Source organism: Mytilus trossulus, chromosome 1 (genome assembly GCF_036588685.1).
Source record: "Mytilus trossulus isolate FHL-02 chromosome 1, PNRI_Mtr1.1.1.hap1, whole genome shotgun sequence".
NCBI lineage: Eukaryota > Metazoa > Mollusca > Bivalvia > Mytilida > Mytilidae > Mytilus > Mytilus trossulus.
The window spans coordinates 95,695,006-95,767,094 of NC_086373.1; the positions used below are offsets into that span (position 1 = coordinate 95,695,006).

The window sequence follows — 72,089 nt, forward strand, 5'->3', positions numbered from 1 at the left end:
ACGGGATACTGACAGTGTATTTCATCATAGACTTACGTGGAGAACATTCTGGTTATACTATTTATATTAGATCGGAAAACAGAAAGATGATATTCTAATCAAACTTATTTAATTCAATCGGAATGAAAGAAATATCTACCAAATTAATATACTGTATTTATGTTTCTGAAGAATCTAACAATGATTGAAATCAGAATATTTTCAGAGCTACAATTAAGGAATAAATATTTTATATGACAAGATACTCGGCTTTGATATTTTTAAATATTTATTTGTAAAGGAAACATACAAATAAGATTTAAATGAATTCTTGAATCCTCCAAAAAAATGTTTACAAACAATAATTATTATATTTCTACGTTTATTATTTCATCCCGTTTTAGTATTTAATAGGTTTTATTTTTTTTTTTTTTTGTATTGTGATATATCCATAAAACGGAAAGTAAGATGAATTTATTAAACATTTAAATTTTAAACGGTCGTAAATAAAAATACTTGTGTATTCTCAATAATAGATTACATAAAGCATTATTTCAAATCTTTGCAGCTCACAACAACCGTAAAAAAATAATTTACAATAATCACAACAAAATTTGATTACAACCATAATGTTGATTATTTTATACTGTTTTTAGTATGGATTTAGTAGTCTTTGCTTATATTTTGTATAGTAATATATTCACATATATAGTGGAATGTTATGATTTAGATTCATTCGATAAATACAATGTCCATCCGCAAATATTTGACGTTCGTGTTTATTGCTATTATATAGGTGGCACGGTAGTATTTCCCTGCCATAGGCGACAATGTTAACATTTTTCAGATTTTCATGACTTTCTAACACTCCCCAAGACCCAAAACTTACTGTAACTTGAAGTACTTTCATTCAGATATTCAAAAATAAATGAGAAACACCATCATGACCGTTTACTTTTTTAGCTATTGTCACCAGTCTAAGGGAACCAGTCATTTACATCATATTTGGCCGCAGTAAATGTAATATTCTAAAAAAATTGTAAAAAATTTATTTCAATAGTTACATTTGAAAATTGCTATTTTTCAGACTCATAATTGGTTAAAATACTTGAAAAAAATGTTTCTGGTTGACAATCCATTTCAATGTCCAATCACAGTGTCATAAGTATTCACCTAAGTAGGGTACACAAAGGAGCAACCTAAAAGGTTGGAAGCAAATACTACCGTGCCACCTTAAGTATATATCTAAAAAAAATGGAAAAGATTACTAACAGGAACGTTAGTTAAATGTAAAATTGTGATTCAATTTTTCAAAGTTTAACCTTATAGCATCTACATATTTTTACTATGGTACGGTTTTAAAAATTGTGTTCATTGTGTTCAACAACTAGTCTACACGTCTTGATTCGTTCACTTTATAGATCACATGTCAAAGGCCAACGTCAATGAATCCGAAGTCAAAACATTTAATGTAGGCCGTTTTACATTCGAATTCAACTATGATATTAAGATATGTGATAACGCAAATGCGTATTCTTTTCCTGAGTATCAGTGAGATGCTTTCTTTTTACTATTTCGTGCGCTAAAATACAACTTGCATGCAATACTATTAAGTTCACTCGTGAAAGCTTATTTTCGTTTTTGTTATCTAAATTCAGAACACGGCAGAAAGAGCTTTACATGTGACTTCCAAGAACGGTCATCATAACTAATGGTATTCTGACCTCGAGATTTTTCTCTTTTGTTTCTTTTTTGAGTCACTGTCTTATTATAAACTTTGACATTTTCGAAACGTTAAGGATTGTCTACCCAAAGAATAGATTCCTTAACTTTGTAATGTATTCAGCCTTTTAACTTTTTTCATTAGAGCGTCACTGATGCTTTTTTTGCAGACTTAACTCGTGTCTGGTGTACATCATTTTAATTCTAGTATATTTTTATAACTACATACCTTTTTATATAAATTGGTTATTTTGAAAGTATATGCAGGTAGTCATAAACTTCTGAACTAAGAAATTCTTCAGCAAAACTAAGTTTCCCTGTATAATGTTTGAATTGATTTTAAAAGTAAAATCAGGAAATCCTTAAAATTTGAGATGTTTTATGAGACCAAAATAAGTCTCTTCACAAGAGGTACCAATCAATTGCATGTCACAGGTTTCCCCGCATAAAACATCTACCATGAGTAAAGACAGCTTCAAATACGAGTTGGTCATAAAGCATTCATGTAGAAAACAAAATATAAAGATATGATATATAAAATAAATGCATCCAGAATTCCAGGTTATAAAGCAAAGTGAGAGCATAAATTTATACTGCGATAGGTTTATGCAATTTGCATAAATCATCCGGTTAGGAGAAATGACAATTTGCTAAATGCTTATAATTGGAAAAATTATGCACATTCCCAAGTAATAAATAAAATAATTGAGCTTCAAAATGAATATTCAAATCGGCCCATTCAAATAAAAGCTGTAAACATATACTTTCAACTAGCATCTTCTATTTACAGTCAGTTATTTCAATACAAAAGCAAACACAAATTCAGCAACGATCTTTTGGTGACACGGTAGTCAGTGGTCTTAGGTTCATGTATTGCTTTTCTTTTTTTTAAAGAAAGCAACTTGTTTTCGACATTTATTTGATAAGATCAAGAGTAAACGCACAAAATAAGGATGTATGTAGATAAATATTTAAGTTTATGTTCTTATTCAATATTTCAAACGAACATAAAGCATTTACAAAGTAAAAACTCAACACAGTTATTGGTTATCAGCTCGCCCCGACAGCACAGAAAGCTTATTTTTATTATATACAATAACAAATGTCCAATTTGCTGTCATCGACCGCTGCCATCACATATAAACACAATCTACAATAGAAAAATGTTCTATAAGTTGAAGAAAAAATCATTTCGATTTACATACATGTATTTTATCAACTATTTTCTACATAACATACTGATTCACATTCCTATGAAGTCTTAATAAAAGGGGTGGGTGGGTGGGAAACGAACCTTTCTGTCGGATAGGCGAACCTCGAATGACAATTCTAGATATCTTATTATAATTTTAGCGCTAAAATTCTAGCATGAAGTTATCATGATTGATATAACTTAAACCGGTTATAACTTACTGATGGTCCAATCAAATTAAACATAAACATGTTTTGATTTAAACACACGTGTTAAAAGTAAACAAATACACGTGTTCCCGAGTAACCTTTATAAATACATTTATGTTCTTATTCAATACTTCAAACGAACATAAAGCATTTACAAAGTAAAAACTCAACACAGTTCGCCCCGACAGCACAGAAAGCTTCGATTGATAAAGAAAGGGACATAAAGAAAAAGGGGGACAAACAATATATGTTACAAGCCTAAATTCTTAGATACTGACAATCTGTTGAGTATACTCTCTTTAACATAACCATCTTTGGCTTTATCACTTTTCCATCTCCCGTGTTTCTTAAACAACCGGTCATCTATTCCAGCTTCTGCCGCGGCAGTAGCTCCTCCTGACCTCAAACTATGTAAGCCAAACTGTTTTTTATCAAGACCTAAACTGTCAAGTGCAGATAACAATAACTCTCTGGCTCTGGTGTAAGAAATATGACTACTCTTTCTAAGTTTGTATATATTCAAAGATTTACAATAACAAATAGATCTAAAGATAAAATCATTCGATTCTTCAAGAATGTTAGCTAACTTTAGATAACGCTGAAGTACATCTACCGGGCATGTAATATTCCCTGTTTTTGAAATGACAACATCTTTCCCTTCCCTATATACATCAGTTTTACTCTTGACTAAATGAAGTGTAAGGTAAGTAGGGGAAAACTGTATATCAGACCTTCTCAAGTTAGCTAACTCGGAGAATCTTAAAAAGCCAGCATAGGCTAATAAACACATACATGCTATTCTTACATCTTTTAAATTACAAGTATTATTAGCATATTTACATACAATATTTTTCAAAATATGCGGTGTGATAGGTTCTTTTTTGACAACTGAATGACCTATTTTTCTATGAGCCCCTTCAAGAACAGATGCAACTAGATTATTTTCACTGGGATCAGCAACGCCAGCTAATTTATGTGCCCATTTTATGGCGTAAAAAGCATCATTTAATTTTGAAACAGATTTTGCAGTTTCAGACAAATGAATTAAATATAAAGAAATATGTAAATGAGATGCTGGCAATGGTGAAAAAGAATATTGACTAGTCCACTTACACCATGAATTGAAGGCATATCTATATTTCTTCTGAGTACTCGCAGCCTTGGAGGAAAGAAGGAATTCTGGTAACTGTTTGAACAAACTGCTAAGATCATTATTAGAGGCAACTTGTGAATTAAAGTCTGACCAATGTCCTACTGAAAAAATATCTGAAAAACGTAAAATTGCAATAACATTTTATATACATATACAGAGGACGAATTATTAGCATATTTCAGATTTCTATACACAGTAAAATATAATATATATTCAAATATTTCAACGCCAGCTACAATATCTTTATAGATACTAGGGCCATAAACTGTAAAACAAATTACCATGCCTGCTACAATATCATTATAGATACTAGGGCCATGTCAAATAAAAAACCAAGCCTGCTACAATATCATTACCGATACTAGGGCCATGTCAACATAAACACCCATGCCTGCTACAATATACATATACTAGGGCCATGTCACAAACAGACCATGCCTGCTACAATATATCTATATATATATAAGGGCCATGTCACAAACAGACCATGCCTGCTAAAATATATCTATATATATTAGGGCCTTGTCTAAGATGCATCTAGCAAAACAGCCAAAACTGGCGAACCAAACGGTTCAATTCCGAATATCGTATTCTTATTCAAACCTTGCTTATAAATACCATCAGTATTTTTAAACACAATAACATCTTTTACGTAATCTTGATAAATCAAATGTTTATCGAATATCAAAGGCCAGAATGCAGCAGAAATCCACTTAGGCACAACTAACGTGCCTCGAGCTTTACAAGCTATCATGTGTTTTATCGATCGTATCACAAGATTAATTGGTGGAACTTGCCAATTATTTTCATTGGTCCAAACTTGAGAAAATGCATCAACTGCTTCAGAATCAGGTTGCCAAAATAAGGAGTTAAATCTCATAACTTTTCTATTTTCGACACTTGCAAACCTGTCAATCGAATAAGGACCCCACATATCATTTAAAAAATTGAAAAATATATGTGTGACTCCCCAGTCCTCGAAATCAACCATTTTGCTGATATAATCAGCCTTTTCATTTTCTTTTCTTGGAATCCATTGAATGTCAATTGATATTCCTTTTTGAATGCAAAATGAAAAAATAGATTTTGCTATAACATGAAGATTTTCTTTCATACTTCCCGAATTAACAATTTTGACACAATTTTGATTGTCAGTAAACCACTTTACAGTTTTTCCTGTGAAACTATTCTTAAAAGAAAAAAGGGCTAACTCTATAGCTTTCAGCCTTCTCCATGTGGAGCTTTGTACCGTTTCACTACATGTCCACATCTTATGGAAAATCTTATTTTCTAATTCAACGGTGTATGCACCAGCGGCAATATTACTAGCATCTGAGTATATGACAACAGAAGATTTACTGTAATGACATAAATTACGATAGTTAATCATGGTGACATTTTCTAACCAGAACTTTAACTCTGATAAAACCTCGACGGGTTTGTACCCTGTAATGGGAATATCCCACCCAATTCTACTTTCAATTTCCATGTAACAGAACTTTGACATAATTCTAGCCACATTTCCGATTACGGGAGTCATAGAAATAATTCTACCTACAACCTGAGCTAAAGATCTAGCTGTAACATAGGGAAATTTAGCCAAAATGACATTCAATGAGAAAATCAAATCGTCAACTCGACGTTGAGTAATAGATAATTTGTATTCTTTCGAGTTCCAAACTATTCCCAACCATTCTAACTCGGTAACAGGTTTAAAAACAGACTTCTCCTCGTTAATAAGAAAACCAGCATCAATCAAAGACCTTTTTACGAAGGACGATTGCTCATTACATGTAGTTTCATCTGGACTCATGCCAAATCCATCATCTAAATACAAAACAACTTTTATACCGTTTCCGAGACAAAATTTTACTAGTGGCCTCAAACATTTAGTAAAAATGTACGGACCGGTAGTAATTCCGAAAGCTAAAACAGTATAGCAATAAAATTGACCTTCCCACTGAAAACCTAAGAAAGTCTGTTGCTGTGAGCATATGTCTAAGTGAAAATAACCAGATTTTAAATCAAACTTAAACAGATACATATCTTTGTCAAAATATTGTATAGCTAACTTCCAATCCTCAAATTTTTTTTTTCGCGCTTTATGTGTTTATTCAATTGACTCATATCTAAAATAAGTCGTTTCTTACCGGACTTTTGAGTAGCAACACTCAATGGATTTACCACATATGGTTGAAAAGGCACTTTAATTACGCAACCTATTTGAACTAAATCTTCAATTGACTTTGTGACAAATTCAGTGTTCTGCCGTGCTGATCTATTATTTCTGTGGTACATTTTAAAAGGTGTATCTATAAATGGAATAACATAACCATTTTTTATTGTATCAAGCACAAAAGGACAAGCACCTATATTTTCCCAATACTTTACATGACAAGCTAATCTACCTTTCACTCCTTTAAATTTATCATATGACTGACAATTTTCAAAATATTGAACTTGATCTATAAAAAATTCTATATAATCGTTATCAACAAAACATGTAGAAAATTGGTCATTAATAGTGTCTAAATACTTATCATTCACAATGACTGGAGAGTGACGTTCAGGCCCTACTTTACTACTTCTGGTAGGTTGTCGAGTTGTTGTTGGATGACCTGAGACTGGCGAGAAGAGGACAGTTTTTTCTCCAGTTGCCTTGTTGCTTACAGTAGTGGCACATGTCGATTGAGCAAGGCTCACGCCTTGCGAAGCTCCCACGAAAGGGCTGTTGCTGATTACGTTGATAATGCTGAGCGTAAGCAGGGTTACCATAAGATTCCGCAGGTTGTTGACGAGGCGGATTTTTAGGGTAAGGTTGCTGGCGAGATTTTGACTTCTCCTTGGAGGTACGGATAGCTCTGGTCTCAGCTTGTCGTATCTTTCTCTCATCTTCAGAATCTGAAGCCACGGCATTGGATTCGTATTCCCTAACGGTTCCCCAACCAGCAGCGGAAGCATCAGCTATGCGTATTTTCTTATTACGGCTTTTGATCTTATCAGTTATGTCAAGAACTAATATATAGGCTTGAGTATTGGAGTTAGGGATGAATTTTGAAAGTTTATTAACAGTGTCTAATAATTCCTCGTTAAAGGTGTACTGAATTCTGTTTCCTTCCCCCTTAAATTTTAGAATGACGTCCTCCTTAATTTTTCTCTTAAGGCAATCTTGTTCTTGTATGAGTTCAGATTTCAACTCGCCTAACTTGCTGTCTAAAATTGTCTTAAAAAGCTCTACAGTATCTACCAAATCAGACGACTTATCAGCTGCTTTATGAATATTAGGTGGCGGTAAACTATTATCTCTTTCGAGTAGTATGTCTTCATTCAATTCCAGACGTGGAGAAGATTCGGACATTTTACCAAGTGGCGATTTAAGAAAAAACGAACCTTTCTGTCGGATAGGCGAACCTCGAATGACAATTCTAGATATCTTATTATAATTTTAGCGCTAAAATTCTAGCATGAAGTTATCATGATTGATATAACTTAAACTGGTAATAACTTACTGATGGTCCAATCAAATTAAACATAAACATGTTTTGATTTAAACACACGTGTTAAAAGTAAACAAATACACGTGTTCCCGAGTAACCTTTATAAATACATATCAAATGTATGCTTTATGTTTACTAACATTATGAATCAAATCGGAAACGTTTAGTCTATAATTTTCGAAGAAATTCATAATGAAGTAGAAAAAAGGTCTTTTCCTTTAAATGTACATGTTAAAAAACGAATAAGTGAACAATAATTGAAAATCTGTCAATGCAGATAAGACTAGCACAATCGGCGAACGAAAAAAATGTTAAATAAACACTCCAAAGAAAAACGAATACTCTTATGTCAATCAATTTGCAGTAAACACATAAATGCACTGATAGGAATTAATAAAGATTGTGGGTCAACTTTCCACCGGCGAAAAAAATGACGTAAACAAAAATAGGTCACCGTACGACCTTCAACAATGACGAAAATCAATACCAAATAGCAGGCTTTGAAATTATTCGGAATTACAAATGTAAAGCAATGCAATACATCAATTTGAGGACATGGTCAATGACTTAATTCTTTGTTTACCTGTAGATGAATATTTTTACTAGTAAAACTATTCCATATCCCTACTTGCATAGTGAAATGAATGGGAAACGTTTTGTTTATACAGCTTTCCCACAGACATTCCATTTTTATCTCTATTTTTTCGTTTTAATTTGTTATGTTTGTTTGTTTGTTTTGTTCAAACTTTGTTGTCAATAAATTGAAATTTTATGCAATAAGAATCTAAAAAAGGTTTAGCTAGCTATTAAACCAGCATTTTTTACATAAAAATATCTGTACCAAATCAGGAGTATGACAGTTGTTATCTATTCGTTTGGTTTTATAAAGCGTTTGATTTATTTGATTATTGACTTTCAGTAATGAATATTCCTTGGAGTTTGATATTATTGTTATTTTAATTTTTGCATTTGCTGGTTCTGTAAGCGTATAAGTTTGTTTTTATTTTTTGAATAGCTGTTCCATGTCCAGCTTTAAACAAACCACAACACATGGTTATACCAACCATTATTTCTGGATATCATTACGGTGAGAATGTCACTTTCCAGTGTGTAAATGGTTATAATTTATCAGGACCTTCATTGATAATATGTCGAAATAGTTCTAACCGCTCAAGGGGGGAATGGAGTGATGAACAGCCTACTTGTAAAGGTAATTTATTTGCTTGAGTATAAGTTGATGTAAAACTGCAATCTGAATGGTTAATATAAAAAAGAAGATGTGGTATGATTGCCAATGAGACAACTATCCACAAAAGACCAAAATGACACAAACATTAACAACTATAGGTCACCGTACGGCCTTCAACAATGAGCAAGGCCCATACCGCATAGTCAGCTATAAAAGGCCCCGATAAGACAATGTAAAACAATTCAAACGAGAAAGCTAACGGCCTTATTTATGTAAACAAATATGTAACACATAAACAAACGACAACCACTGAATTACAGGCTCCTGACTTGGGACAAGCACATACATCAATAATGTGGCGGGGTTAATTTGTAAGCGGGATCCCAACCCTCCCCTTAACCTGGGACAGTGGTATAACAGTACAACATAAGAAATGAACTATAAAAATCAGTTGAAAAAGGCTTAACTCATCAGATAGACAAAAAATAAAAGTGGACGTGGACCGATATTTAATGTCAATAGACCATGACAACCGTGATTAAGAGGGTTAACCAACAAATCCCCATGCATGATATGTTGTAATTCTGATACATGTACAACAAACAAACAAATACCATTGGCTTCCATTACTTTTTCACAGCAAACTGAACTAATCAGAATCACCATATAATATTATGCTGAATCTGATGTAATAAAACTTATATTTTATTTAGATAGTCCCCTTAATATCAAAAGAATAAAATATTCACATGCTCCTTAAACTGCATCAAAGTACACGTACATGTCATGTATCAATGATTAAATTCCTTAGTTGTTCAAAACTAAAATTTTGTTAGACAAAATGAACATGATGAAGTAGGTGGAACTCCAGTAGTTTTTGCGAAATCTGTAAAAAAAATCTTACCAAACTTGGAAGGATGGGGAAAGTTCTAACACGTATTCGTTGTGACGTTGTTTACAAACAATAACGTCACTCGATAATGTCAGATTTGTTCTTCATAAATATAGGTGTGACAAATAAAGGAAATCACAAAAATACTGAACTCCGAGGAAAATTCAAAATAGAAAGTACCTAATCAAATTGCAAAATCAAAAGCTCAAGCACATCAAACTAATGGATAATAACTGTCATATATCTGACTTGATGCAGGCATTTTTTTATGTAGAAAATGGTGGATTAAAACTGGTTTTATAGATAACTAAACCGCTCACTAGTATGATAGTTCGTCAAATTCCTTTATATTGACAACGACACGTGAACAAAACAAACAGACATAATAGGTGAAAATGATAAAAAATACCACAGTCAACATTGTGTTACAATCCCAATCACGAATGCAAGTTCTGAATTTGAACTTTTAAATAATACAATTTGTTTACCTGTAAATCCAATTCAAGCCATTGAACAATTAATATGTGTAGAAAAATACATGCAAATTCCCAACATATTTCAATTCCCTGTCTATAACATACAGGCGCCTTATCATACTACTTGATTTGTGGCAGTGTGTACTGTGATGTACATATGCTTCCAACAAAAACATTTTTATTGCTGTCAATTTAAGATGAGACTAGTTGTTATTTTGTCACTGAGTTTTTGTGTGGGGAAGGAAGCAAATTATACGTCCTTCTCTTTTCAATATATGGAGTGTTAAAAAATTGAGGGAAAGTACAGGAAAAGTAGAGTCAGTTTTGCAAAGGCTTGGTTTATTATTGTAAATTTACTTTCTATAAAAAAAAACAATTGACAACTAACTATTGAACAGGAACACTAACAGTACCTTGGTACAAAAAAATCATGATTCGTAACACTTACATGTACTCAGAGACAACAACATAAAATCAAGTAGTAAATGATAAGGTTGATTGCACTATGTATGGATATTTTTGACACATTCCCAATTTATTTTTTTGTGTATTTGGAGACCCAAAATTTAAATATCTATATACACCATTTGATTAAACATATCAAAGATCTTTAATTAGTCAATTTTCAATGATCTTACAGTTTATAATTGCAAACCTTTTACATCTGAAGAAAGGGCCAACAATCCATTTAAAAAGTGAATACGGTCACATTAAGAATCTTCAATAACTAGGAATTGCACTTTTTTAAATGTAAAAAAAGAATTCACTAATTTTTCATGCGAATCGGTGAAAGTGTTTTTAAGATATTTCCCAAACTGTTACGATGGACAGACAGATAATTAATGATATACCATACTACATCCTACGAACTGGCAAAGCGTCATACAATGCAACAGGAAAGGGTATGGTGACAATTGTTTTCCTAAAAAGGACATAGCTTCAAGAATATACAGCTGCGCAATGATCACCAGTTGCTTCTTCAAAGAATAAAGATATTTTTCTTCTAAATGTCATATCAAATTCACCAAAAAACCTTATAGGAGGTTATTTCAATAAAGTTAAATGAAACCTGTTTACGTATTTGAATTATTATTCACAAATTGGAAATCAGCTATTTTTAGTAACAAAATCCCATAACTCTGAAACATAAAACCTAAACTTTATAAAATTGACAAGGAGCTTGCATCAATAGAAATAAACAATAAACAACCAAAGTTTCAAATCAGATGACAACTGTTCAGAGCACTTTTTAGTTAAGATCCAAGTCATACAAATCCCCATTTTGTTTAGCTCACATGGCCCCATCTTCGCTAGCCAAGGCTTATGATCCACTCCCGCTCTCTTCACCCTTGGCGGATTGAGCCAACATTTATGATAACAATGTTGCGCCATCTATCGTAAGATATAAATAACCCCCATTCCAAATATATTATTCTTGACCAATGGAAGCACTTGAACAATACTTAGATAGAGCCCAATTTTACATCGAAGACATGGACAATCCAAGCAACGAAATGTTCCATAGGCTAATTCGTCGTTATAGAGGCAACAGAAACAAGGACTCGATGTGCATGATAGAAAAAGGTGAACAACTACAGTACTTTCCCGTGGACCAAACGCAAAGCTTCTCAAAATATTTTGAAGACCTGGCACTCCCCAAAGACAAAGGATACGACACTGAATTTCTAGACCTATGTAATGTCCGGCACAAAATCATCGAACAACTGTGCGAACAAGACAATCTTACAACCGAATTCAGCACTCAAAATATCAGTTATGCCATTAAACAGCTTCAATCTGGAAAGGCAACAGATGCATTAGGTTTCGCTGCTGAATATTTCAAAAATTCTCCAGCAATAGTTACACATTTCCTTACAGACTGTTTTAATACTATCATGAAAGATAAACTTATTCCATATATATTTAAATCTGGCATAGTAATACCTGTGTTAAAAAAGGGGAAAATCCAATGATGATGGACAACTACAGAGGAATTGCCGTCACACCGGTTGTGTCAAAGCTCTTTGAATGTACCATACTGCTATCTCTGACTCAAAAATTTAAACAATCAACTCTTCAATTTGGTTTTACAAAAGGCATGTATATGTTTATGGCTGGGCTGATTATATCTGAGTCTAGAGCAGAAGTTAAACATCGCACAAGTGAACCTCTGTACCTAATTACTGTTGGCAGTCAGAAAGCATTTGATGTAGTGGATAATATTATTATGCTGGATGAGCTACATGAAACCCCACAAAACCATTCAATGTGGACAATAGTAAAAAAACTTATACAGTGGTCTAGTCTCAAAGGTCAAATGGAAAGGAAACATTGGCAATAGCTTCCAAATACATTAAGGCGTTCAACAGGGTGGAATCCTCTCTCCATTGCTATACAAAGTATATGTCAACAATATCCGTGAAGATCTTAAATCAAATAGCTTAGGATTTAAAATAGGCACAACATATGTGGGCTGTCCAAAATGTGCAGACGATGTAACCGTCATTAGCAACTGTCCACATGCAAACCAATCTAGAGTAACTATCAATCCTTCAAAAACAATGGCAGTCATTTTAAATAAACCTAAAAACATTAACAGATCTGATCTGCAATGGACCTTAAGCAAAAACTTAATATATCCATCAGAAGATACTACACATCTTGGTTTAATAAAGGTCTGTTGTATGGCATGGAGATTCTACCACTTAATCAGAAGCAAATGGACATCTTGTCACGCTTTAATAAGAAAAACTTGATAAATTTCAAGTCAATGCCCACAAGAACAGCTACTGGAGCTGTATATCTCATCTTAGGCGCTCTTACAATTGGAGCTGAAATCCATAAAGGACAACTGTCCATCCTTTATAACATTGTCTCATGCCACAACTCAACAATACTGGATCTGGTAGACAGACAACTAATTATGAATATGGATAATCAACAGATTCTTCTGTAAGTTCGCAGGTACGTTAGCTATGTATGATTTGCCAAGCATTGATTCATTAAAGCAAAAGCCTCCATCCAAACTCAAATGGAAATTGTCGGTAAAAATGGCTCTTTAAACATATTGGACAAATTTTTTTCTGGAAGAAAAAGAATCTTAAACTACATTGTTACACCTGGACAGAACTCCCCTAAAAATTGGATAATATCTGTTGCGGAGATGTTCCATAATTGGAAGTTTATACATATATATAGAAAAAGAAGGTTGATTAAAAACATTCAAGTTGTTACTTAATTTAGTCGTATGTTTATGGATGTAAAGGCTTGTTGCACAATAAACATGTGGTAATTGCTTAAGATACTTTCTACATTTACACGTGATCATGTTATAGGCGCTTTTTGATTGGATGCAGCGAGGTTTGACTGCAACCAATAAAAATCCTTACCTTGTGTCTCCGAAATTTTATCTCAATCCGCCAAGGGTGAAGAGAGCGGGAGTGGATCGTAACCCTTGGCTAGCGAAGATGATATGGCCAAAGGAATTCACCGTCTTTTCTCATCACTTGGCGTCCGTCGTCGTCCGTCGTCTGTTAACTTTTACAAAAATATTCTCCTCTAAAACTACTAGGCCAAATTTCGACAAACTTGACTACACTCATCACTAGGGTATCTTATTTAAAAATAAGTCCGATGACCCCGCCCGCCAACCAAGATGACCAAAATGGCTAAAAATATAATATAGAGGTCAAATGCAGTTTTTTGCTTATATCTCTGAAACCAAAGCATTTTGAGCAAATCTGATGAGGGTCAAGATCTCCCTGTCCTGAAATATTCAGACCCATTGGGTAACCCGTTATTAGGTTGCTATCCCGGAATATGTAATTTTAAGAAAAAATTGCAGTTATTGGATATTATTTTCAATGTTATTATAGATAAAGATAAACTTAAACAGCAATAATGTACATCAGTGTGAGATCTACATACAAGTTAACATGACCAAATTGTATTCCGGCACGCGTTACATCGGGAATAATAATAATGCCACGTGAAAACTCACTGACGTCACATGATTTTTATTTTCAGCCATTATTGATAAAACACAAAACACACATACATAACTAAGTTATCTTGCAAACATACAAAGAGTATGTGCACGTTTAACAAAAAATATTGAATGTACATGAACAGTTAATGAAGAAATTATGTTATCAAAAAGATCAGGATTGGTGTTCTCGAAAGTATCCCATGATTCGTCGTAAGTCATAGATAAGACCGATTTTAGGATGGACTTAAGATAGACTTAGGACACTCTTAAAAGCTGCGTCTCGAAGCTACATGTATCTCAGACGCATCTTATATTAGGACGTCCTAAACACATTTCTGTGTGATAAATCCTAAATAGTTAGAGTAATCGTAAGATAAAACATTTATTATAGATGAAACCAATTATCAAAATTGTTTATAAAATTTTGTAATAACAAGTATTTAATGAAATGCATGATTTCAAATATAGGGAAAAAAATGATATCAAAATCCTATTTTCATATAAACTGTAAAACAATTTGTTTTGAAATGAGAATATTGAATTCGTAGTGTCATCGTGTCGTAAAAACACGACGTTCAAGGTTTAAAATCATGCGCAATTTCTTTATACAAGTTAATAACCGATGGTGGGTCTCTTTTCACGTTCATCTTCAGGTAAACAAATGAGAAAAAAGCATGCACAAAGTATGGATGAACATATGATGATCTTAAGACATCTAATTAGGTGTCCTTAAGTTAGGACGAAAATGTGATATATTCTAAGTTAAGAGAGCTTCGCGAACACGACTTGGGACAAAGACTTGTCATAAGTTGGTCTTAAGACACGTCCTAATTCTAAGATAGCTTCGAGAACACAACCCCAAAATTCCATCCATGACACAAATTGATAGGATTGCGATTTTTGTTTTGGGGAATAATAGATAAATGGTATTAGATTGACAGTCAAAAAGGTCTAGAGATCCAGGTCTAGAAAACCTTAACAATAATGAGTAATACTTACCAAGCTTGCTTATTCCAAACTATATTATCTATTGACGATGCAGCTAAAATAATGTTATAATGCAGGTTATTTTCTTGTTTTGACCGGATAAAATCTAACTCCTATTGGTTGACGTAACAACATATGTATAGAATTAAATTTAACTATATCTCAGCGTCCATAAAAGTAAAATGCAAAAGAGTTTCAATACTTTCATGATGAAATGTGTATATAGTTCTGTAAAGAACAGAATAATACTTACCAATATACTTCACTTAGAATTACATTTGAGCGCAAAAAAAATATTTGTTTGTGAATCGGTGAAATCCAGGGACGTTGCTTTTCATCGAGGCTTGCGTTGATTTTTATCGAGACCACAGCGGTGCAACCAGAGATATACATTGTATTATATGTTTCTGGTTCAACCAATTGGGAACTGTTATTTTAGGGCAAACATATATTTTACTTCAAGTTTTGGCATATTTTAATTGAAATAATAGAAAAGGGAATGCTGTTAGAAGATACAATTAGAAAATGATGAGCAATTTTAACAAAATTTGAATTGGATCGGGGTTCTAATAATTCACATTTTTTGAAGAACTCCCTTTACTCTTTGGATTTAAGTGACCTAAATGGTTTGCGAAAATTAATATTTGTATATGTAGAATAGAAATGAATGAGTATATTTACCATAGGAAGTTTATAAGATAATTTATGTTTAAAATTTGAAAAACAGATATACAGATAACTTTTTTTTTTGCATATATAATTTGTAGCTTTACCTTGTCGTTCTCCTGATTTACCAAAACACGCAATAAATAAAGAAAAATTGAAAGCATCTTTGACGTATTATGTTGATCAAGATGTATACTTCAAGTGTGAGCAAGGATATAAACTTATAGGAAATGGTAGTTTTAAATGTATAGCCAAAGGTAATCCAACGGATGTAGATTGGAACTATGATGGGCAAAAATGTGAAGGTTCGTATACTCTTAACGTTTTAAACAGGTAAAAAGTCTTTGTTATACTGGGGATAAACATGGTTGTTAATAGTTGTTGTCCCTAAAGGAAGATCGGATGTTTTTCACCATATTGAATTATAACATAGTAGATTTAATTGGTCAAGATTGTTAGATAATATGCCAATTTTAGAAATAAATACGAACATTTGCAAGGTCTTCCATTTAAATTAATGTGATATTTTACAGCTGATGCTATAAATACAGAATATTTCATAATTCGAATGAACATTTTTACGTGTCCATTAAAATGAAAGATGAGTAAATTGTTATGTTAGGTAAAATTTACATATTTTGCTCCGTAGCCAGAATACAAGAACGGTGACCCCCTTTTTCTAAAATCACATTATAAGAACTATCTTGTAATATTTGATATCATACCTATTCAACAAAAACAGTTTAAGATTGTATGATCTACACAATTTTATATTAATAGTCTTGTAAATTGCCATAGAATACATCACATATGATCATTTCAAACCCAGTCTTGAACTACATTTTATATATATAATTTTCAGAAATTGATCTGTGACGTCATTTTGTATCGTCAATTCAGTCATTTGATAGACAATGTGTAATTATGTTGTACTATGTATGTGCTGCCCAAGGTTGTTTTATGTGTCCTTTTTTATTCTGTGGTTAGTCTGCTTTTTGGTGTTGACATGAATATCAATAATATGGTCCTTTTTTTTTAATTAACTGTTTGCAATAGTATGAATTATTCTAAATAATACGGATTGTCTTATCCCAGGTATAGATAACCTTAGCCGTATTTAGCACAATTTTTTTGAATTTTTGGTCCACAATGCTCTTGAACTTGAACTTTATACTTGTTAGTCTGGTACCTTTGATAACTATGAGCATGTCGAAATGTGTTATTGTGTTGTTTATTTGTGTATTTTGTCTGCCCTGAATGTTCTTGCAAATATTTATACTGTAGTCTTGTCATGTAATGTTTAAGTGGTATATTTAACATTGCAATAAAAGCGCGAGGGTTGGCTAGCCACAAAACCAGGTTCAACCCACCATTTTTCTCAAAACGTCCTGTACCAAGTCAGGAAAATGGAGGTTGTTATCTTATATTTCGTTTCTCTGTGTCTTTAATTTCCTTTTGTTTTTTGGTGCTCTTTAGTGTTTCTTTTGTTTCGTTGGTGTAGTTTCCCTCTGTTTTAGTTTGTAACCTGTTTGTCTTCTTTCTATCGATTTATGATTTTCGAACAACTATATATACTTCTATTGCCTTTACTTTACTGCTAAAGGGAGAGGCCGATTTCATTTAGCCGCAACTCCTCTTAAATCATACAAAGTCGGAAATATTTGTGATATTGCGTACAAATATAATGAGTTTTTACTTCCCCAATAGGTCTTTGATCATGAATGTCGTGGTACGGTCTCAATAATGTCTTCAAGAATGAGAAAAGCGTAAAACAACTTTCAGCATCATATTCAAAACAATCGTAGTGCGTTTGTGGAGGGATCAGGTGTTTGTAGAACCACGATTCTACTACGACGTTACCGCGTTCATGCCACGCTGTTCAAGACAAAAGCGTGATTTTAACACGCTCATGCCGTCCTCATAACGCTATTCTTACGACCTATCTATGTTCGTATTTCGACTATTTCGAGTACTAGTTATGCCCATTGTCATTGTCACATATTGTAGCACTCCAGGTTTTGTGTAGTAATGCTTTAAAAGTCATTATCACATATACAAAACGTAACGACTATGACATTTTTATCGATAGAGAGAAAAGAATGGGAATAAATTTTAGACGACGTAGGTCCTGCTGGATTCGTTCATGGTTATCAACCGAAAGGAGACTCTAGTTGGTCCAAAAGACCAAAATGACACAGAAATTATCACCGTACGGCCTTCAACAGTGAGCAAAGCCCATATCGCATAGTCAGCTATAAAAGGTCCCGATAAGACAATGTAACACAATTCAAACGAGAAAACTAACGGCCTTATTTATGTAAAAAAAAAGATCGAAAAACAAATATGTAACACATAAACAAACGACAACCACTAAATTTACAGGCTCCTGACTAGGGACAGGCACATACATAAATTATGTGGCGGGGTTAAACAGGTTAGCGGGATCCCAACCCTTCCCCTAACCTGGGACAGTGGTATAACAGTCCAACATAAGAACGAACTATAAAAATCAGTTGAAAAAGGCTTAACTCATCATTAATATTACGAGTGGACGTGGCCGGGTACTTATACATCCCGACACAAAAAGACACCATGGACAGATCTGAGAGTACTCGCAGTTAATTGACAGCTAGTTCAAAGCCATTAACAACTAATAAAAAAATCATGCATCTAAGACTAAACTATCAATCCGAACACAGATCCAATGGATTTATTGTAAAGACGTCATTAACAGCCAGAGAAAAACATGACCTTGTGCATTTCCAAATTACAGGTATCGACAGATTGTTGATCCATGAATATGTATATGTACATGATTAACCAAGGTTTGGCGAGCAATAGCGTATAAAAAAGGAGAGGATTTCATATCCAACTGACCCAGATGAGTGATGGGCAATGGCCGACGAATTTCAGAAGAGATGGAACATTCCACATTCGTGTGGATTCATTATATGGCAGACATGTTTCTATTGTATACCTGCCGAAAATAGATCCCTTTACCACAATTACAAGATTTCTTTTCTCATTGTACTTAGTACAAGTGAGAGGTTTAGCGCTATAAAACCAGGTTTTTATCCACCATTTTCTACATTTGAAAATGTCTATGCCAAGTAAGGAATATAACAGTTCTTGTCCATTCGTTTTTTATGTGTTTTGTTTTTTTTATTTTTCCATGTGAATATGGACTTTCCGATTGGATATTCAGTATTTTTGTGATTTTACTTTTTGGTTACTGCTGACACGTTGTTTGTGGATTGATGTGGCGGATACGGTTCCAATTTATATGCCCAAATATACAGTGTATCCGATAGACTGTAAGGAACAAAATGTTGCCGTTATTGCTGAGAGGGTAAAGTCTTAAGATCGCGATATAAGCGTGGTATGATCGTTTATATTTGTATAGAAACGGTATAAAATCGTTGAAAACCTTCTTAAAATCATCAAATCTGAAATCAATAAATATATTTTCCCCTAGTTTCTGTTATAGATCAAAGAGACAAGGTTGCATACAAAATCATCAGCTAAAATATGTGACGCAGCCAATTTACTGTAACTTGGCCTAAAATAAACCAGTGCGTTATTTTTGCATTTCCGCCACTTCCAATGCCACACAAATACAAACCCTAAATGGAATATGATAACTCCAAGGAAAGGTTACTGTATAAAACCAATATCAGCATTATAAAAATAAAAATATAAGGAATGATATCAAATGGAGCAAATTTTACTAGTGACCAACTGACGAAGAAGTTAGCAATTGTAGGTCTTCGTATGGCCTTCGGTCATGTCCATAAAACCCATACCGTATTTCAATCTAAAAAGGAAACGAATTGACAAATATAAAGCAATTCAAACAAGAAAATAATCTCGAGCACGCCCTTGAATGCAACAGGAACGTGGTTTCAAACTACGGCCAAATCAAACAAAAGATTTAACTATCCGTCCCGGACAACAACATTTTGATATCTGATATGTACATTGTAGTTTGTCACACTGTTACCATAACAAATATACAAAGAACAAGAAATATTTATTGACGTTATCAGAATATGGACTTTGAATTTGCGTTCACTTTTTACAGTTATTTGTTGATAAGTACAACTCAGTATTGACCTTTAAAAATAAGGAGATTTTTGTTACATCTTAATTTTAAACTGGATAAAAAGAGTGATCTCGAAACTTGACAAATGTTGTCTTTTATTGTCTTAGTTGAGTGTTAAGGAAACTAATGTGTTGCCTTCTACAATCAGAGATCTAAAGTAGTGTATTGACTAAAACACTCCTTTGTATGAATTGTAAGAAACAATTTTAAAATAATTGTCCGCGAATTGTTTCTTTTCGAATGAATTCTTCTCATTAGATAAAGAAAAAAAACCTGGAGACTTTTGCAATATATTTAATGTATTTTCATAATTCATACTAGATAAGTATTCACTGTTTCAAGACTATTTCGTAATATTCGAGAGAAAAAAAAGATATATTGAAAACGTACGAATATGGGAAAATGACACTTTATTTTTATATTTGATTTTAGATAATTTTTTGTTAAAAAAATTACATGATTTGTTAATGATTTGTCTCTTATTTAAACATAAAAAGTCATCACAATTCGTTAACTATCGCTTATGTCTGATTTTTAAAAAAATAATTAATAATTAATTAAAATTTAATTTAAAAAAAATCTGGAGATAGCCGTGGTGAAGTGGTAAGCGCATTGGACAAATAACTCTAAGTTTCCTGGTTCGATACCCTTTCCGGGGAGAACATTGCAGGGACTGACTTTATGGCTCTTCCTTGACACCATTTGCGAGTATGGTCTTGAGAAACACTGAAAGTGCGTTGGAAAGGGACGATAAATGGCCGACCCATGTTCAGAGAGAGATATATCTCTAGTAAAAGACATCCGTGAAGATTTCGAAAAAAAAATATGATAATGCCACTACAAGGTAGCACTCGCATTCGAAAAGTAGAAAGGGATAAATATAAGTTTCAAAAACTTGTTTCCCAATGCACTGTAAACAAAATATGTTTGATTTAATTAATTTGCCGTAAATGATATAAATGTGCGATTTAATTTTTTTTTTATATCATCTCCTACAAGTATCTAACCCTTTAAAAAATGAAATTAGCACATAAAAAATAAGGGTATAATTTGTATTACAGACCAACCCTTTTGAAAAAAATAGTAGATATCCAATCTTTAACATACATCAGGAAAACGATGTTCATTTCAACAAAAGTAGACTGTCAAGAGTTTCAACAATTATATAGAATAAACCATACTTTTTCTAGAGTGTTTAACAGATATAGAACATTTTTGGGGGAATTATTTAGATTGCTTTGTATTCTATCCCAACAAAGAAAGTATTTAAAGGTGATGGTAGCTATTTTCATAATATAACTCTTCTTATTTAGAGAAATTTAGACGGTGCAAATTAATAAAGTAAACATCCAACTGAGGTCTTAAGGAGATTTGATTTGTTGTGTGTTATTTTTCTTTCTTTAAAATGCCGGTAATTCAATGACTTTCCGATCAATTCAAACTTAACTTAAAAGAAACACATTTAGACTACATTAAGAATAAGCAGATTTTACAAAATGTTCTTTTCAATTACAAAGAAGTACGTCATTCTTACTTAGGACATTTGGGTTGGTCGTATTAAAATGTTTTTTTTCGTGGTCAATTTTAAGATATTAAATCAAATAGAGTAACCCTATCCGTTTCCAGCTCACTACATGGTATGGTTTTGTTCGTTGATTAAAGTCGTACTTTTACCTAAAGGGGCTTAACTCAATTTCATATGCACTCCTTTGGATATTTGACCCACTGAAAGTCATTTTACATGTCCTTATTTTATCCTTCATTGAAGCCGAAGAAATTATTTACTAACGCATATGTAAGTATTGCCTTCATGTTTCGAAAAGAACTTTTTGACAAATAAAGAAAAAAAATCACTCATATGCTAAGAACTGGCAAGGTCAGCTTAATAGATGTAGAAGTATTCCAATCCACAAATGTCCCTTTTTTAAATGTTAGGATAGGTTAAAAAAAGATATGTAAGTTAAGTATTTCCGATGGAAAAGTATAAGCAAAAAGAATGGATCTAGTCATTATTTCGTAATATGACATGATATTACAATTTTGAGTCATATATGTTGGCGCTTGTACCCTATGCTTATATTATAATGCAGTCTGATTTACTTATTAAGGCAGGATTTGCTCATTTAAGATTATACGTATAGAAAAATTTCAAAAATAAGAAAAAAGAATTAAATGTAAAAAATTAGTTTTGAATTGTAATGCAGTATTTGCTTCTACTTTTAAAAAGAAAGTACCAAATGTACATGAATATAAGTATCTTTTTGTGTCAATAATTTTATTTAATGAATCTTGCAGGTGTTATATGCCCAATGCCTAATGAAACTGATCACCTAGTTCTGTTATCGAACTTAACAGAATATAAATTTGGCGATACTACAACTTTTGACTGTGTTGGAGATTTTGAGCTATCCAGTCAGTTAGCTGCCACTAGACATTGTGTTGTCGACGATACTAATCTAGAAGTTGGGAAGTGGACAGGCGAAATACCGTTCTGTCAAGGTAATAAAGCAAAATTTAGGAAAGGTATATTTTGTTTTATTTATTGATACTAAAAATCCATAATAGAAACCGTGCTTATAATTTCAATGATTGCTCACATCTTAGATATCCCAGTAAATATCATCAGTGATATTAACGATATTACAGACAGTAAAAAGTCTGCTTAATGTCTTAATATTTTTTTTAGATATTGACACAGACAGACGACTTCAGACTAGAATTTATAACAAATGGACTTATGATCAAAGATAGTCAAGTTCCCATTTCTCGACAATTACATTCATTAGTTGTAATTCGTTTCCTAACTAAATTATAATGCTTCAATCGTGACTGCTTACATTATATGGGTTAACTGAATCGATATAAAGGTGTCTGAAATCAAAAGCAACATGTTTTTGCGTTTTATAGATACAAATAATAACGTCTGATTTGTATTTTCCGATCAATTAATAATTCTCGGGTTTTATTCATGTATTGCCATTTTTTTTTAAAATGCCCACTTACCCCAACTTTATTATAACTATATAGTTTAAAAAACATATTTGAAAATCTCATAAAATCCTTGTTGCTTTTTCAAAGTTTGGAAACAAAGAGGCTGCCAGTGTTACTAGTATCAAATACTAAGAAAGAATCATTTCCTGCAAAATCTTTAATGGCTTATATATCTCGAAAACAAGCACTCATACCCTTATTTTTGTCTGCTTTTAAGCTCTGTTATTATGAAACAGGATAACAAACATCATTAAGTCTTTTACCTGATTGTATCATGATAATGGAGTGTATTCTCATTGGAGAGAGTGTATGATTAGCAATATACACTAACCCTGTCAATGCAACAGCTCTTTTGGAAAGTAATGCAATTCCTAGTTTTTGTTTGTATCATAATGTCTCTTCTAAGAGGGGGCACTATCTGTCAAACTTATGTTCACCGATTTAACTCAAATTTTTGTATTTAATTTATAACCATTTAAAACATTTATCAAAGTATAAATAGAATAAACAATATACCGGGCATGGGCTCAATAATATGTATTTTAGTCTAGACGTCATCTAATTAACTGTCAACACGGCCTACACTCGGCTAACCGAGAGATTGATCGGTTTATCTATATTGAGTATGAGGCTATATCGGCGGGTCTGTTAATCGGGTTAACTAAAGTCTGTGAATCAGGTGTTATCGAGAAAATCATTAAAAACTCAGCATGTTTCATTGTATAACCTTTAAAATATATGTTTATCATAAAAAAATATCTATGTCTAACAAAACTATTCAGTGTACTGAATCCAGTGGTGTAATTATTATTTTCTAGCTTCTGTGTACCGTGTTGCACCGTATTATATTTTTTTTTACTCAAGAACATCTCATTCTTAACCTTTTCAATGGTAAATTATAAAGGTAGTAAAACAATTTTCGTGGCTAAATAAGTCTTTACTTACATAATTTCAATTGTCCAACCCATTAGCAGACTTTATTCCCATAAATTTCACTAAAAATAATATTACTCACGTTATATGTCAATTATGAATTATTTACTAATGTCAATTTATATTTAAGAACCAAACTAGTATTTTTTGTCTTTTAAATGATATCTAAAATTGTTTGTTTCGGCTTTTATTAAAAAAAATTGCTTTGCGTGTAATCATAAATACTGCATACTTGCGCGACGCTTTTTACTTTTATTGAAAACTGCGCAGACTATATAATATTTTTAAAGGTGAAAAATGTTCTATGACAGATATCATTTTGTCGGACACTTTTCTTTTTTTGATTTGATTCTTATAATATGCCAAAAATCTGTATATAGAGTTTTACATTAAATTGTGCGTTTTACTCTTAGCAGACGTATAGCCAACCTGATTAACAGACCAATCGTCCATATAGCCGCATACTCAATATAGATTAACCGACCAATCTCTCGGTTAGGCGAGTGTCGGCCGTGGTCAAGTTGACACCCGAAGACCTCATTTTGCCATATAAGCGATATAAAGATAAATAAAGATATGAAAAGTTATCAGACTCGGGAACTTTGATTTTTTTTCATGTCTGTTCAATTTCATATTATAGATTAAGAATGCATGGTAATTCTAGTTTTTACCTGTTTAAGAATGTGTTTTTGTGTGGATCAAATCATCCACAATCAAATAATTTACGTTTGTTTCAATATCAATGGTAACATTTTTTCTTTTAAATAATGACACGCACAATGCATGCGGCATCCATCTCTAGGTAAGAATTTTAATTGAAGTTCACACGAATACGGATTCAACGAGGTCGATATATTATTCATCATCATGGTTTCAATGTCTTATCATAATGTAGTAGATGTGCTTGAACTAAAAAGTATCAGATAAAGACCGATTTGTATGCAAATCTATTCTATTTTTATTAAAAGCCTCTACCCCTTGAGATGAAAAATCTGACACTAACCCTGTCAATGCAACCGGTCTCAGTTCTTTTGGAAAGTAATGCAATTCCTAGTTTTTGTTTGTATCATTATGTCTCTTCTAAGAGGGGGCACTATCTGTCAAACTTATATTCACCGATTTAACTCATTTTTTTGTATTTAATTTATAACCATTTCAAACATTTATCAAAGTATAAATAGAATAAACAATATACCGGGCATGGGCTCAATAATATGTATTTTAGTCTAGACGTCATCTAATTAACTGTCAACACGGCCTACACTCGGCTAACCGAGAGATTGATCGGTTTATCTATATTGAGTATGAGGCTATATCGGCGGGTCTGTTAATCGGGTTAACTAAAGTCTGTGAATCAGGTGTTATCGAGAAAATCATTAAAAACTCAGCATGTTTCATTGTATAACCTTTAAAATATATGTTTATCATAAAAAATATCTATGTCTAACAAAACTATTCAGTGTACTGAATCCAGTGGTGTAATTATTATTTTCTAGCTTCTGTGTACCGTGTTGCACCGTATTATAATTTTTTTCACTCAAGAACATCTCATTCTTAACCTTTTCAATGGTAAATTATAAAGGTAGTAAAACAATTTCCGTGGCTAAATAAGTCTTAACTTACATAATGTCAATTGTCCAACCCATTAGCAGACTTTATTCCCATAAATTTCACTAAAAATAGTATTACTCACGTTATATGTCAATTATGAATTATTTACTAATGTCAATTTATATTTAAGAACCAAAGTAGTATTTTTTGTCTTTTAAATGATATCTAAAATTGTTTGTTTCGGCTTTTATTAAAAAAAAATGCTTTGCGTGTAATCATAAATACTACATACTTGCGCGACGCCTTTTACTTTTATTGAAAACTGCGCAGACTATATAATATTTTTTAAAGGTGAAAAATGTTCTATGACAGATATCATTTTGTCGGACACTTTTCTTTTTTTGATTTGATTCTTATAATATGCCAAAAATCTGTATATAGAGTTTTACATTAAATTGTGCGTTTTATTTTAGCAGACGTAAAGCCAACCCGATTAACAGACCAATCGTCCATATAGCCGCATACTCAATATAGATTAACCGACCAATCTCTCGGTTAGGCGAGTGTCGGCCGTGGTCAACATGACACCCGAAGACCTCATTTTGCCATATAAGCGATATAAAAATAAATAAAGATATGAATAGTTATCAGACTCGGGAATTTTGATTTTTTTTCATGTCTGTTCAATTTCATATTATAGATTAAGAATGCATGGTAATTCTAGTTTTTACCTGTTTAAGAATGTGTTTTTGTGTGGATCAAATCATCCACAATCAAATAATTTACGTTTGTTTCAATATCAATGGTAACATTTTTTCTTTTAAATAATGACACGCACAATGCATGCGGCATCCATCGCTAGGTAAGAATTTTGATTGAAGTTCACACGAATACGGACTCAACGAGGTCGATATATTATTCATCATCATTGTTTCAATGTCTTATCATAATAAAGTAGATGTGCTTGAACTAAAAAGTATCAGATAAAGACCGATTTGTATGCAAATCTATTCTATTTTTATTAAAAGCCTCTACCCCTTGAGATGAAAAATCTGACACCCCGAGCGACACTTCATATTTTGATGAAAAACTAGTCTTTAAACCAACTAATTTTAAGTAAGAAGCTGGTATTTGGTTGAATTCCATGATATGAATTCAATTCTATATAAACTAGAACACACCCGCGAAATCGCGGGCATATAAAGCTTGTAAACTGTTGTAGGATGATTTTTTGTAAAAGATATTTTGACTGGAGAATTTCATATAAGGTATCAAAAAGCCCTCCGTTATGTGTTTCCTTTCTGTTAAATTCGATTATTTTTTTGTGTTTCTGGCCTTATGCCACAATTATTCTTCCTCTTTGGTACAATGCATTTTTTTGTAAAAGTCAAATTAAATTAAAAATTTGCACCGCTTCAAACATGAAACAAATGAAACTGCTCAAGTTATATACCATTATTATTAGATAATAAAATGTGCTTGTAGTACAATACATCAGTGCTTTTCCTTTTGAAAGCCCTATTAACATGCCAATGGTAGGATTTGAATCTCGTATAAATGACAAACGCTCATTTGAGGGATGCTCTGAGGGGGCCTGATTCTGAAATCCCGGGCTTAAAAACATTAAATTCCGAGGTGCGTATTTTAACGAAATTCATATCCCGACATCCCGAAATAAAAAAAAAATATTCCTGCATCCCGTAAAAATCAGTTCCGAAATCCCGAGCTTAAAAGCACCAGATCCCGACGTTCAAAATAAGTCTTGTCTCCCGCTAATCTCTACCCTACTTTCATTTTGGCCAAATCACTACTTTCACTTTCAACAATAAATTTGTATGCCCCATCTATGGGAATTATGTTTTCTAGTCTGTTCCTCCGTTCGTTTGTTAGTCCGTCCTTCTGTCCGGCTTCAGGTTAAAGTTTTTACTCTCAACAATAAATTTTCATGCCCCATTTATGGGAATTATTTTTTCTAGTTTGTTCTTCCGTCCGTCTGTCCCGCTTCAGGTTAAAGTTTTTGTCGAGGTAGTTTTTGATGAATTTGAAGTTCAACCAACTCGAAACTTAGTAAATATGTTCCCTATGATAATATGATCTTTCTAGAGATTTTACCCCATTTCACGGTCAAAACATAGCAGATGATAGTGCCGATCGGATGTGGCATCTGTATACTATGGACACATTCTTGTTTTTAATAGGGCCTGTGTCGTTAAATCTTAAACGAAACATGATAATATAGGCTATGCATGTGTCGTTATTTATGTGACGATAAGTGAATGACAAAATGATTGTGTTTATTTTCACACGGCCTGGGTCGTTGCTTACAGTTGGGATTACGAAAGTGGCTTGCATGAATCTTAAATAAACATGATAATATAGGCTATGCCTTTGTCGTTATTTACGTGACGATAAGTGAATGACAAAAATGATTGTGTTTATTTTCACACGGCCTGGGTCGTTGCTTACACTCGGGACAACATATAACGATTCAGGCAATGTGAAAATGGCTTGCATGAATCTTAAATAAAACATGATAATATAGGCTATGCATGTGTCGTTATTTATGTGACGATAAGTGAATGACAAAATGATTGTGTTTATTTTCACACGGCCTGGGTCGTTGCTTACAGTTGGGATTACGAAAGTGGCTTGCATGAATCTTAAATAAACATGATAATATAGGCTATGCCTTTGTCGTTATTTACGTGACGATTAGTGAATGACAAAAATGATTGTGTTTTTTTTCACACGGCCTGGGTCGTTGCTCACACTCGGGACAACATATAACGATTCAGGCAATGTGAAAATGGCTTGCATGAATCTTAAATAAAACATGATAATATAATCTTAAATAAAACATGATAATATAGGCTATGCGTTTATTACGTGACGATAAGTGAATTACAAAAATGTTTTTTTTTTTATTTTCACACGGCCTGGGTTGATGTTTACACTTGGGACAACATTCTTATATAACGATTCAGGCAATGATAATATAGGGTTAACCGTTTGTAATGTAAATTTACAAAAATAAACGGAAGAGGAAGTTATCTATGAATAAAAGCCGGGTTGATGACGGACACATATCCGGACTTCTTTTTTTCCGTTTTTTTCTCAAAATAACCGAAACTGAATAATCATAAGAATGGATGACAAATGCGACTATGCATGGTACCTATAGGACATACAGTCACAATGATCAATCTATTGAGGCAGGAGGAGAAGCGACACCAAAAAGGAGGTCTTCTCGTTTAATAGTATAGATGATACGGGAGGAAGCCGTCTAAGTTTTTTATCCAGAAATTTGCATATGAAGCCTCATAATCTGCAACACGTATATCTAGGGAGAGTTGTTTGAGGAAACAGCTAGAGCACTGAAAACGACTGCTTCTAATTGCAGGAAATATATTATGTTTCAATTCATTCCGTGCAATTTATTATATGGTACTAAGAATTCCTAAGAATTCTAATTAACGCAATTTTGATACTTGAACTTACTTTGATAGTTTTTCTCCGCTTCGAAATTGCCACACTGTGTCAAGCATAGCCGACACCCAGCATGTGGCGATCTACACGTTGGTTTATCTATAACTAATATAAAACCAAAACAGGTGATATAATGTTCACAGATACCCCGCCGAAAATTATGATTTTGTTAGTGGTTTATAACATACGTATACAATTTTAACCAATTTCATTAATTTAATGGAGAAAAAAATTTGATTTATCATCCATACTTTTGAAACGGTAAAAGCAACCAAAAATCAACTTTACTTGCTTTAAATAGTAAAAAAACATCTATTTAAATTCCAACTTATTTTAAAAGTGGCCCTCTATTTATCATGAGAATACTAAAAGTATGACAAACGGAGACACTGACGAACAGGCATGAGTGGCCCTCTATTTATCATGAGAAAACTAAAAGTATGACAAACGGAGAAACTGACGAACAGGGATGATGAGTAGCCCTCTATTAATCATAAGAAAACTAAAAGTATGACAAACGGAGAGACTGACGATCAGGCGTGAGTGTCCCAATATTCTCCCGCTGGACAGAGTTGGTTAAGTAAAACTGGTATGATAGCCATTGAGACAACCAACAACTAAAGATGACATAGATGTAAGCTATAATTGGTATCCATACAGCCTTTTAAATTTAACCCTTAATCTTAGGACTGTATGGCTTATTGTCCCCAAGCAACATTTTGTGGGGAATATAAAAACACCGGTCACCGGGCTGTTAGTCCGTCTGTTTGTCCATGCGGTCTTGTAAGAGCTCTTACATGATCAACTCTTGCAAGATTTTTATGAGATTATAATATTTTTTAAATATTTAATATTTGGTAAATTGCATTATAATTTTATTGCATGACATGCTTTTATTTAACAAAATATTCATAGAATCCGATTAACAATAACTTAATGAAAAGTCGACCTATTCTTTTATTTATTTTTTTATGATATTTTTTGTCATTCGAAGTCCCAGTTAAGTTTTTTCTCACATAACCATTTCTTCACTTTTGATTGTTTACCAGGCTTGCTTGATGAGATGAATGTGACAGTTTGAGCTATAACATGAAGATCCAAGCCGATGGTAATGGCAAAGTTCTAATCCCATGAGTAGGAATTTCGATTTGTCTTGACAAAACCCATACACAGAACTCTCTACAAAAACTTAAATTAACAAAAATGCATCTTTAATAACTTTATCAAAAGAGGTAGTTAGAGTTTTGTTATATACTTACTTCAGGATGCAATTTTTCAATCTTTGTAGCCAAAGCAGCTGCCAAACATTCCGGTGCTATTGGTCCCGCTATCGGCGGTGGGATTGGATCCGCTGTTTTAGTACTTGTAGTAGTTGTTGTCATTGTTTTTATAATCAGAAGGTAAGAATAACAGTCCTATTTCTTCGAACAGGTATGTTATTATCCCTTTTTATTTAGGAATAGCTATCTTTGCAACCTAAGCTATTACAAGTTTAATTTTCAAATATCTGTAAACAGCAGGTGTAGATCAAGAAAAGCTGATATATTGTTATAAAATCGATTTGGAGAGTTCAGCTGCGTTTCAAATGATCAAAACTTAAATTATGAAATTTAAAGGTTATTGTACTTGAATGGATATCCTCGGATGTACTAAAAAACATAATACAAGCCTTTTTTGTCAATCAGAGGAAATTCAACGGATTTAATGTAATAATGTCATGATAATCAAGTGAAGCAAGACATGATTGTGTAATGCTAAAATACAGTAACATTATATAGCTCGTCCGTGTTTGGTTAAAAACATTAAGTCTCTTACTAAATTACGCTTTCGATTTAAATGTATTTTAGTCTCAAGCATCGTAGACGAAAAATTAGTGTTGGAATGTACAACTGTCGCAATAAAATTTGTACCGTAAATTAAGATTAAGTATTTTTGTTAACTTATGTGTGAAAGGTGGACTTTCAAATTCAAATTCGATCTTTTCTAGAATTTCTACATTGTTTTATTTTGTTGGAAAAATACATTGAACACGAGGGCAAATCTTGGTATTTATGCCGCTTTTATCTGCCTGATTCATAGCTCTGTTCCTAACAGGTTTCTGTTTTAGCTTTACTTTCGGTACCTCTTTGTCGTATGAAATGATAAATATCGCGTTCACATCTTGCCAGCAGAGATATAAACAGACAAACATTTCAACAAAAGAAAAATATCCCTTTTAAGCAAACGGCAAAGATGACCGACAGATTCTAACATTAACATTCGGCTGTGATTTCGTAAATATGCGTCGATAAAAACAGTCATTAAAAAAAAAAACAAATACAAAAAAAAATTGAAAACACGCATCTCCAAATTTCCTATGGCTCATCAAAATGCACAGTTAACATTACAATAAAAAACTATATTATATATTGCATATTCAATAATCCCATTATTCACATTAATAATTTCAATATTTTAACCTTTATTAATTATAGACGAACAGCACCACAAAAGAAAAAAGACGAAATGCGGTACAAAGAATCTACATTAGAATTAAATAACAGTAATATATATTCGCAGGTTGAAGAAAGAGGTAAGATGAACTCACATTAATTGTCATAGTCTGGTCTGTTTCCTTCTAGCATGGTGACATTTCATATTTCAAGAATATATTCAAATGTAACAAGTGAACAATGAATACTATGGACGGTCTACTTAAGATACATGCGCACATTTTATTTTTATATTTTTGTTTTTTTATTTTTGCTTCATGTGCACTATCTAAAAAGTGTCTATATGCTATTTTCTTTGTTGACCTAGGTGTGGTTTTTGTAGTAAATTCGATTATAAAAACACAATGTTGACTGCTGTACCCAAATTTAAATCCATCATTTGCTACATTAGAAAATGCATGTACCAAGTTAGGATATGATAGTTGTGTTCCATTAGTTTGCTGTGTTTGAGCATCGGATTTTGATTTTCACACTTTCTTGTAATAGATAATATTACTGTATACGATGTGATATATTATACCGTTGTTTTATGTGTCAGCCTTTAGGTACTTTTCTTTTTGGCATTGCACAAGTCATTTCTTCTGTAACTGTCCATGACGATAATCCTAGTTTAAGACAAGTTTAATTGCATTAGTCGTTTACTTTATCCAGTATTACTTGCTGTTTGGTGTGAGCCAAGGACCCGTTTTGAAGAGCGTACTTCATTCATGTCCAGTGCACGATGATAAGTCAATATTGTAGAAATCGCAATATCTACAATGTTAACACGATATTGTGTCGACATTGTTTACATTGTTTGAACACTTATATATTGTTTACATGGTTGACATCGTTAACATCGCGATGTATACAATCTAGAAAATATGTTGTGTTTACATTGTTTACATCGCGATGTATACAATGTTAACACGATGTTGTGTCAACATAGAATCGTTGTTTGGACCCTTATGTATTGTTTACATCGTTGAAATCGTTAACATCGCGATGTATACAATGTTAACACGATGTTGTGTCAACATCGTATGCATTGTTTGAACCCTTATATATTGTTTACATCGTTGACATCGTTAACATCGCGATATATACAATGTTAAAAAGATTTTGTGTTGTTATTGTTTACATCGCCATATCTACTATGTTGACACTATTTTGTGTCAAATTAGAGCTTTAACATCACATTTCTTTAAAACGAGTTGTTGTTAAAAAAACATAAAAATGAAAACTGCATACATGTAATCGACAAACTTCATTGAATAATTATTATAGAATTGAATAAAATAAACTTTTTTTGATATTGTCAACATCACAATGTATACGATGTGAACGATGTAAATACAAAGCTATAGACTTGGTACACATTATTTATTCGATGTTGACGATGTAAATGATGTATAAACGATATTATCAACATCACGATGTTAACGATGTAAACAGAAAGTTGTAGAGTCGATATACAACATAAGCACGATGTTGACACGATATTGTCAATATGACGATGTGAACGATGTAAACACAAAGGTAAAGACTTGGTTCACAACATCTATACGATGTTGACGATGTAAAAACGATATTGTCAACAACATGCTATATACGATGTAAACAATGTTAACAGAAAGTTATAGAGTCGATATACACCATAAACACGATGTTGACACGACATTGTCAACATCACGAATATACGATGTGAACTATGTAAAACACAAAGATACAGAACATAAAGATTGGATCCAATGTTAACACAATAACGACACTATAAAGTTGACATTGCGATGTTGACAATATCGACAAAAAATCGTGCACTTGACATACTTCGCGTACTTTTTTATTCTTTGTTAACCAAAGCTAACACACAAATTTGCAGAAATCAAACTTTTGGTAAAAAAGTATTATGTGACTTTGTGTAGACCATTTCAGTCATAATTACACCTTATGTAAGAATCCTGGGTTTTGATTGGTCGATAGCCAGTGTATTTTTCACCAATTTACTGCTATCAAATAAATATCGTTCATTTTTAACATTACCGGGGTATATGCAACAAGGATATGCCTTTTTGACCCTCTCTGCCGAGTTGTTTGCCAAAAAAAAATATCCGACTGGACGCTTGTAACGTCAAGATCATTAATGCGTTTTTGAACAGATATAGCCTGTTCTTGAGGGGTATTTGCGAAAAATACCAGTCTTGAGAATTAATTTCCCTCGCCTTACGGCTCGCGAACTTTAACATTCTCTCGACAGGTATTTTTCGCAAATACCCCTTCTTAACATGATATATCTATTCATAATTCACTTGTCCATTTTGTACGTTAAAAACAAAAACATTACTGCTACTTTTATATTGATTTCATTATTTAATTTTAGAGACCAAATCATATATTGAAAAACCAGTGGTAGAAAATCAAACAAAAAATGTTTATTACAACGAGGTAAAGGATGATAACGAAACAGGCGGTTATTATGCATTCAGTGTCGGCTCACAGCTACCTAATGATGCCATTGAAGTCAAAAACTTTTATGAATATGTTGAAAAGAGAAGGGGCAAAGAAGGGGACATACTAAAAGAATTTCTTGTGAGTATGATACAAAATATGTATTGCATAGGCTGAACATATTACAGTGACTTAACTGTTAGTGTTGCTCTCCACCTATTGCACATCAAGTTAATGATTATATATTTTATAAAAAAAATCATCATAGAGCGCTGGATTTTAAATGTTTTTATCATTATAACTGTACAGATTTCCGTTGCACCAATCTTCACAAATCATGATTGACATAGTCGAAAGCTTAAATACAAGTATGTGCAACCAGCTACTCAAAAGGAAGTCAAGCATCAAGAAAAGCAATTATATTTATATATTGAAAATGCGTTTTCTTGAAAGAAATCTTCGTATTTGTTTGGAGGACACGGTATTCGAAATTTTGATCGTAACAAAGAAACATATCTGTACATGTAAATGTGACTTGAAAGTTAGTGATGCTATCCGACTATTGCAACTCATTCAAAATTCTGACCAAATTGCATTTTTTTTTATAAACCAAACTGTTCAAATGGTCAGAAATTTGAACAAACGGCTGTTGAAAATCACAGTCAAGTCGTAAAAGTACAAGGTGATAACATAAAAATATACTTACAACCCTACAAGACTTTAACTCCACCTTACTGTCATTGTGAAAAAATAGTCTATCAGTTTGTTTAGATATTTTATAGTCATTTTCATGCTAAAGGTGAAATGTAATTTTGAATTGCTATAAAAATGTCCAAACTAAGTTTTCATATAGTTTTTCTTTCGAAAAGTCTTCTATATTCACAAGAGTCAAACATTTTTTGAACTAAAACATTTCATATTCAGTAAAATGTGTGTGAAATTACAATATGTTTGTCGGTCGTTACCATGGGGGGACAATCATGTTTACTTTCAAAAGAATTTTGTTCAAAGGATTATGTTTTATGTTATCTCCCAATGGAAACTTATCAATAAAATATTGTTATTTCACAGATATTTTAATGAAAATATACTAGCAACAAAAGAAACGATACACGACTTTGAAATAAATTTTATCAAAAAGTATTAAATATAAAACAAAATGAGATACACTATTTAAAAAAAAACTTTCATTTTCAATGTATTCACATGTGATAATGAAAATCAGAACTTGTCGGAAAGTATCTAAATTCCGTGTAAACGATCATAGGGTGCAAATTAGTTTTGCGGAAAGTTTAATAAAAAATCGACAAATAATTTTCTAAGTACTGAAGGAAAAAAAAATTGTTAAAAAATATTCAATATGCTTATCAAGTTATGTTCATGTTGTAACTAACTGGTTGAAAGATTGTTTTTTTCAATTTTTTTGGGAAAAGTGTTTTTTGAAATCTCAAAAAATGCAAATTTTTTTTATATTTATTTTCGTCTCAAATCAATAGTTTAAATGTGAAAACAACACACAGTAAATTTGGAACCTTTCGGATTAGTTTAAAGATTGTTGCCGCTTTTTGAATATCACTTCACACATACTGTCTATGGTAAATCAGTTGATAATGTATACATTTTAACGATTTCTCGTGGAGCCGAACTTTTCTTATAAAATAAACGAAGAAACTGTTTGATTTCTAAAAACAAATTGATGGCAAACACTGTCTTTACCTTCAAATGTGATGTTGGCATCATGAGTTGGAACTCCTGTTTTTAAAATTGTCGTTTTATGTCAATTTTGTAAAAAACAAATCGCAAAAAAACGTCACGAAAGCAAAAAAAAACAATATTTTTAAACGGATTTATATTTCCATAATGATAAAGTATTACTACCTTCAATATTGGTCCAATGAACGGAAAAATTTATCGTTAGTTTCAAAAAAAGTCTTGTATCATTTCTTTTGTTGACTAGTAAATGATGTTTTAATTCAATATAGTAGACCTTTCATAAAAAAAAATGAAAGCATAGTTTGGACATTTTTATAGCAATTCAAAATTACGTTTCCTATTTTGCATGGTAATGACTATAATATATCTATACAAATTGTTAGATTTATTTTGTCACAACAACATAATAGTGGATTTAAAGTCTCATAGGATAATTAGTTTATATTATTTTATCACCTTGCACTTTCACATTTTGACTGAACAGTTAGTTCAAAATTTTGACCATTTGAACAGTTTGATTTTATAAAACAGATTACAATTTGGTCAGGATTTTGAATGAGTTGCAGTAGTCGGATAGCAACACTTACTGTCAAAGCACCTTTACATGTACAGATATGTTTCTTTGTTTCGATCAAAATTTCAAATACTGTGTCCTTCAAACAAATACGAAGATTTCTTTCACGAAAACGCATTTTCAATGTATAACTGTTTTTCTTGATGCTTGACTTTATTTTGGTAGCTGTTTGTACATACTAGTATTTAAGCTTTCGACTTTGTCAATCATTATTTGTGAAGTTTGGTGCAACGGAAATCTGTACAGTTATAATAATAAAAACATTTAAAATCCAGGGGTCTGGTTTTCGAAAGTATCATAAGATATGTCATAAGATATATCTTAAGACATATTTTATGATCATCTTATGACTATCATATGATATGTCATATGATGTAAATCAAAGCTGTCTTAAGAGAGTCATAGCTATGATGCTCTTATGACTGTCTTAAGTGAACATTATTTTTATGATTATTTTAAATAATGTTAAAAAGTATAAAATATAAGAATGAAAATGAAAAATATGAATATACTAGTTATTACTATTCTTAATATTATTTTTTTTTCATTATAATTAACCTGAAATTTTATACAAAAAGGAATTGAAATAGTTGATAATTTGTTTAAATTTAGTTTGTAATATATGATTATTTTTGAACTTCGCCTTCGTGTATCATCATACATGCATTGTTATTTAACTGTGAATACATTTTAGATTCGGTACATCGAGTACCTGCTTAACGAAATGCACACGTGTGCACATACGTAAATATCGTACTATTAAATATACTAGGTACAAAATAATATGTATATATGTTGTACAAAACCATAAGTTAAAAAAGAATTACAAATTGTATGTCGCAGGAGTTTCAAATTTTAATACACGTAGTAATAAAATCTTAACTATTAAGCTAACCGAGAAACACAACGAATATTTTAATACAATGATGAAATTATGCCAAAAAAGTCATGAAAAGTAATTAAAATTTTAGTTGACAATCATAAGACCATCATAAGTCATGTCGCGAGGGGTCTTAAGTACAGCTCTTTGTAAGAACCAGGCAGGGTGCCATATACATGTGATTTATGAGGGTTTCAGATTTTTTCTATAAATGGCCTAGAGGAAGCAGTAACTGAATACTGCTCAAAAAATAAATATGAGTGGGAAAATACGAGTGGTTGCCATGGTAACGGACACTCTATTTTTTGGTTGTGAAGCATAGTAAAATCTTTCTAAAATCAGCTAAATCACTACAATTCAGAGCCTGATTAGGAAAAGAATCAAGCATTTTTCATTAATTTTCATATGTAACATTGATACAACTAGGTTTTAGCATCATTTTAGTTAAGATTGCATGTAAACCAAATTTGTAGATTTTTTGAAAATTTTTGCCAAAAACTGCATATTTTCAACTTTTCTGAATTTGAGCTTTTTGCGATATTATCAAATTTTCTATGGTGTTTTTCAGAAAAGAGCAACTGTGTATAGCATAGTTAGCACTTTAGTTACGAAGTTTGGATACTACTTTACCAAATAAAATAGAAAAAAGCTTGGGACTTTCATTAGTTTTATCACCATAGCAACCGATTTTTTCCTTAGAAACGGAGTTATTATTTGCAGAATATTGCAGTTTTAGAGCTTAAATGTACTAAATTGTTTCATAACTGATAACAAAATTACATTTAAGCATGACCTTACTCTTAATTACCATCGTCAATAGTTGCTGACTTCAATAGTAACCATGGAAATACATATTAACCATAGCAACATCTATTTTAAAATGTATCAAATTTAGAAATTTAGGTATATATTACATATATAGACGGTGTTAATATTCATATTGGAATATGACTGCATGCTTTGCTTCACTCACGGTCTTGTCTGTTATTTTCAGAAGGTTTAACAAATGTCATATATAATGAAACATTGGGTTAGAACCAAAAGTTAGGAAAAAAAGGGGGGGTAGATTTATTTAAAAAATCAAAAAAAAAACATACATGTAGATTCTTGAAAAGATAACGTTAGGTAAGAGAGCCTGATTATGAATAGAATCAATTTCAATTTCAGAAATTTCATATACGTGTATAACATCGATATAACTTGGTTTTAGCTTCAGTAGATTTTGTTAAAAAATACTAAAACACATTCATTTTTTCCGGAATCATAAAGTTTTGTGAAATTATCAAATTTCCTCGTGTGTTTTTTCCGAAAATTGAAAATATGTAAATCATAGCTAGCATTGTAGTAACAAAGTTTGAATACTACCTGACCAAAATAAACAAAACATTGCGTGGGGCTCTCTTAAATTTTATCACCATGTTAACATATTTTCTCCTTGGAGTTATTATTTGTTATTATTTGTTGAATTCTGCAGTATTGGGAATTCAATGTTCTCAATTGTTTCCAAACCATTATGAAAAGACCTGCATTGAAGCATATATAAGCTCTAAACTAGATCAGGATAGGGCACAGCTAAGGTGTACATTAACTACCTCAGATGTACTGCAAAGTTCAAATGTACTCTTAACTGATCCTAGACTTTGAAAAGGGTGCAATTCCATAAAATAAAAATAAAAACAGATGCGCCATGTTACGCTTGTCGATTTTGCAAAGAATAATTAAATTTTACTAACTTCTCAATGTCATATCACAAATTCATAAAAAAAAACTAAAGGGAGGTTAAGTTAATAGATATAAACCCGTCACCAAAAAAAAGTTCGTAACTGCTCAAAGCATTGTCTGAAAACTGGAATATTCCACCTTTTTAGTTCACCTGGCCCAAAGGGTCGTCCGTCGTTGTTAACTTTTACAAAAATCTTCTCCTCTGAAACTATTGGGTCAAATTAAACCAAACTTGGCCACAATCATCATTGGGGTATCTAAATTGAAAAATTTGTCCGGTGACCCGGCCAACCAACCAAGATGGCCGCCGTGGCTAAAAATAGAACATAGGGGTAGAATGCAATTTTTGGCTTATAACTCAAAAACCAAAGCATTTACATCAAATCTGACTGGGGTAAAATTGTTTATCAGGTCAAGATCTATCTGCCCTGAAATGAATTGGACAACCCGTTGTTGGGTTGCTGCCCCTAAATTGGTAATTTTAATGAAATTTTACTGTTTTTGGTTATTTAGGCAACATTAAGATTTCAACAGTACTAGTAGTTATAGGTGTCTACACAATATGTCAAATTCTAAATCATTACTAATTTATCTATATAAAGATTTTCTTGAGGATTAATTAATATATAGTTGGGATCCTGCTAACATATTTAAGTTAAATTACACAGGCTAAAATATTTAAGCTAAATTGGGCCAGGCACATACATAGAGAATTAATTAAAATTAACCCTGCCACATTCTCTATGAATGTGCCTGTCCTAAGTCAGGAGCATATAATTTAGTGGTTGTCGTCTGCTTATGTGTTACATATTTGTTTTTCGTTCACTTTTTGTAAATAAATATGTTTTCTTGTTTGAAGTGATTTACATTGTCATTTCGGGACCTTTCATAGCTGACTATGCGGCATGGGCTTTGTTCAATATTGAAGGCTGTATGATAACCTATAGTTATTGTTTCATTTTGGTCTCTTGTATGTGAAGAGTTGTTTCAATTTGGCAATTATACCACATCTTCTTTTTTATATTAACAGAAATGATCAAAAATAAATACATGAAAGTCGAAAAATATTATATGGTATGTATGACAGAAAAAAAGGGCTCCAGAAACGTTTTCCTTAAAGGTCAAATGGTCCCTTTTAAAAAGGAGTAGGTGCGGTAAGGGTCGATTTTAGCCTCAAATTTCAGGTTCATCAAACGAAAGTTTTTGGAAACCTTTTAAACACTCAAGAGTCTATTTCAATTGATTCGATTAGTTTAAGTGAAAGATTTTAACTGATTTATTCATTAAAAACGCTCTGAGTCAAGCTTAAATATGAAAAATCTATCAAATATTCCAAAAAACGTATTCATCCTCAACCTTTATATATGTTATGTATTATCATCAAATATAACTTACATTTCAATATTATGAATGAACACGAATACGGCCACTTTCATTTTAGACCGAAACCGTCTATAGATTAACCAAAATGCTAAAATTTTGAAGATTTCAGTCATTTAGCATAACGTTATGATGCTAGATCGCGATATTTGTGCATTGTGTTTTTAAAAACAGCTCATATTTATTTAGAAAAGGCATTTTTCTTTCCAAAATATAGCTTAAGGATTAAATTTTCACAATTTCCTAAAACTGCTATATTTTTGGGCCAAAAAGGGGTCTTACTGAACCTACTCCTTTCTTGACTTAACCAGGTCATTTAAGGTAAACTATATATACAGTTCTAAACTCAGTAGCAGATCCAGAACTTTTTGTAAGGGCTGACACTGACATAAAGGGGGGCTGCTCCAGTCACACTTCAGTGATTCCCTATATAATCAACCAAATTTTTCCCACGAAAGGGGGGGGGGGGGGGCGGGCCACCCAGGATCCGTCTATGAAACTGATCTGGTTCTCGGTTTTAACAATTTTTAAAGTATCATACAAAGAAAAGTCACGCAAAACGGGCATAACTCGGGAACAGTTAAATTGACATCAACTAAATTCAAACTTGATCTCTGTTTTGTGGTAATATGCATTGTGTATATTATGTTTCATAACATTTGGTTGAGGCAAACTAAAATAAGAAAATAGAAACAAACTTCCTAACGACTAAAGTACTGACGGACATGGGTGAAACTTATGATATGAGACAAATCTTCACAAGAAACGAATTGAAACAGAAATAAATAACCATATGTCACCCTACGACCTTCAACAGTAAGTAAAGCACATACCACATAGTACCATATGAAGGCTTTGTAAACAGATATCAAACTAGTTGAAAACAAATAACTTAAAATAAAAAGATCATGATTTTTTAATCAGTAACTGTTGTTATGTTATTTGGCATCTGTCAATCAGTTCATTGATTTTTTTCCGCATATTAAAGAAAAACAGGAACATGTCTTAATGGTGTCTTCCTCCTATTCACACTTTTAAAAATCACGATTTCTTCAATAAATGTTTTGATTATTTATAAATTGTTTTTATAACAATCAAGTTTAATTTAAAATTCACCTAAACGAAGTTTGATACACTGTTCATTTACAAACTGGGTTTACTGAGACTTCACATCATCTAAAGGGATGGCAAAGCAAGTCGACGAAACATTCCAGCACCCGCGACCAAACATTTTAAACAAATAAAACTACTGAAACATGAGGAATCTAGGCCTCAACCATTATTCACTATGCAGCATTAATACTCCACCAAGAAGTAACAACAGTCCAGTTTGGCGATGCAGCCACCCACCTTATTCACGTTGAATAGAACTACTCAAGCTAGCGAACAATAAGCCAGCGATAGATTAAAAAACTTTAATAGACTAATATACGGTGAACTTCTGATGTGTGTGCTACAATATTAGTATTGTTTGTTTCATATAATAATACTTGTGTGACTTTACTTTTGAATTTGTGTTATAAAAGAAATATAAGATAATTTGCTACATTTCTTTATTTCGATTGTTTATGCTATATGGTCACGTTTCTATCTCTTTCACTTATTCATAATTTCCATTCTCAATTTTCTTCCATTTCTTTCATTTTTATTTGAATTAAAAACACAAAATTCAAACATATACAAAATGACCTATTTCCTATCCCAAAAACATTGGCCAATTAAAAGTTGATTAAGGATAATCCTTTGTTTGCATAAGTTTTCCTCCTATTCCCACATGAAATTTTAATTTTTCTTACCAGATTTATAAAAAAGCGGGAATAGGAGGAATGAACCGTCTAAATAATGTTGAATATCTTATTTATTTATGATTATTTTTTTCTATAAAATTCGATTTTTTTGCATTAAATATCTATCTTTACCATAATATGTAAAAATAAAATATAAAGCAGCACTCCTTCTAGTCTTTAGTTGCATTATATAGGTCTTTAGTGCACTAATGAGTCCTTAGCAGTGTTTAGACGTACCATTTACTTTTACGATTCTAGACCAAAATAAAATTTGAATTTTGAGATATTAAGAAAAATCCAGGAATACAATTTTTTAAGGAAACCATGCACCAAATTCAGCAGTCCTACATTATTAACTGTCTCTCCACCTAAAATGTCTATGCCATACTTAGTTATTACAATAACCAAATGACCCTTCCATGAAATAAAGAGATATGAGTTGAAAATATAGAGAAATATGATTGCTTGTTGAAAGAAGTCCATTTACAGGGCTGCAAAACAGATATTATAAAGTACAAAATAGTTTGTATCAAATCTGAACTTTTTTGTTCCCATGGTAACCAAAAGCAGATCAATTGTAAATTAACTATTTAACTGTTGAGTATAAAATTCAAACTCCATTATTTATATGTATCTAATACTTAGAAAACCATGTATTTGATGCTGATTCTGAATTAATTCAGCAATTTCAGACCGGTTGCTAGGGCTTTTTTTTGGTTGCTATTGTCTTTCAGCCACTTAAATTAAAGCTTATATAATTTTTTATCATTTTCAAACAAATCATAAGTTTTATTGTCTGTTAAATTACATTAATATAAAAAAAATAGCAAACATTTTGATAATGAACCAGTATTGTGTATTGTCATTTTTATGAATTTTACCAATTTTTGTTGCCATGGTAACAAAAAATTTCAAAAAAACCCAGATGTTTTTTTCCTGTTTTTTATTATTCAATGTATCAACTTTAAGATGCAATCATAGTTTATAATGAACTTGTCTGCTCAATGTCAATTTTTCTTGATTTAATATGTGATATTTAAGCTATTTTCAGAAAATTTCAAAATACAGATTTTTGCACCTTTTTAAATACCATTTTAACCCTATATCAAAAAAAAAATTCACAACCTCAACATCAAAATATCAGCTTCAAATAATGCCTAATAATATGTTGAAATTTTTTTTCTTCTTGAAATTGTCATTATCATAAAATTGCTGCAACCAAAAAGTAGACATTTTCCAATTTTCATGTCTGATTTCATCAGAAATTCCTAAAAAAAAACTGGCTGCATGTTTCCATAGCAACCGTTCAACAAAGTTAAAAAAAAAAAGCTTGCAAACTTTATTTCAATCTTAGCTGCCTTTTATATAAAAGAATAAAGCAGTTCTGAGACATGACATGAATCACCCCCTGCCTGGATCTTACAAATAGCTGTACTTAAGTTTACGACAAAAGTTATGACAAATCGTAACTTAGGACGCTTTTGAAAACATATCTTACGACTATGATATGTCCTAAGACCATCATAAGACATGTCTTAGTCTTAAGATACTTTCGAAAACCAGGCCCCTGTGCTCTATGATGATTTTTTTTTTATAAAATGTATTATCATTAACTTGATGTACTCAAGATGGCACTTCAACACATTTGAGCATTATATTTGATGAAGAATCAGTCTTATTTTTGGAAATACAACAAATTATAAGTCGGACTGAATAATGTAATGATTTTGTTTCTTTCAAAACTTGTCAATACAGTCTTTTTGATCATACGAGCCTATATCATCATGTGTATATATATTATACGTCTGTCCAATAAATCCGTTTCCGAATTATAATTTGATGTTATCAAATATGATATGAACATATCTAATAGGGACACAGTAGAGACAAGAAATATCGGAGATTTGTGTTTTGAAGGGAGCTGTTTTGTATCATGTCCAAACTATGACAGCAGGCGAAGCATTGGTTTACGACCAATGTGTCTATCCGTCAGTCAATCTGATAATCAGTTTTTCTATCTTTTAGTTCATTCTAAATCAGTTTTATAAAATGTTCATTTTCATTACACCTGTTAGGTACATATGCTTCTGGACTATAAGTTCCCGGGCGTACCATCAGCTAATTTATCAGTGCCTTGGTACTGCCATGATTGGAGCATAACTTCTGTCAGGCAAAGAAGTCGACCAAAGATGGATTTTTTTGCTAAGGGTTTTTCGGTTAAATCGCTATTCACGATATGTTAAGAAGAAAATATGTGGTAATTTAGAAGTATTGTTGCGATATACTGTTAACATGCAAAATTGTTATTTTGTATATATGTATTGCATGTCAGTATTAAAGGTACTGTTTGATACTATGTTTTCGGTTGACATCCTCTCACTTGATGATCATACGAACCTATCATAATGTATATATAAAGACATCGTAATAGGTGGTGACAGTTAAATAGAATAATTTATGTATCTATTTATCTGTTTTGGTGATTTCTTGGACTGTGACAGTTCTTTTTATACAGAAATAGAATGCAGAGAGAGCGTTTGAGGTCTTTTAGAATTATATGTGATGAAAATAAATATATTTCGCTGGTTTTGTATTAATTCCGTTAAGTATCATCTTTAATATGATTTGCAGAAGCTCAAAGGTGGATTACAAAAACCTACTGACGCAGCATTAAAACCAGGGAATCGACTGAAAAACAAATACAAAGATATGTATGCATGTGAGTAAGATTTTTTTAAGTGACTTTTTTTTAAATCATTGACGAAAATGGCACCTCACTTTTTCTCGGTTGGTGACATGTCTAACGAAAGAGGATAAAATTTATAAAATTATGACCATCATTGTACCTATGCTTGAACGAAAACAAAATTGTTAATTCTATAAATAGTACCGTTAATGCGTAAAGTCGTATGTCATCAAGTATCTTAAAAAAAATGATTTGAAATTATATGGTACGAATATACTGAATAGGTCAAGATTAATTTAAACAACAATAAACGTAAAAATAACAAATGACATTATTTTCGAGAGAGTAGAGATTAAAAGACAAACAACGTACAAAACAACCGGTCGTGAAACCGTTACAGTCCTTTATTCAGTCATATTTAGTGTTAAATGTTAAACATCTAGATAATAGTCAAAGATGTTGCCGATTTATCTGACGAGAGCGCTTGATCGTTATGAAAACCCAAAAATCTATGAAAGTTACAATTATCCTGAACATACTGATAACTTATCCATGATAAAATAAATAATAAGGATACATTGTGATCCTGTTTACAAATGGCTTATAGAAGTTAGGTATCATAATAGTTATCATTATTTTATAGATGATGAAACACGGGTTATACTTGACAACTCAAGTTACATAAATGCATCTTTCATTCAGGTAAGTCGATTTTAGGTTTTCATGATATTTGTAATAATATATCTCTAACAACAAAGATTCATCCTACAACTGATATAAGTTAAAATAGTTTCTTGACTCAAATATGACAGCTTTACATATTTTAAAATTAAATGATTTTAAAACTAATGTTTGCACACATGTCTACATTGAAAATATTCCGTATTTGATCTTTTAGGGGATTTTTAAAAGACGCAGCTGATGTTTTTAAAAACATGAACCGAAATTAAGATTCAAATCGAAAACGATATATTGTTGGTTATCTTTAGTGTAATGAAAATTGATATGATAAATTACATATGTCTTGGCATTTTTATTACTTAGTCCTACATTTAACGGTACATTTGTCTATTTTTGAGCAGCATATTGTATTAAAAAAATTGTACACAGCAAATTATTGTTATTTTTGGCGCTGATATATTGGAAATGCTTTTACATGTAGCCTATTGAATACTGACATTTCATGCACTTTGGACTGCAATGCTTCTTAAAATCAGTTTAACATAGATTTCTATTTGTATTTCGTAATGGTTTTTTTTTTCCTAAAAATAATATACAATATTTTGTTATTATAAATCTTATTTATGTATATGAAAAAGAATAAAATCTTACCATAAAAAAAATTGAATAAGACATATTGGTGTGAAAACTATGTTTTGATTTAGTATAAAATTCCTAACTACTGAAAAACAAACAAAAGATAGAAAAAGTTTTGAATTTTCTAAACTTTTTATTATTTTTGTTTGCTTTTTTTTTAAAAGAAGGTAATCAAACAAAATATAGAACGTGCTAATCTCATCGATTGATAATGATTTATACAACTTGTCCAACCGCCAAAACTAACTTGTTTTAACTTTTTTTAGGGATATGGACAAGTTCGAAAATATATAGCTTCACAAGGTAAGAATATCAAATGATATCAGGCAAAGCAAAATCTGTCCGGTAAAATAAACTAGAAGAAGCAAAGGGTATATTTTCCTTGAATCTGTTTTTCTGCGTGTCATTTACTAATTTATAGTGTAGTGATATGTCACAAGAAAGGCATCAAGGACGGAAACCAGCTTTGGGAAATTTCTTGCAGAAAGATTTAGAATTGGTGCCCCATACCTAGTCTTATCAGGTTAACAACCTATTTCGTGTTAATACATTATAGTTTTTATAATATTTCAACTTGTTAATTGGTTGGTTTTTTTTGGGTTTTTTTTAATAATTTGATTTTACTTACTACAGCAGTTGCTAGCTATTAGCTTTAATATTGAGAGTTCTCTGTAGTGTTTTGTCGAATGTATTTCGTCATGTTCATATATAAATTTTTTACATGCTTGTGTTTTTTCTATTTGTCATACATATTTTGTTTGTCCATTTGGTTTCTTCTCCATGCCTCAGACATTTGACTCGTAACAAGTATATAGCAATAAATGCAAAACGGGCTTTTGTGAAAACAAAATCATAGAAAGAGTTCCCAGTCTCACATGTTACAATGTTAAAAGCAGCTTCAGCTTAGTAAGTGGTCGCAAATGGGTTTTTTTGTTGAAATTCCGGGTTATGAATGACCAAGACTGTTATTGAAAAATCCTATCAGAGTCCATCAATTCACAGATTTATACCAAGAAAATACGGGTCAGTAGATATGTATATTGTTACTCTTGAGACTATTCCAGGTCCTCTAGATAAAACTGTTGATGATTTTTGGAGTATGGTTTGGCAGTATGACTGTGGTAAAATTGTAATGCTGACGAATGTGTTTGAAAATGGAAAGGTAACGAAAACAAAATAATGTTATTTCAATTTAACATTGTCTCCTCAAAATGAATGCCCTTAAAGAAGAAAAAATCAGATTTTCAAAAATTACTAGTACGAGAATGAAAACATGATGAAAGCTGAAAAACGGATAGAGAAACAGAATATCTTAGATAGATATAGGAAGATGTGGTGTGAGTGCCTATGAGACAACTTTCCATCCAAATAACAATTTAAAAAGTAAACCATTATAGGTTAAAGTACGGCCTTCAACACGGAGTCTTGGCTCACACCGAACAACAAGCTATAAAGGGCCCCAAAATTACTAGTGTAAAACCATGCAAACGGGAAAACCAACGGTCTAATCTATATAAACAAAACGAGAAACGAGAAACACGTATATATTACATAAACAAACGACATCTACTGTACATCAGATTCCTGACTTAGGACAGGTGCAAACATTTGCAGCGGGATTGTTTGTTATTATTAACTTTCACCGTGTTGTCTTTTTTTAAGTAGTGGACAGGTCGTAAATGGCAGAATAACGGCATCATGTGTTCAAGCATAACACATCATCAAAGATGTAACTCATCATCAAATTCTTTGTCAAATCTTAATTTTCTAACCCAAAAATTTAACTGAATTTGAAATGTTTATGTTATTCAATGATTACAAATAATACATAAATTTGTGGTAAAAAAACCAACATCACTATAATATATCAAAATGAAAATCATTTACAAAAATATTTAGAAACCGGAACATTAAACATGCATTAGTCTGGTTATCAGATGCTAAGCTGTACAATTTTCACGAGTAACAACATCTTTATCCGCGATTTAAGTTAAAATAAAAAAAAACATTTATGTATTTTAACGGAGAAATAGAACAAATCTGGCGTATCGTCAAGAAGAACTGTTGAATTAACATTTTATAAGACATTAAGACGTATATTTTTTTGGTTATCATGAAACTCGTATCAAGCTTGAAAAGCAAATTCTTGCAGCTGGTATTGGATGGTTTTGGCTCTTATTTTATGTTTTCTATTATCATTTTACTCTCCGTGTGATTCAGTAAGAAAACATAATTTTGTTTCAAATGTTTGACGGTGGTCTTACGTGATAAGCATGACGAAGGTAAACCTAGAAAACCGGTACACACGCAATATACTGTTGATATTTTCATTTTTTTCTTGAAGATTAAACTGATTTATCATTTCATTTATTTATCAAAACATATGAGTACTTACCTTACAAAACTTCAGCAGGACTGGACGGAAACTCTGTGAAACGTATGGTTTTTACACTAAATATTATTTAAGTTCTTTAAAACTATTTTAATTTTAGGAAAAATGTATTCAATATTGGCCAGATCACGAACAGCAGAAGACATCATATGGATCCATATCTTTAATTTTGGTTAAAGAAGATGTTTATTCAGATTTTACTGTCAGAAGAATAACATTGCAAAAGGTACTTCTTGAAGACAGATTTTTATTCATTTTTTTACAAAAAAAGACGAAAGATGCATTTTGTATGGGGACTTTTGTAGCTAGGGCATAAAATTTAACACAGAGGTGAAGTATATCAAAATGACGTTGTGTGTTATAAATTAAAAATATACAAATTAATCTTTGGTCAATGATACAACAACCAAAGATAAATATACCAATACGATATATACACATGGAAAAAAGTATTGCAACACCTTGATTTTTTAAAACTTGAAAAATCAACCTCTTTTTTTGGAGGAAATATAGTAAAATATTTGTATAATATTATTGAAACATAGTTTATGATAACATTGGCATTTAAACGAACAAAAAATGTTTAAAAAAAAAATAATTTATATAACATCAATTTTGATAACAAAATGAAGTGTTTTTGTACAAAAAAATGCATTTTAAACTATTACTGTAGTCGAACATTACAATGTCAGACATTTTAAAATAAATCTTCCGACGACTGTTCACATCATGAGTGATTGTTATACGCCAAAGAATGAGTACTTTGTGCGCAGCCTTCGTTCAAACGGATAACCGCATCATAACATCTTCTGATTCCTGCCATAAATCGACTAATTTGTTTCTAAGGTAGCAGCAACCATGATGAAAGGCATTGTTTATTTCATGATGTGTTTGAACTGTGGTGTCCTTTCGCGCACTTTACGCCCACTAGTGTCCCATATATATGCTCGATATGGTTCAAATCCGGGCTACGATCGGGCCAAGGAAGATGAACCGAATTCTATAGGAACAATGGATCTTCCTCCACGATGCTAATTTTCAACTTTGGCGAGCTCTGCACTACATTGGATACGGAAAACTGTGTCTGCTCGTAAGCAAAGGTATCCATAATGGTCTTATCGCACGATAAACTGTAGCGATGAGTCGATCTCGAACAGTTCTTGTTAAAAGGCTCCTGTATACCCACCACTCTCTTTTTAGGATTGTATTGTATGCAATGGGTTTCCTTCTGACCAACCTTCATTTACCTAATTTTCCCTAGCAAATGGTATAGGGGGTCTTCTTTATCTCGGAAGGTCTTTAACAACGTTTATTGCCTGATTTTTATTCTCAAAACGACTTATAGTGGAATGGTGCTGACCAACAATACATGCAGTTGTTTCAGCGACATCCCTGCTTCGCTCATGCTGATAATATGCCATATTGCTGCAGTTAAGAGTTGTCGAGGACCCATTACAAGGTGTCAATTACATAACTTCAAAAACTTGGTTATTTAAAGTGTTGAAAACAATGAAGATTAAAACACCTGTTTTGCTGTTTACGAGTACAGTAGCTGCATGTGCAGATAAAAACTTATCGAGTCGATATTTATTGATTAAACTCAGGTGATACTTAAATAATGTTTAACGAATTCTATTTTGCCAAATTATATCACAAAAAAATAAAAAGTTTTTTTTTAATTTGAATTTTAATTTGGTGTTGCAATACTTTTTTCCATGTGTATATATAGAACAAAATATAGTCTTCAACTTCAAAATGTTACACAAATGCCAAGCTTTAAATCGTTCTAAAAGTTGGAAATAAATAGTAATGAATTGTCCAGATGGTATCAAACACTGACTAAATTATTTTTTGCATGTACATTTGTACAAAATATTTAATTTAACACTTTGACAAAAAAAAATTAAAAAAACTTGCACTTCACAATTGACCGGACATATTGTATTTGATATATAGCAATGTGACAAAACACTGATTTTGATCATTGAGAAGCTTTATATTTTCTTAACAATGGGATGTGATTAAAACGTTCAGTTGATTTTTACAGATTTATCTCCGATCCCTGCTGTATTTCATACCATCTTAGAATAATTAGTTTAAATAATGTTTGTATTGTTTTTCTTATTCTTTTGACAGGAAAAAGACACTAAAACAGTTCTTCAGTTCCACTTTACTGCCTGGCCAGACAAAGATGTTCCGAAATATGCTTCATCCTTGGTTCACTTTCGACACAAAGTCAACACCACAAGAACTGTAGGAAAAGGGCCTATGGTTGTGCATTGCAGGTTCAGAACTTTAATTGTATTTTTTCTACCTCCAAAATACAGGGTTATGCATTAAGTATTCAGTTTTTGGCTATATACAACTCAATTTAGAATTATTTTGAAGGCAATATTTTTTTCCTTTTTCTATACATGGTGTTGACGCTATGTATAACTGCCATGTAGTATGTAAAAATCACAATCACAATTTTTTAGTTTGGTTGAAATATATAGCATTTATCCGTACTAAGAAATGTACTCTACGTATTTAAAACAACGTTGTTATATTTTGTTTACGGTGTTGTGTAATAAGGCACTTTTGAAACGTTAGATAATACAGGGATGTAAACGTCGAGTTTTATTACATAACCATTTAAAAGAGTTAACATCAGTACTTTTTTATATCTATATTCTTGTATGTATTGGTTACACTGTGAATTATTTCAGCTCAAAAAGTACCAGACAGTTATTAAAATATTAACGGCGTTTTTTATTTAGATATTTATAAATGCTAATACGTGTTGATAGAAAAATAGATTGGTTTATATTTACATTAAAGGCAACTACAAAAAAACATAACTTATCTAGTTTCAATCACAAAAGTAGTCTTTGAAATTCAATCCATGTCCACGTAAACTTTAGTGTTTGCATATTTGAATCGATACGATACAAAATCAATTAAATCATTCATGAATCTACGGAATTGAAAATTTTGTAACAAAACCGTACATTCATGACGAAAAGTAAAATGTATCAGTTTCCCCGTTGTCCCTCATCTAAAAGTCACCACAGTGATGCCCATTAATACGGAACAAAACCTCACTACTGAAGATGTTGTTTAAAACAGGTGTTGGCAATGTTTTGTGCTTAATATCATTAACGCTTTCATCTGTAAAGTAAATTGTTATCAAAGGTACCAGGATTATAATTTAGTACGCCAGACGCGCGTTTCGTCTACATAAGACTCATCAGTGACGCTCATATCAAAATAGTAATAAACCAAACAAATACAAAGTTGAAGAGCATTGAGGATCCAAAATTCCAAAAAGTTGTGCCAAATACGGCTAAGGTAATATATGCCTGGGATAAGAACATCCTTAGTAAAACATAATATCAAGGGTAATTCAGCGAATTACAAACTGAAGTAGGCAAATAAATATACAAAGAGCTGATGTGATTACCCATTTTTTAATTATGAAGTAAAAATATCAAAACAAAAAACAAAATGATGATGATGTAACTAACATCTACGTTTCCGAATACAAAAACCTAAACTTAAATTATCGTTGGTCGTAATTAGTGAGAACAAACTTAAATTTGTAAAATTAAAGATGAGAATAATTGATTTAGATGTTAATAGTATTACATTTTGTTTTAAATAACTGGTGTTTCAAATTTCAGTGCGGGGGTAGGACGTACCGGTACATATATTGCATTGGATTATATAGTAAATGAAGCTAAGGAGAGAGACTATGTTGAAGTTTTCCGAAGTGTTGAAATTTTAAGGAATCAGAGAGTGAATATGGTGCAAACAGCGGTATGTATATTGGAATAAAACGACTTATAATTGTATAAAAACAATGATAAAACAATAAAAAATATTATGTCATTCTGATCATGACAGCAAGACGCAATCGTTGTTTCAATTTGATTGATTCTCTATAACACTGGAAAACGTCTAATGGATTACAAAATGTACGCTTTGTAGTAAAAGTGGTACCGATTAAAAATCTCTGTAAAAATTAAATGTTTCACAGTTTCTATAACAAGTTTAATTTCTTTTTATTTCTTGAAAATTGTAGAATCAGTACTTGTTCTTGCATGAAGCTGTTCTAGAAGCTCTTATGTGCCCAAACTCGGGATTACCTTGCAGGGATTTTCCGGATAATTATAAAAACCTGATGCGATTTGACAATAGCAAGAAAAAGCACAAGCTGCAAATAGAATATGAGGTACACTGGTTAACTTTCGCATAATAACTCTTCAGCATCTATCTTAAATTGTTCTGAACGATTGTTCTGTAACATGATTAAATTGTATTTAATCATTTAAGTCCTAAATATTAGAAAAAAAATTATTAAGTTTGTAACTGTGCATGATCAGTTAAAATTGATCCTCAGGAAAACGTGTCAGTATTCTGTCATTTCAAATATGAATCACAGTCGAACACCAATTGACAAAGGCTTAAATAGATATAAACAGATGTGGTATGAGTCACATTAAGACAAATCGTATTATAAAAAATGTCCCATGATAAAATAGGCCTAATATTGTCGTATAAAATATGATGACACATAAAAACAATGATTTGCAGCTTTTACTTATCGTTGCTATCGAGAAGGCAATAAATATCATGCGACAGGGAAAAAAGATAACATTGTTTTTTTTAGAAAAATTGTGTGTATATTTCTATAAAAGAATATTTCGTTTATGCTACAGCTACTGAATTCTATATCAAGTCGGCATGACGAAGAAGTGTTTAGTAAAGGGAAATCTGAAGAAAACAGAGGAAAGAACAGATATAGCAATATCATTCCAGGTGCATTTATTGAGAAAAAAAACCTCTTGTCTCATTACTTTTATTCAATAAAATAACTTTTCTTGCATTTTGATATTACAGCGCAAGAAGTTACTTCGTTATAGAATCATACTTAATCTTACTTACGACTCTAATAAGAATTGCCGTAACTTCCGTGTTAGGAACCAAACTATGACAAAATCTAAGATGTCATTCCTCTACCTTTTAAAGTGACGATGTATGATACAATATCTAATAATTCTCCATAATAATGTATCACCAGTCTATTTTTTCTTGGATAGAGATCGGAATGGAACGCAACTTTTTTATTAAAGATAAGTATCAAAGAGTATAATACGTATTATGTTGACACTGTACATTGAACGATTATCAGAGTTTCAACTATAAGGGTTCACAAGAATATCATTTCAATCAAATATATTGACATCTGATCCCTAGCATGGCAAAATAAACTGTTTATGACACTATTCATAAGGAAATATAAACTGAAACTGAAAAGACCAGTAATTTTAAAATAAATAATTCCTATTTTAATATTGAGCACATTTTTCAAATAGTTAGCATACTGCAAATATAATTTCTTTGTATAAACTTCGTGCGTCACTAACATGTTATTGATCGAATAATTACTGTAATATTAACATTTTATTTATACCAGGTATTATCTTACTTTATTTATTTAAGATGTTGTATAACTAATTTTAATTAGCATTGCTAAAAATGGTCTAAATATATGAGCAAGATCAATTTATGTTCAACTTTGCTTGAGTGAGTTTAGTTCACAAGCAAAGGTTTCAACCCAGTGCTATGAATAATTAAAACAATATTTGACAAATTTCATTGAAGTTAATTTTATGAATAATTAAAACAATATTTGACAAACTTCATTGAAGTTCATTTTTTTAAACTCTATCCCGATATATTTTATATTACCTTGATTAAAAAACAGTAACAACATCATCATTTATTTTTTTCGCCAAAATATTCCTTCACTATTCCTTTGGTCTTATCCTATCTATATTAGACCTAGCAGTATATTTTTTCATGTAAAACTTCCCGATATCTTGAAAGAATTAATGTGATTATTTATCTGTTATCATGGTTATGTTTTGTAGTTGGATCAGAGATGCCACTGTTATCGACAGCAGTAGATGGACACAATGAGTATATAAATGCAGTGTTTTTACCCGTAAGTATTTTTTTCTATATAAAAATTCGAAAGACCCTGGTAAGACTATTCTATAGATTAATGATTTAAAGAAATGAACAAAATTATTAACCCTTATTATTTTTTATGAGTAATTCAATATTGAATTTGAAAATATTTATTTATTTCTTACTTTTTACTGTGTACATGTAATGCGGCGTTCACACAGTGCCTATAAGGCAGCAACCATTTGATTTTCTGGGGGGCTATGGATTTTTTTCTTTCAATTTTAACATTACATACAGTGGCAGCTGAGGGTGAAACAAAAATTTTGTATTTCTCAGGGTCTTAAACAAATTATTTTTTCTCTAAAAACTGGGAACGAACTAATTTACCAAAACAAAATCCATAGCCCCCCTCCCCCTCCCCCCCCCCCCCGTAAAATCAATTAGTTGCTGTCTAATGGGTTCTGCTTGAGATTAAAGATATAAAAAGTCGGACTACTATCTGCAATAATCTGGAATGTCCTATCAATGATTGAGCGCTATAATATACTTTCGTAACAGATTTCGTACGGATCACAGATGTCGGTCAATTACTTCCGATAGCTCCATAGCAAACCCGATAACGATGTTGAGTTGTAAAGGTTGATTTTGAATGGTTGTAAAAAATAAACGCTATCACAACACGAACACACAAGTTAGTAATCACAAATTTACAGAAGGCGTTATTAGCTTTTAAGTATTTTAAAGTTTTCACGTATTTTAACAAGAAGGTTGAAACATGTTTATGCATTAAAACACAGTGTCTATATGAATTCTTAATCATTACAGGGATACAGAAACAATAAAACATTTATTGTGACACAAATGCCTTTGGAGACGACTGTTGTTGACATGTGGAGACTTGTACATGATTACGAAATTCCAACTATTGTTATGCTTAACAAAGATATACAAAAAGGAGTATGTGTTATATATTCGTTTACTGTTTAAACAAATACGGATGATTTATAATATTACAATATTTGTTCATTCAAGTTAACAATACAAAAACCTAATTTTTAATAATTTACAGGCAAGGCTTTAAACAACGTTGTTTATATATAACTGGCATATGTCAAATGAAAAACTAAAAATAACTGCATCAATATATGATATCTATACCATGTACTTGGGTGGCCCCGCTATTTCGTCTCTTGATTTTGACGCTTAACATGTGGCACAAAGTTTTAAGCCTGGTATATACCTTTTGTTAACATTTTGCTGAGATCTGAAAAAGTGGTATACCAAAACAAAACAATAAACAGCTAATTTGTTGATTTTGAAACTACTAAATACTTACTGGATTTTTTTTTCTTAAAACTACATTGATAATTTGGTAGGAAACTTAATATTCTCAAAGGATAAACAAACTGACAGGTCGAAACCAATGTAACCATTCCTTGCCAAAACGCGAAAAGTCACGACAAGCCAAGCAACAGTATAGAAGTCAAAAGACATAGCAACAAGAACCCAATTAAAAAACCTGTGCTCCTGAAGGGTTAATGATTTTAGTTGCTCCAGGTGTGTCACCCGTCCTTTTGCGCGTATAAGTACAACTCGATGATAATTCTTATTCGATAGGTCACATTTGACGGAGAAAGAAACGATTGTGATTACATATTGAAACATGTCGTCGTCATCTGAGAAATCAAGTCATCAATTCTTAGACTAGTAGCTATGATGGAATTTAGAGATATTTTATTATTTTCATGTTCAGCATACAAATTTCAACTTTTAATGAAACGTCTTGATAAACTTTCAAAAATATATATATCAAACAAATTCATCACAAATATATTATTGTCCCAAAAAATGTTCACAAGGATAAACAAAAAAAAATATTTCTTATAAAATCAGAAATCATCAAATGTATACTGGCCAGAAGGAAATAAAGATGTGACGTTTGGTCCATTTAACATTACAAGAACACACATCAGTGCCCAGGACCTGTATACCTGTTTGGATCTGACATACAAATACAAGAACCAGGTAAATCTAATTTAAATCATAGATAAAATAGTAAAAAAAAAATTCACTGCTATATAAATTATGTAAAGAAAGTTATTCTGGTGATATTATATTAACTTTTTTCCCAAAAAGCTGTCTCCGTAGATATTTTAACCATTTTCCATCATTTTGATAATTGTTATTTCAAGTTCTTGTGGAGGGTGATTTTTTCCACTAAAGATCTACATTTTCTTTTTTATTATATGCTAAACAGATATTGAAATAGGTTATGTTTATAAAAAAAAAATTGATCGATTCACAGTAGATTGAGTATTTTACGAATTTTGCCATTCTGCCAATTTAAATATTAGGTAAATACAGAGTTAACTAAAATACAGAGGGAACGGCGACAAGTTGTATTTTTGTGTAAATAAACTTATAGATACCAGGACTAAATTTTGTATATACGCCAGACGCGCGTTTCGTCTACAAAAGACTCATCAGTGAAGCTCGAATTCAAAAAAGGTAAAAAGGCCAAATAAAGTACGAAGTTGAAGAGCATTGAGGACCCAAATTCCTGAAAGTTTTGCCAAATACAGCTAAAGTAATCTATGCCTGAGGTAGAAAAGCGTTAGTGTTTCAAAAATTCAAAATTTTGTTAACAGGTAATTTATAAATATAAACATATCAATGATAATTCATGTCAGCACACAAAAGTACTGACTACTTGGCTGATGATACCCTCGGGAAAATAAATATCCACGAGCAGTAAGGGTCTCCTGATCTGATATGTTAACTTGATCAATTCACATATCGGATGCAGCTATATATTTGAAATATATTTCCGCAACACCTAAAGGTTTGAAAGCTAAAAAACAAATTTTGAAATACGTTACAAATATTACCATCGTCCCATTAGCTATGTCGGTAAAACTATAAAAATCATAAGGACTTTACTTGTTTTGCAATTCATTATCATATTTGAAGAAATTTACTCACTTTGAAGAAATTCTAAATACATTCCTTAAAAGAGATAACTCAATCTGTCTGAAACGTTTCTTTCAGGAGTCTAAACAAGTAAAACTATTCCAATCAAAGTTCTGGGAAGAAGACATGATTAATCCTGGATCTGCAAATGACATGTTGTCATTCCTGTCTGCTACAGAAGATGAACAAAGTAATAACAGAGGATGTGGACCTGTCCTAGTTCACTGTTTGTACGTTAATATAATATACGATATATAATAGTAATAGTATAGGTAAAAGAGTGGAGAAAGATTGCAAACAGTATGAAATGTAATTTCGATAGCAAGAGTACATGCGGATATGTTAAATAGATACATCAATCAAATAAACACCTTAAACTTTACAATTGTTAGAATTATGAATTAAAGTGGATACGCACAAAACTGTTATTATTTATTTTGTAGAAATGGTTGTGACAAGAGTGGGCTGTACTGTGTGTTGGCGACTGTTATAGAACGACTAAGAATAGAACAAGATGTCGACATACAACACATTATCAAACAAATGAGGAATAGAAGACCACAAATTATCCCAAACTATGTAAGTATGAATTTCATCTATATAATACGCTAAATTACTTTTCAAAATTAACACGTCTTACATTTATATGGCATGCCATCATACTAAATTGAAGTGTCTTTTGTGATGAAATATAGGATTAAACATAATTAGTTATCTGCAATTGTTTCATTGTATTAAAGGGCATGTTTGTAAATGCATTTGAATATGAAAACAAGGAGATGTATGTTACACGACAATCAATGATACATCAAACCCAAAAACAAAAACAACATATAGACAACTTGTTCCATTTAAAATTGTATGCTGCAGATTTATTTTTGAAGTTTTTAGGAAAATGAAATCGGATTTGCTAATACCCTGTTATATCCTTGTCAAAGAGAGATCTAATGTTAAAATATATATTAACTGGTTAAAAAAACTGACAGAGGAATATTCTAATAAGTCAATACGCCATGACAAACAAAATAACAGTATACAAAATACATCATAAAAAACCACTGAGCAACACGATTCCTTCCAAACACCAGTGATGATCTCATGTGTACATATATCCAAGTTTACATGTGACACCCGCTGTGTTGTTCCTTTAAATATTGTATATCAAGTGATACCGAAAGAATCCATACAATTACATATTCTAAAAAGTGCAAATGTTTACAATTATAGAAATGAATAAAATATTCCCGATTTTATTGGCAAACTATAACACATTCTTTTTAAGCATACCTGGCCAAAAACATATACACTTTAAAGGCAAAGTTACCAGTAAAACATATTCTACGAACAAATGTACTTAGCTGAAATATTTGATTACAAATTGGATTTATTGCTCTTAAATGACAAATCTACAAATAAAACTTTTTTTTAAATTGCCAATTGAGACTTATAGTTAATGTGACAATAATTAGTATCAAGCAGCAACAACTCACATCAAAGACCAAAGACTTACAATATAGCTGTCTAAAAAAATCAAACATGCACACAAATAAAGCAACGATTCCAACAAAAAGTGTGTTCCAATACAGGATAAAATGTACAAACTTGTCAACAAAAAGGTATCTGTAGGTGATGAACTGAGACCATTAACATATATATTCTATTTACAATATACTTATTATTTATTCAGGAACAGTTTCAGTTCATATATGAAGCAGTTATAGAATACCTGAAAGAGTTTGAGACCTATTCAAATTTCCAGTGAACTCGCAAAGTCCTGTAGATAAACTAAATAGCATAATATTATATAAAATAGTTTATTTCTTTAATATAGATATGTTTATTTCTTTAATATAAATATGTTTATTTCTTTAATATAAATATGTTTATTTCTTTAATATAAATATGTTTATTTCTTTAATATAAATATGTTTATTTCTTGTATTGATATGTATGTTGTGAATAAGATGTAAGTTTGTACAAATTATAATTTGTCAAAATTGGTGAACAAGTTATCTGTGTTTTATCACCAATTTACACAAATGGATGATACAAACAGACAGTCTTTTGTTTTACATGTTTCTCTCACATTTTCACAACTAATAATGATACAGTCTAATACAAAAAAAAACATTATAAGAACACAAAAAGACTTTGAAAGGATTTGATTTTGGTTTCAGGAAAAAATAAAAATAGAATTTAAACTATGCAGGTATTCATATGTCCAGTTTTAGGACAATCAGACTAGCATCAAATGATAGGTATAAGTATATGTATTTGGATGTAAGCTATTAAGCTGATAAATTTTAGAAGATAAACTTTTATCATCTTGTGCAAACAGGAATGTGTCTAAAAACGTATAACTTGTACAAACACTCTGCACAAATTGTAATTTGTACAAACCTATATATGCGTACACAACATATACATATAATATAAAAGCTTGAACAAATAAGCAGAAAGTAGTCAGTTTCTTGCCTTCAATGTCTCATTTGTCATTAGTTTAGAAAATATTCATAGAAAAATTTCATGTTAACAAACCAGGAGGACATTTGAAATCAGATAAAATTAAAATTTTTGTTATTTACGTATTGATTGTGTTTCCAATCAAACGACAATTTACTGTCCAATATAAGGATATTACTCATCATCCTAGAGAGTTAAAATGTTACCCTTTTGGTCAAAACTAAATAGGAGAAGATTGTATCAATCATATGTGTTTTTTACATAAATGTTAATACACCAAGCATGTTTTCTTATATGTGAACCTAGATAATGATGTTAAACTCAGAAAGTATCAAATGGAATAATAACAGTAATAATAATTGATATTTTTTTCACATTTTCATATTATCTACTATATAGAGTATATATGTATTGATATGAGTTGTGTCTCTGTCACTTCGTATCATCAATCTTATTAATCTCTTTATATTGATTTACCATGTTCATCGTTTACATTCATTGCCTTATCCATGTCTGTATTCATTATTATATTATAATCTTGGCATAGCATTTTATTTTAGAAATGATAAAAATTGTTCCAGCACACAATTTCCTAAAGCAATAGATTAATTCCCCATGAAGAATGTCTATCATATATAGATGTTTTGTTTGAGTTTGCATTAGCCTGCTATGCAATATCATTTCTCGATATTACCATTAGTTCTTATATTTTTCATACTTTTATACAAATCCATGATTGTTTTGTAGAATACTGAATGAGCGAATGGTACTCTGAAGGAGAGTCTGAGCGACAAAAGTATGATAAAGAATTTTCTCAAATTTTTTTTCGTTTTTTTTATCAAAAAAAAATGTTTACATAATAGAACTGTTATTGATTTTAGTTCTTACAGATACATATCTGGTCAAAATAATTCGAATTAAATTATTTTGTTTGTAAATTTGCTGTATCATAGTAAACCTCCTACAAGTTTATAACTTGATGAATTGTTTACACAGCGATAACTTGGTCGTTACCATGCAATATACAATAATATTTTCATAAAGTGTGCAATATCTTGTAAACACTATTCAAATCATACAACATTATTTCACAAACGTTGTCTTTTTACAAAACGTGTCATGAAGCATAGATTGTTTAACTTGATAAAAGATTAATGTTGTTAAATGGATTGGTTCTGGTGTCTACAGTACAAACAACTGTTCTCTCAATTATTTCTGTTTTTCTTTTTTGTCTATCATTGTTTCGTGTTATAATAAAAAGTAGATCATATTTTTTTTCTTTTAATCATTTTTATTGTCCATTTCAAGTATATTTCTTTATACATATGTTATCTTAAAAAAGGCATTAAATAGATAATTCTCGACTCATTTACAAACTATTTGAAGTCAGGAGGATGGTAAGAAACCCGTATGTTCAGTTTTTGAGTGTCACAAAATCTTCGAATTAATCTTGTCCTACCTCTTCTGAGAATTAAGATGAAGAATATCTAAATTACTTTAAAAGGGGATATGAAAGAGGTTACTGAACCACAAAATTAGTATGTGTAATGACGTTTACTAATTATAAGAAACCCATCATGATGATGACAACGACATTGATGATAATGAAAAGGAGGAGGCGAAGGAGAAGGAGGATGATCTATTTATTTTAGAACATGCTACTTACACCTACACTCCAGTATTCAACACTTCGATGTTGACGTGAATATCAATAATCTGGTCATTTTATAAATTTCCTGTTTACAAAACTTTGAATTTTTCGAGAAATTAAGGATTTTCTTATCCCAGACATAGATTACCTTAACCGTATTTGGCACATTTTTTTTAATTTTGGATCCTTAATGCTCTACAACTTTGTACTTGTTTGGCTTTATAAATATTTTGATATGAGCTTCATTGATGAGTCTTATGTAGACGGAACGCGCGTCTGGTACTAATTTGTTATCCTGGTACATTTGATAACTATGTCAACTCAAAAGTTTCCTTTTAAAATGTTATCATTTCTGGAGAAAAAAATCATACACAATTCCAATATTTAAACAATCCGGGCAATGTTTGTGAATTTACTGAATAGTCAGAAGAATAAAAGTGTATTGGCGAAGATTGACGTATAGGTAATTGCTTTTAAACTTCAATGATACATTGGATTGCATTAAGCCCTGGTCACAACAGATCGTACGTTTTTTTTGTCGTGGAAGATCTATAAAATAGTTGTCGTGACCCTGTCGTGCTAAACGTAAAAAAAAATATGTCCAGTGGTAAAATCAGCTACGACATGTCGACGAAAGTTCCTCGATGGGTACTACACGGGGAAAATGTGATTGTACTGTCGTGGGGTTGTCGCAAGTCAGTGTTTTAGGCTTTTTCAGCTTTTCATGTCATGGGATGTGCATGATACTGTCGTGTCACTGTCGCACAACAGTCGTGGGTCACTCATGCGTTTGACTCCGGACTACTGGTATATAAAGAAAGTCCGATGTATTGCGTGCCATTTGCCATTGGCTTTCAAAAGTGTTCAGTGTCATAATAAGGTCGGTCTTACTAAACGACGTTTTTCGTATTAGTTTATATTATAATATTTCAGCGAATTTAAAACAGGATGTTGCTGGTTCCTTTACGGTTCATGGGCTCGAATCAACTCTAACAGGACCAGAATTTACTCTTGCTGGAGACCGACAAGGCGCATATTCATCAGGGTCAAGTGTTCGTTCCGGTGGAATAGCCATCCTCTTGAAATGACAGACAGATATTTTTCCAAACTTTCATTCCCGTCGCATTGTTTTCTTTTAAATAAAACGAAAATATGTTGCACGACAAACGTACCACTATCGTGGTTTCATGAGACAATCGTGCGACTGTATCGCGAGTGCCTTGGGACATTCGTGGGATTGGCATACGACAGTAGTGTGACAGTTGTACGATGGTTTTATTAAAAATTTGTAAGGGTTCCGCGGAACCCAGTGTCTCGCCTACTTTTGCTGTAAATCGCAGGCTCAACAAAAAATGAGGAAAAAAATCAATAAAAAAATTCCTCTTCTGAAGCTTCTGTCCAAGTTTGGTAAAAAAAACTAGGATAGTTAATGAATCTAATTAATGTTTTGAAAACTTAAACTGCCGACTGTATGTAATGTTAACTGGTAGAAAATCTAAGTCCATTTAAAAGTAAAATACAGAAAAAATGGAGTTATCTTTTTACAATATTTACTTCTGGATACTATCTTATGGTCATAAATAAGCTTCTGTCCAAGTTTGGTACAAACCCAGGATAGTTTAAGAAAGTTATTAAAATTTAAAAAAATTTAACCACAGAGTGAATGCAATGGTTCCCCGCAGAAAAACTAAGTCCATTCATAAGTAAAATACGGAAAAATGGAATTTTATTTTTACAAAATTTACTTCTGGATACTATCTTATGATCATAAACAAGCTTCTGTGCAAGTTTGGTAGAAATCCAGTATAGTTTAAGAAAGTTATTAAAATTTCAAAAACGTTAACCACAGAGTGAATATTTGTGGACGCCGCCGACGACGCACCGACAGAAAGTAGGATCGCTTAGTCTCGCTTTTTCGACTAAAGTCGAAGGCTCGACAAAAATGGTGTATGTTGTTACCCACGAACAATGTGTTTATTGCACAACAGTTGCACGACTGTGGTAAGACAAACTTGCGACAGCCACAAGACAGTGACACGACAAAATATCGTAAAGCAAAAAAGGTGCATGTTCAATTTTCGTTCCACGACATATGACGGCGCCACGATTCTCAAAATATTGTGCGGCTGTCGTACGACGATCACAGATGACCCTAGATTTGACAAAATTGTATGTCGTGGCACTGCGTAGATGTGTCGTGGGTTCGTTGTAATTAGGATTCAATAACTGCAGTAATATCTTTACTATTTAAAACCATATTAAAAATTTAACTAATGTTATATTATATTTTATATGTTACCAATTCTTTGAACGTCAAAAAAAAGTGTCAATAGATGTTACTATAATAACAATGGGTGTTTTTAGAACTGTTTGATTTTTTTACAATATCTTACTGTTAAAGACAATTAGTGAACTTGATAAAATTGCCATATTTCATCACTTACTTTTTTGAAAGAAAATAGTAATTGTTGGGGTTCAATATATTGTAACAAACCGCCGCCACAGGCCGAGTAATTGTGGAAGGGTCAGTTGACAAGTTTTGGGGCTCTCGTCAGGAATATTCTGCATCTTGGGTTTTTACCTTTTTCTACCTCTAAAGACAAATGGATGCCAAGCAATGCACTCATATTACTCAGTCCATAAACGATAAGTTCGAACATATATTATATTTATTATTATATGTTCATATACCATATATATATACACGGACAAATGCAGACATGCAGACACTTTATCAGTAATCAGTTCTCGGGTCATTTAGGTCACTCAGTGTGGTGGGGGATAACCGCCGCTATATTTACATTTCCTTAAAATTACTTCATCTTATATTATTAAAGCAAATTAACCTGCTTGGCTTTTCTGTTGGGTTAGGTCTGGTAAAGATAAACTTTCAGCTTCTAGTTAGGCTTGAGCTAACAAGTTATCCGCCATTTCACTGAGTGGAACCTTATTAATATACCTTTGAGATCCCTGAAAGCCAACCGAAAATAAGGAATCTAGCCAGGGATCCCTGAGGGTCAATGAGAACCCTGTCAGGACTGACAGGAAAATTTCCGATATAATAGGGGCTTGACAGGAAAACCTGCACATTTAAGAATCACTAGTAAAATGGACAGTAAAATGCCTGTTCTTTAAATATTATACAAATGGGCCAAAGTCCTAACTTTTCCTTTATTTAAATTAAGCAAAAGAAGCTTAAAACTTCGTTACTATACTTGTTTTCAATTTCTAGCCCTGCGTATGACCAGCAGACGTCGGGAGTACTGATACTAAATTCCAGCAGTTAACTGGTTACAATATAATCCCTAAGAAACTAATCCTTAACAGATATAATATTGGAACCTTAATAAAACTATTAATGTAATGACTTATTTGTTGCTCTTAAAGAATACTTAACAGGTTTAAGATATATAATGACAATGACAAAAATATTTCCTACTGCGGTCACATGACCTGTAAAATGGCTCTTCACGGAGAAACAACAAAAATGGTTTAGACCGATAGTAAAACTTAAATATTTCCTTACTGAGACCCTTTCAGGATTTATAATGGGTTGAAATATAATTTCAGGTATATGCATTTGTGTGCAAGACACCTTAAAATCTATGAAAAATATGTTATACAGTAAAACGAGTTTGGTAAACAAGTGGAAGGGGCACTTGCCAAAACAAAATGCATAAAGTTAAAAAGTTGCAAATGTAACAGTATGTCCAATTCAAATAAATGTTCATAAAGTCAATAATATTTCTGTTGCAGGCCATCATCCAATAAAGTTTTCATCCATCTGTAGTTGACTAATTTCTTCTGTTGGCATAGTAAATTCCAGGTTGTAAAAATTATTAAATGTTATATTTGTTCCAGTTATTACACTATCCCCCACTTAGAAACGGAAATTCTCCTGAATTTTTATATAATACAGTTAATGTATGAGACATTATTTAGAAAAGCAAAAAGACATAATACTTCCACTGTGATTCGAATTCTATGTATGTTATATCCACAATAATCGTAACGGAATTTTGCTATGGTTGCACAGATCAATTAATTTGTCGGTTGAAGTGTCCCTCAGATCCCTTGTGGTATACAACTGGTTAACTATAGTTTGGGAGTCGGGTTTGGTGATGGTGGTTCTAAGGATTTCGTAGTTGTAGTACCTACATTTCCTAACTAGGTTTTCCTTGCCTTTGATCTTCTTTTCTTTTATGCCAGGAAGGGCCAAGAAATTATACTTGTCAAACAAATCAGTTCTATCCATTTTTGGAAATTCCCAGTGGAGTGATACTCCAACTGGGAAACAGCGAATTCCCAGGGCAACAGCTTGCTGTCTGGTGTTAGGGTTTCCCACTCCCTAGGTGGCCACTGCAAGAATGTGGTCTCATTTGGTATCTTTATAGATTTGTTTTTCCAGTCCCTTCTGGCAGGTTGGATGGCTGGCATGGAACCCAGGGTTAAGATCTCCCTATATTTCTTCTTGATAGGGGTTTCCTCTGCAATGGTCAAATCTGTTGAACTTGAAGGGGGTTGGACCACTTGAAGGCTGGCTATCAAAGAGGATAGAGGTTTTGATGCAGATGATGGAGGCTTGGACGCAGATGATGGAGACTTTGATGCAGATGATGGAGACTTGGATGCAGACGATGAAGGCTTTGGTGTAGATGATGGAGGCTTGGGTACAGATGATTGAGGCTTGGATGCTGATTATGGTGGCTTGGGTACAGATGATGGAGGCTTGGCTGCAGATGATGTTGCAGATGGAGACTGGTTGGTTGAGGCAAGTGGAGAGTTGGTTGGAGCCACGACAGGTTTGGTCTTGGAGACTGAGGAAAAGATGCCTGGTCTTCATTCTATCCTGGTTATTAAGGCAGGAGAGATGTTAAGGGTGTCAGCACACATGTGTTGTTTATGATAAAATTCCTCCCCGTAAACTGGTGATCCGCTATGAGGCATGGTGGAAATGTCAGTTGGCCTGATGGTATTTGCCTTCCTCTCTAATGCTGCATTAAACTTCTCCACCATTCTTATCACTGGGTCAATCTTGATCCTGTACCAAATCAACTCCTTAGATCGTATGGTGAATAGGGCAATCAGGAGTCCATTTGGGACAATACCCCCAATGCGCCTTGAAATGAGGAACACAAAAGTCACGTGTAAACAAAAAATCTCTGTGTAGTGATATTTGACATATTTCTATGATAAACAAATGACTGAGCTGAACCATTAGTGTTAATTTAGAAAGTAAGGGAACACAGAATAAATGTGTAAAAACCATGGAGCTATGAAATGTGTTCAAAGTATTAAAATTTCAAAGAACTTATTGTGTTAAAATTGGGATTTTTTACCATGAGGAGCCATATCGCAAAAGGATAATCGGGGTTTGCTAAATTACGGAAAAATGAATCACACTTCGTACCCCGAAAATTTAACCACATATGTAAAAATGTCTTAGCTTCGAAACAAGCCATCATACATATACAAGTTTACGATATGGGCTGAGCAATAGATGAAAAAGTTACCATTACGGCCTATGGAGAAACCATTGCGCATATTGCCCCATTTGTGTTCATCTGAATGCTGTGGAGTGTGAGCACTGATGGCAACAGGGGGTCATACTCCTACATTGGTGCGACCTCTTCCAAGGTGACAGTGTAGTCTTGCTCCCACTCACTCACTGCCGACTCCAAAGATATTTCCCTGATCCCCTGTCTAGGAGTTCCAACCACATCTGTATATCTTGGATGGTTTGCCCAATCCTCCACCCAGATCTGTCTTAATCTGCGTATTGACTTGCACTTCCCTAACCAACTGGTGACATGGCTCCTTGCCTGGACTGCAGAAAGACTTCTCTTTTGGGTGTCTTTGGTGACAATTTTCCTATAGTCCTCTGGAAAGACGCTAAACCAGTATCCATTGGCCTCGGACATGAAGGTTTTTCTAATTTTGGTGATATGTCTTGGTGTTTCTCGTCCAGGTGGCACTTCAGGTCACTGATCCTGGAGAACCTCTTCTCATAGGAGAAACACCACAAACAACAGATAGGCGGCCTCCATGCGTTCCCTTACTTGCTAGATGTTTCTTTAATGTCTTCTGGTTAGGGAATTGCTGTTGACAAATCCAGCACTCATCTAAGTTCAGTGGTCTCTTTCTGTAAGATATCAATTTGAACCGGATGGTAAGTGACGGTGTTAACATGGTATTTTATTTAAGCATTGAACAGTATGATATGTATTTCTTGGTTATAGGCATATACATAAATACCTTCCTATTCGGTCTCTCTTATGGCTACATGTAGTTCTGTGTATTTTTTCTTTAGGTAGGCAATCATGGTTTGTTATTTTGGAACTAGTCTCCCTTCGTAATTTCTGTGGCTGGTTTGTAAGCGGTAGCAATTAAATAATATGTTCTTTTCAATTATCTCCCCTTAACTGTATACTGGTATATTCATTATAAACATAAATCATGGAAATTAAATGGCTGGAACAACTGGAATCCTGGTAATAGGATGGCTTAGCATCTGGTTCTGGTTTTGTTTGTTTATTTGTTTAATATAGGACTTCAGCTACTTCTCATTTGGAACTGGCTGTATGGTAAATGATACATGCGTATATTATACATCTAAATATTCCTACACTAAGGTATTACTATAGTAAAGGATACTGGCAGTATATCCACACTGAGTACCTGGCTATACGGGAGGCTTTGACGGGACTGGAATTTTATACACACAAAACTTATTCAATTAGAAGTGAAATAACTTTATAACTTTTGTCACATTTTAACACTGGTACAAGGATTATAATATGGCTATCTTTACATATGGCATGGTAAACTGAGTATATACATCAACAGCAGTCTCTTCGCTAACTGTACTGGACTTCTCTTCTTCATCTCTCTCCTACCTTCAGGAATATAAAATTTAACATAAAATATTTAGCGGAATTCCTAGGATGGCCAATCCCATAATTCCAGGATTATCTTCAAGTATCCAATGAGTCTAGACGTGACAGGATCTATAACAAAAACATTTACTGGCAAGTGCGCATCGTCACCAGTATTTCTCTTCATAATGCAAAATTAACAATAAACAGTATATACATATGTGTAAAATCTTCTGCCAATCACTACAACTTTTATTTCTCATTCATTTTTTTTCTACTTTATCCTTGTAGCAGTTTGGTGGGTTTCTGCCCTTGTATGGTATTAGCCGGTCTATGTGGTAATTTTTTGCTGGTTGTCGTGGTGACTTTTTCACCATAGATATAAGATCATCAATTTTCTTCAAAAGTATAAAGGGTCCTTTCCATTTAGGCAACAATTTTGAACAAACGCCTGATTTCCTTGTTGGGTCATGTTGCAATACTGGTTGTCCTACAATTAATTCTCTCTTCTTGGCACTTTGGTCATAATATTTTTTCTGATATTCCTGACTTCCTTTAAGGTGTTTTCTTGCATGGGCATGGGCTTTGATCAGGGAACTTTGGAGTAATTCTACATATTCATGGAGTTAACCCTTGTTTCTATTTTCTATTTCTTTTTTTTTTTTTTTTTTTATTGATCTTTTTGGTGTTCAAACTACAGTGCATACATACATACATACATACATTTTTACAATATATAAGTGATTGACATATGGCATAGTCATACTATTGATATTTTACGAATAAGACAGAGTAAAAACAAATACAAGTAAATGATGTGAATAATCGGTATATGATACAAGTAAAAGATACTTTGGAATACATTAAATATACATGATCATATCGAGAATAAAATTTAATTAATTAATAACTTCCATAAATTCCCCCCATCTGTCGACAAATGACTCGTGCTTGTCTTTAGAAAGATATAAATATTCTAATATCTCCAGACGTCTTTTCAAAAATTTGAGAAAAGCTTGCACAGATATAAACAATCTGTCTAATTGTGTGTACTTTACATAATGAATGTAATATTTTGCCTGTAAAATACAATAGTTTAACACTAAGTTATCAGAATTCAATATACCAAAAATGACACTGTCTTTATTTAAAAATATTTTTACTCCAAAAACTAAATGCAACCAATTAGAAAATTCTCTCCAAAATCGTTTTATTTCTATACATTCAAAAAATTTATGCTCTATAGTTTCTATTTCTTTACAACTGGCACACTCATTAGTAAAAGAAAGTTTATATTTTTCAAGGAGATAATTATGTGAGACTATTCTGTGTAACACTCTATATTGAAAAGCTTGTAGTTTGCTTTCAATAGTACATTTAAAAGCTAGTGAATAAATATTGTTCCACTTTTCGTCACTAATTTCTATATTAAAACTTTCTTCCCACCTTTGTTGTGAAATAGGAGAAACACTTACCCGATCGATAAAAAGTGAATATACATCTTTAGTATATAATTTGCTAATAGGCATTTTTTTATTCTCATGCTCAAAAACGAATCCAAAAGAGTTGCTCTTAGGTGACATGTGTTGTTGTAATAACAAATCTTTCCAGTCACGTGGTATAGCAAGTTTAATAGAAAGAATGTCTACAAAAGTAACATTCAAATTATATTTTTTGTTAATAGCGTCATGAGACAAAAATTCGCCTTTATCATCTACAATATCATTAATGAAGCTTATGCCTTTCGTGTACCAAGATCTGTAAAAAATACTCGTTCTGTTAACATTGATAAACGGATTGAACCAAATAAATTCTTTTCTAACATGAAATGCATTTAACGGGATGAAAATACCCTTGAAACGTTTCCAAGCAGATAGCACTTCTATATAAAAAGAGGTGCTTTTAAATTTAAAAACTCAAATTCACATCTGCTCATAAATAAATCCTCTAAATCAAAAAGGGAGAAGAATGCTTTGGAAACATGTTTCCATTTAGAGTCATGTTCTGACAAAAATCGTTTTACCCACATGATACGAAAAGATAACAGCTGTACTTCAAAATTTGGTGCTTTCAGTCCCCCCTCGCTAGGAGACTTTTGAATAACTTCCGATTTAACTTTCGGAGTACTATCATTCCATAAAAAGTTATTAATGTCCCTTTGTATTTTAATTACATAAGATCTTGGTACATGTGTAGATGAAATGACATAAATAAGCTTCGATATTGCAAGTGATTTAAGAATTACGATTTTACCGATCAAGGAAAGGTTTCTGATCCTCCAGATTTTAATAATTGATTCCATTTTTTCTATGCATGTATCAAAGTTAGAACAAACCATTTCATCAAAAGCGTTAAATTTTAAACCTAAGGTTTTAAAACCATCTGTCCATTTAATAGGAAGGGAACCTTCTTTGTTAAATTTATTTCTTCCAATCCATGTTGCTTCGGTTTTCGAAAAATTGACTTTTAACCCTGAACACTCAAAATCATTAAAGGAATCTAATAAAATTTGCGCAGAAAATACATCTTTCAAAAAACAAGTGGTAGCATCAGCCAACTGTGAAATTTTTATTTCAGTATCCCCAATTTTTATACCTGATATATGGTTGTTCTTACGAATATTTATTGCCAGCAGTTCAACGGCCAAAATAAATAAAAAAAGAGACAAAGGACACCCTTGTCGAACACCTCTCTCAATTTTGAACGGACTAGAACTAAATCCATACTTAACGACAAGACTAGATATATTTGAGTATAAAGTTAAGACCCATTTCCGGAACTTGCTACCAAAATTAAAACAAGCCAATGCTTTTTGAATAAATTTCCATTCTAGCGTATCAAACGCCTTTTCGAAATCGACTAGTAATATAAGCCCTGGATAATTTTTTAAAGTAGTAAACAATATAATATCAGCAATTAGTCGTAGATTTTCACCAATATATCTACCAGCCACATATCCTGTCTGATCCGGATCTATAAGTTTCGGAAGAAATAATTTCATTCTTTCCGCAATAACTTTGGCTAATAATTTGTAATCAAAATTTAAGAGAGAATTATTATTTTCTATTTCTGGTCCTGGGAAAAAGGCTTGGACTGGAAGAGTTATCTCCCTTCCTAACATCATTTTATTTGGTGTTACAACGGTGCTTGCATGTTTCGATGACCGGTATGCCATCAGTAACTGCGGTATAAACTTATCCCAACAGTCTTGATTGTCTTGGCAATACATTTTAACCATGGATACTAATGTGCGATTAAATCTTTCAAAAGAGTCATTTGCTTGTGGCCTCATACTGGTCGCTCTCGTTTTTTCTATTTGTAACAGGTTGCATACTTCTTTTAAAAGTGTTGACTCCGAAAGTGAAATTCCGACCTTGGTCTGAGTATAGTTGGAGAGGTGTTCCAAATCTTCTTATAAATTCATTGGTTAGGGCCTGGGCCACTGATTTTGCTTCTTGGTCTGATAGAGGATATGCCTCTGTCCACTTATTGAACAGATCTGATAGAGCAAGTACAAATTTATTGTTGTTTCAGACATTGGGAGAGTACCAAGTATATCCATGGCGACTCGCTCCATAGGTTCACCAGTAAGGAATGTTCCAATAGGGGCCTTTCTTGCCTGTAGTTGTTTTTGGACTGCACAACTGTCACATCGTTTGATGCATTCGACAATGGTGTTTGTCATTGAGGGCCAATAAAAAGTTTTCTGCATTCTATCTAAGGTTTTATCTATGCCTAAGTGACCTCCTGTTGGGATGTCATAGAAATATCTGATAGCTTCCTGTCTTTTTG

General features: G+C 32.2%; 1 protein-coding gene across 1 annotated transcript; it reads left to right on the top strand.

Annotated features, from left to right (window-relative positions):
- The first annotated feature begins 8,802 nt into the window (after positions 1 to 8,802).
- On the top strand, positions 8,803 to 59,126 carry LOC134704975 (receptor-type tyrosine-protein phosphatase kappa-like). The gene is made up of 21 exons (XM_063563758.1): positions 8,803 to 8,962; positions 16,052 to 16,255; positions 22,348 to 22,551; positions 30,302 to 30,413; positions 31,488 to 31,585; positions 33,865 to 34,073; positions 44,620 to 44,707; positions 45,318 to 45,376; positions 46,258 to 46,294; positions 47,056 to 47,153; positions 48,484 to 48,609; positions 50,520 to 50,668; positions 52,046 to 52,181; positions 52,447 to 52,596; positions 53,084 to 53,183; positions 54,299 to 54,372; positions 55,164 to 55,295; positions 56,232 to 56,363; positions 57,387 to 57,538; positions 57,752 to 57,887; positions 58,996 to 59,126. Exons 1-21 carry the CDS (start codon positions 8,803 to 8,805, stop codon positions 59,068 to 59,070), a joined length of 2,631 nt encoding a protein of 876 aa, XP_063419828.1. The 3' UTR covers positions 59,071 to 59,126.
- Positions 59,127 to 72,089: the final 12,963 nt, after the last annotated feature.

Coding starts and splice junctions, on each gene's coding strand:
- LOC134704975 (XM_063563758.1), top strand. CDS start 8,803: ATGGTTATACCAACCATTATTTCTGGATATCATTACGGTGAGAATGTC. Junction 31,586..33,864: donor TTCGCAGGTTGAAGAAAGAG/GTAAGATGAACT, acceptor ATTTAATTTTAG/AGACCAAATCATATATTGAA. Junction 48,610..50,519: donor GAAGAATAACATTGCAAAAG/GTACTTCTTGAA, acceptor TTCTTTTGACAG/GAAAAAGACACTAAAACAGT.